This window comes from Musca autumnalis, unplaced genomic scaffold (genome assembly GCF_047663935.1).
Source record: "Musca autumnalis isolate F117 unplaced genomic scaffold, ASM4766393v1 scaffold_5, whole genome shotgun sequence".
NCBI classification, from domain to species: domain Eukaryota; kingdom Metazoa; phylum Arthropoda; class Insecta; order Diptera; family Muscidae; genus Musca; species Musca autumnalis.
The window spans coordinates 37530692-37602780 of NW_027412088.1; the positions used below are offsets into that span (position 1 = coordinate 37530692).

At 36.9% G+C, this 72089-nt stretch overlaps 1 protein-coding gene across 1 annotated transcript; it reads right to left on the reverse strand.

The window, feature by feature from the left end:
* Nucleotides 1-43804: 43804 nt before the first annotated feature.
* On the reverse strand, nt 43805-45192 carry LOC141387711 (uncharacterized). Its single transcript, XM_073957801.1, has 2 exons — nt 44089-45192; nt 43805-44021 (listed from the first exon to the last, which is right to left on the reverse strand). Exons 1-2 carry the CDS (start codon nt 45052-45054, stop codon nt 43911-43913), a joined length of 1077 nt encoding a protein of 358 aa, XP_073813902.1. The 5' UTR covers nt 45055-45192; the 3' UTR covers nt 43805-43910.
* Between the last annotated feature and the right edge of the window lie 26897 nt (nt 45193-72089).

A 72089-nucleotide genomic window follows, 5' to 3' on the forward strand; every position in this document is an offset into this window, starting at 1 on the left:
TGTAAGCAGCACAAGTTCAGTTCCGGAAGGTGTGAACCGATCGGTTGCTGCGTTCGGAAGTTATCGTGCGCACTATTTTAAAGAAAAGTTTTTAACTTTTGTGGGCGAAGTACCTGAAGGAGTGGTCTGATTTGGTTCATCTTCGAAATATCACAATGTGCCAAGTTTGGACAAACTCGGTTGCTGCATCCGAGAGTTATCGTGCGCACCACTTTAGCGAAAAGTTTTGAATTTTTGTGGAGGAGGTAATTGAGGGTACCCTAAGAAGAAGACCGACCATTTTGGACGTTAAACTATATTCGGACAAAATATCAGCAGTTCTAAGGCTTGGACCAAATCAATTGTGCTCTGTTCGGTTGGGGGAGATGCCGGAAAGTGTGGACCGATATTGTCCATTCTCGAACGATGTGCCAAGTATAGACCAAATCGGTTGCTGCCTTCGGAAGTTATCGTGCTCACAATTTTAGCGAAAAGTTTTGAACTTTTGTGGAAGAGGTACCTGAAGACGATTTGGCTCATTTGCGAACTTAAACTAAGTTAAGCCAGATTTTGGATGGAATCGGCTGATCCGTTCGAGAGTTATCCACCACAAATAGTGCCATAGGGGTTTTTCACAGTTTTGGGACAATTTTCTCAGAAGTATCGACTTGCCCTTGAAAGAACTTGTATTGTAGTAAAGTGGTACCCGAGTGCAATCTGTTGCAATAAAAATAAAATCCGACACTTTCTGTAGGAGGTACCCTAATATATAGTCCATATTCGAACCTGGCACTAGCCAGTCAGACATACAGACGGTCATGGCTTAATCGATTCCGAATTGTGTGAAACAGATTTTGTCCGAACGTACTTGGAGTCTAAAACCATTATTTCTATGAGGCAAATTTTTGGTTGTATCAAATGTATATACCCGAAAGGGTTAGGTGCTTCTTTTTGTTTTTGATCTGAAAAATATATTTTTCCAATTTTGTATATACTTAAGCCAACTGTATGAATAATAAAACTATTTTTTTAACATTTTATTTGAAAAAGTGGATTTTGGACACTATGCCATATGGCATAGAATGTATTTAAAGGAAAAAAAAACAAAACTGAAATATTCAAGTTTTTTATTCAATTTTATCTTATAGAAGACCAGGAGGCCTTATAGAAGAGGAAGAGTTCTTCTTAAAGAAGAGCCTCTCATAGAAAGGCAGGATGTCTTCTCCTTGAAGAGCAAAAGCTCGTCTCATAGAATGGCAGGATGTCTTCTCATAAAAGAGCAGGACGTTTCAATATAGAAGGGCAGGAGGTATTCTTATAGAAGAGCAGTTGGTCCTCTCCTTTAAGAGCAGAAGGTCCTCTCATAGAAGCGCAGGACATATTCTGATAGAAGGGCGGGATGCCTTCTCATATAAGAGCAGGATGTCGTGTCATAGAAGAGCAGAACGTCTTTTCATAGAAGAACAGAACGTTTGCATATAGAAGGGCAGGAGGTCTTCTTATAGAAGAGAAGGAGGTCTTCTTATACAAGATCAGGAGATCTGCTCATAGAAGAGCAGGACGTCTTCTCATAGAAGAGCAGGGCGTTTGCATATAGAAGGGTAGGAGGTCTCCTTAAAGAAGAGAAGGACGTCTTCTCATAGAAGAGCAGGACGTTTGCATATAGAAGGGCAGGAGATCTTCTTATAGAAGAGAAGGAGGTCTTCTTATATAAGAGCAGGAGGACTGCTCATAGAAGAGCAGTACGTCTTCTCATAGAAGGGAAGGGCGTATTCTCATAAGTGAGCAGGACGTTTGCATATAGAAGGGCAGGAGGTCTTCTTATAGAAGAGAAGGAGGTCTGCTCATAGAAGAGCAGGAGACCTTCTTATTAAAAAACTGATGGTCTTCTCATAGAAAAGCAGGGGCCCTCCTTATAGCAAAGCATAAGGTCTTATCATTGAAGACCAGGAGGTCTACCTATAGAAGACATGAAGGTTTTTTATAGAATATCTGGAGGTCTACTTTTAGAAGATTTGGGGGTCTTCAAATAGAAGGTCTTCTTATAGAATATCTGGAGGTCTTCTTTTAGAACATTGAAAGCTTTCTATCGAAGATTTGAGGTCTTTTTATGGAAGATCTGAGGCCTTCTTATAGAAAAACTGGAGGACTTCCTATAGAAGACCTGAATGTCTTCTAATAGGAGATCTGAATTACTTCTTATAGAACACCTGAATGTCTTCCTATAGAAGGGCTGGAGGTAATCTTGTAGAAGACGTGGGGACCATTTTATAGAAAATCTGGAGGACTTATTTTAGAAAATCTGCAGGAAATGTTATACATTATCTGGAGGTTATCTTATGGTAGATCTGGAGGTTTCCTTATCGTAGATTTGGAGGTCTCGGTATAGAAGACCTGGAGCTCTACTTATACAAGATCTGGAGGTCTTCTTATAGAAGATCTAGGCGTTTTACTATAGAAGATCTGGGATTCAAACAAAGTGAAACATTTCCGTTGGGAAAAATCTATACCATATGGCATAGTATAAAATATATAAAATCTGGCAGCTCTATTGAACTATATTTCGGATCTTTTTTCGTTTTAATTATTAAGGTAATGATTATCTACTAAATTAATTACAAAAAGTTAACAAAACAAGTTAAAAAGTATCAGAGGGCTTTGCCGACAGGAAAAAAACCTATGTATTTAGGGGTGGTTTCAGAATTTTGGGCGTATGAACTTCCCGACTAGGATAAAAGCTCAAAGCTTCGAGAGTTACCATGCGCTCCAGCTACTACACATGGTGCCATAGAGATTTTTTACACTTTTCGGCCTGTTTTCTCAAGAAGTATGGATTTGCCCCTGATAAAGATTTTACCATCGTAATGGAGACAGCGAATGCAAGTTGCTTCAACAAAAATCAAAGTGATTCGAGAGCAGGTATTAAAGTGAACTTATCCGAAATTTTGTGTGGGAGGTACCCGAAGATGGGGACAAATACTGTGCATATTCGGACATGATCTATACCTGGTAGATATATTACGATGTGTAAAGTATGGACCAAATCGGTCACTCCCTTCAATAGTTATAGTGCGCAAATTTTTGAACTTTTGTGGGGGAGGTACCTGAAGCCCTATATGGCCCATCTTCGAACTTAAATCGAATCTGGACAAAATATTTCGATACCCAAAATTTGAACCGAATCGATTGATCCGTTCGGACAGACGGACGGACATTGCTAGATCTACTCAAAATTGTCTGTAACGGATATCGTACAAACATACTTGGGGTCTAAAACCATTATTTCGATGAGGCACATTTTTGGTCGTATCAAGGTGTAAATACCCTCTTTAGCCTAAAAGCTGAGGGTATAATAATTTTTGGTAATAAAATATTTAAAATTATAAGATCAAAGATCAAAATTTTTTGTCGATTTATTTTTAGATAACACTTCAGTGAAAATACAGAATTATTAAAAAAACGGGCTTCAAAAACTGGGTATTCCATATGACATAGAATCACCGAAAGGTGATTCAGTGGCAAATAAATGTTTCCAAAATCCCAAAAAAAATAACGAGGGGAAGTTCAATAGAGTTTTGAAAGATAAACTTCCCAACATTCCCTCCAAGGGACAAAGGCAACTTTTTTCATATCAATGAGTGCACGCCGATTCATATTGCCTGAATGATGTGGGATCTACTTTTTATTGCACTTTGTAGAGATATTTTGCATGGCTGAAATACTTAGAAAATGCAATTCAATATTACGCTGAGGAGATTTGCCACCGCCGAAAGTGTTTATGTTCTGGTCAGGAACTGAACCGCAGCCCTTATGAGTGCAAGGCTGACATGCTTACCACTGCACCATAGTGGCTCCCCTGGTAGAACAGTGATTTATTTAAAGTAAATGTAAACGTATCTCTTTAAATACTGGATTTGATGATATGATCCAGGCGTTTTAAAATTTGCTTCGATATACAGACATATTCAATAAAATACTTATTTAAAACGCCATAACGCTTGTCAAATTGCTAAGCATTAAATAATGGCAAGCAGTAGTTCCAACATTATTCAGCTGTTGTTGATGTTTCTGTCTCTGGAATCTTAATGGCCTATTGTTAAGCGGTTACCTAAATGAAATTAATATCCGATTAAGAATAAGTGCTACAACACACCGCAACACATTACCCCAAACGCACCAACCGACACACACACACAATCACAGAGGAACACCTTCAAGTACGCGTAAGTGAGAATGTAATGCATTACATGACACTTGTGGCATGCCACACAATTTGCATACGCCATCAATGGGACATTACGCACATAACATTCATACTGAAGTCGTTTGTGGTTCTTTACTTTTTTTGTGCGAAGACGCACGAGTCAGCGACATTTTGAGGAAGTGTATCACAGCATTTGAAGGACCTCGAGTAGCTAGCTGAAAGCAATACAAAGGCAAGCAAAACAACAAATGTCACTTGAAATATGCCATGGGAGACGAGATGGAGACGAGGGTGTAACGAATGAACAAACGATACCATTTGAGATGCCCCCTTTGCACTCAACTTAAACCACATTCAATTTGCTTTCATTTGCATACTAAAATGCACATTCTGTCCTTATTACACATTTAAAGAATTATGCAAATGTGGACCACTAAACCAACAGTACAAAAACCCAAAAGAAACAAAAAAACAGCAAACGAAAGACGTCTCAAGTTAGTAAAGTGTAGTCACTTGTCTGTATGTGTTCACATGATACTAGCCGCCTTTAAGGCACACAGAAAAAGAATGAAAGAAAAAAAAACAAATCGAAACCAAACTCCCCAAGAAACCGGCCAAACATTACCAGCAATAGAAGCAGCTTCCACAGTATCGTCATCAACATCATCATCATCTGTGTATGTTTGTGTGTGGAGACAAAGAAACAGGAATTATTTTCAAATTCTTGGCTAAAGTGAAAACAAATGGAGACATACTTGTGTACATCAACACAATTGTTTTACATTTTCTCTGGCAAAGTACAAATTTCTTTTTTTTTTTTGCTTTGCTCTCTCAATTTTTGCCACATCAACTTCAAGATGATTCAACTAACCAACATCTTTGCTGTCGTCTTCTGGTGGGGGAAAACTTAAAGCTGCCTGTGGATGCTGGAACCATTCACATTGAATTCCTTTTGTTTAGCCAAAGAACCACAAGTGCTCTTCAAACTATCCGAAAAGTGTAATGGTAATAAGAGACAAAGAATGACAACATATTGGCCACAACCAAAAGTAGAAATTGAAATCTCCTACGGTGGGCTTTGATAACACTGTGCAACAAGGTTTCTGTGCGGTGGAAAATTCCTTTTGGAGATGAAAGCCCTTAGTGAGTATATTAAGAACCCAAAAGGAAATTTTCCCCATAGGTCAAGTTTCTGAGATATCGCGCGATGAATTTTTTGAATTTTCGCCTGTGATGCTTGAGAAAATAGCTTTATATCTCTGTTTGCCGTTATTGTAGCTTCATTTTGAGATTACATGTCTTCAGTCAAATCGAATGGCAAATCTTTTTGTAGAACATTTCATTCTTCTAACTCAATTCCTTTCATGTCCTTTTCGTCCTTTCTTTCTTGAACCGTAGTAAAAGTACCACAAGATGAGATTTTACAGCATCCAAATATTCCACAAAAATGTTGCTCAGAGAATTTTAGGCATGGTTCTCATTGACAACTAATCGATATTGTCACGTTTTCATCGTCTTTTTTGACATTTATCCGATTTTTGTTCAGAAAAAACCTATGTTTTGTTTTTCTGTATATTCGTTATTTGTTATGTATTGGTAGGTAGACATACCCATTTGTTATCGCTTATATTGACATCTGGGATGTATCTGAAATATTTACCATATATAGCTCCCGATATGCTGAACACGTTAATGACAAATTTTCTTGGAGAATAGATCCGGTTATCTAATATTTTGAACCGGATATAGGGATATAAAACCCGGATTTTTTACCGATTTTAAGTAACCGATTAAGGTTATATGTATACCATTAGAAAGCTAATAAAATTGCCAATCAGGGAAAATAAATTTTTTGACAGCATCTTACCTGAGTTCGGTGCTAAAACAAAAAACCCGTATTCTTGAACCGTTTTTAAGGAAAAATATCACTGCGCGTAAATAAGAAGATCAAAGCTTGGTGGGTGAAATATTCTTTTTGCCGATGAAAGTGGATGAAGTTAATATTATGAACCCGGAAGGACAGTTATGCCGTAGGTCAAACTTCTGAGTTATAGCGACATGGAATTTATGTTACGGGTTTATTGTCGTGCTCTTAAAGTTCACCAAGAATGTATGCATCACGCCATAACTCAGAAGTTTGACCTACGGCATAACTGTCCTTCCGGGTTCATAATATTAGCTTCATCCACTTTCATCGGCAAAAAGAATATTTCACCCACCAAGCTTTGATCTTCTTATTTACGCGCAGTGATATTTTTCCTTAAAAACGGTTCAAGAATACGGGTTTTTTGTTTTAGCACCGAACTCAGGTAAGATGCTGTCAAAAAATTTATTTTCCCTGATTGGCAATTTTATTAGCTTTCTAATGGTATACATATAACCTTAATCGGTTACTTAAAATCGGTAAAAAATCCGGGTTTTATATCCCTATATCCGGTTCAAAATATTAGATAACCGGATCTATTCTCCAAGAAAATTTGTCATTAACGTGTTCAGCATATCGGGAGCTATATATGGTAAACATTTCAGATACATCCCAGATGTCAATATAAGCGATAACAAATGGGTATGTCTACCTACCAATACATAACAAATAACGAATATACAGAAAAACAAAACATAGTTTTTTTTCTGAACAAAAATCGGGTAAATGTCAAAAAAGACAATGAAAACGTGACAATATCGATTAGTTGTCAATGAGAACCATACCTAAAATTTTCTGAGCAACATTTTTGTGGAATATTTGGATGCTGTAAAATCTCATCTTGTGGTACTTTTACTACGGTTCAAGAAAGAAAGGACGAAAAGGACATGAAAGGAATTGAGTTAGAAGAATGAAATGTTCTACAAAAAGATTCGCCATTCGATTTGACTGAAGACATGTAATCTCAAAATGAAGCTACAATAACGGCAAACAGAGATATAAAGCTATTTTCTCAAGCATCACAGGCGAAAATTCAAAAAAATCATCGCGCGATATCTCAGAAACTTGACCTATGGGGAAAATTTCCTTTTGGGTTCTTAATATACTCACTGAGGGCTTTCATCTCCAAAAGGAATTTTCCACCGCACAGACCTTGAGTTCCAATTTGTGGCACAGTGTAATTGGTGAATTGGTTTGATTGAGAAGATGGTGTGAAATTGGTAATTTTGTAGCGCCTTAATAAAACAAGTAAGTAACGGCGTTAAGTTCGACCGCGATGAACTTTTTTTACCCTCCACCACTTGTTGTATTGAAGGAAAATTTAAAATTTCGGTTGAATAATATGGCTAAAACTTTAAAAATACCGAAAGATGGGAGATACGTCCTATAGGGGCTATATCAAAATGCGGATTTGTACCGACCATTCCCAGCGCAAATGTTTTGTAATCCCAAACAAAGACTTAATACCAAATTTCAGCCTTTTCGGTCAGATGATGGGGCTAAACCAGAAAATCGAGTGGCAAAGTCTATGATGGCTATATCAAAATGTGAACTTTTACCGACCATTCCCAGGAGGAATTTTGTACAATCCCAAGGAAGCCTTTATAGGGAAATTTACACATTTCTGTCTGTCTGCAACTTGTATCTTTTAATATGGTGCTTTGTAATTTTTTATGCAAGTGTCTGTTACTCCTAGAATGTTTGGTTTTAATATAACCATCATAGAAGAGTACCTCCCGAATTAAAATACTTTGAAGGTTGTGGACCCAATATCCCAACGAAATGGGTGAAATTTTGTATTTAGTCTTCGTTGTGGGAGTAAAACTTTCCAAATGAAACTTGTCTTTATAGGTCCACGCGGTCGTATAGCCTCATAGAACGGTACCTCCCGATTTTCGGTAATTTTAAGCTTGTGGCAACAATATCCCACTAAAATTACTGAAATTTGGTATTAGCTGAGGGCATACAACTTTCCACCTGAAATTTGTCGGTATAGATTAAAGCCTTCAGATAGAACCTCTCTATTTTCGGTATTTTGAAGTATGTTGGCCACCACCGAAATTGCTGAAATGTGGCATTTAGTCTTCGTTGAGGGTATAAACCTTTCCTCCTGGAATTAGTCGGAATAGGTCAACGTCTCCATATAGCCCCCAGAGAACGGTACCTCCTGATTTTAGGTGTTTTAAAGGTTGTGGCCTTAATATACCACCAAAGCGGCTGCAATTTGTTATTAAGTCTTCCATAGTTGTGTCCCCCAATATCTTACCGAAAGGGATAACATTTGGTATTTAGTCTTCGTTAGGGGTATACAAATTTCCTCCAGAAATTTTTCGGTACAGTTCAACGTTGTATAGGGTCACCATAGAACGGTAATCGCAATTACCGTTATTTTAACACTTTTGGTCACATTATATAATCGGAATAACTGAAATTTGGTATTTAGTCTTTGCTAAAAGTAGAAAACATTGTTAGAGGTACAAAATTCCCTTGAAAAAATAAAATAGTATAGATCCACGTTTTGTTATAGGCCTCATATAAGGTTAGTCCCTATTTAAGGTTTTGTGAAGGTTTTAGTCAAATTTTCCAACCGACAGTGCTGTAATTTAATATTGTGTGTTGCCAGAGGATACAAAAGCTCAACTCCGAAAATTTTAAATTTTGGTCCATGTTTTGAAGGGAATAACGATGACGCTTCTTATGAGGATATATTATCAGTTGAGGAAGTATGCTCCTGCAAGCTTAGTAACTTAATAAACCAAAGGAAAGTAATTTTTTTACCATCAGCCTTTAGGCTAAAGAGGGTATTTACACTTTGATACGACCAAAAATGTGCCTCATCGAAATAATGGTTTTAGACCCCAAGTATGTTTGTACGATATCCGTTTCAGACAATTTTGAGTAGATCTAGCAATGTCCGTCCGTCTGTCTGGCTGGCTGGTGCGCACGATAACTCTCGAACGGATGAATCGATTCGGTTCAAATTTTGGGTATAGAAATATTTTCTCCAGATTTGATTTAAGTTCGAAGTTGGGTCATATAGGTCCACTCCTTCAGGTACCTCCCCCACAAATGTTCAAAAATTGTCGCAAAACTTGTGCGCACGATAACTCTCGAAGGGAGTAACCGAATTGAACCAAACTTTGCATATGGTAATACTACCTCTCTATACTACATCAGGTTCGAATATGGATTATATCGGTCCACTCCTTCAGGTACCTTCCACACAAAATTTGAAATAAGTGCAGTTTAGTGACACCTCACGAAACGTTATGAAATTTGTTGTAGCAGGATGTTTGTGCGGCCCCCGTTACGTCATTGTAATTTTTTTTCGAGGGCAAGTCCATAGTTCCCGAGGTAATGGCGCATAACCTCAAACACACGCTGCACTATGTCGCGAGTTCAAATAAACGGTGGCCAAATATAAAAGGAGTTGGCGTTGGCAGATGAATTTTGGTATAAGTACTTATAGTTCACTGGTAATGTCGAGAGCAAAAAATTGGGAAGGTCGGTCCACGTTTTGGGATAGTCCCCATGCAACGGTACTTCTTAATGTTTCGGTTTGAATATTTTAGCTAAACTTACCATCCAAATTGGTTGAATTTTGAGATGCGGAGTTTTCACTTTACAAAAAACTTTTCCGATAAAAATTATGGTCATAGGTCTACGTTTTGATATAGACCCCATATAACGGTACCTCCCGATTTTCGGAATTTTGAAGATTTTACATATGCTTCACGCCCAAATACGCCGAAATTTTGCATTGAGGGTTCCCAATGGACCAAACAACTTTTCTGAAAAATGTTATGTACATAGGTCCACGTTTTGATATAGCTCCAATAGAACGGTATCGCCCGATTTTCGGCATTTTCAAAGTTTTAGCCACATTAAACAAACAATGTAGCTGATATTTTGTCTTCGCCAGGTCTTGCGAAATATTTTTACAGAGAATTGTTGGTATTGGTTCACTTTTGATATAACCCCCTTGCAACGGTATCGCCCAATTTTCCGGTTTTTAAGGTTTTAGCCACATTATCCACCCAAAATTACAGACATTTGGTGTTCAGTCTTCATATATTCTTGTGAGTTTATTGAATACATCACAATTTTGTCTTCAAATAAGAGAATTTTCCTTAAAATATTTTTGACCGATTAATGATCAATAAACCGCACATTTTTTGTTAAAAATCGAAATTTTGACTTTGTATTCTTTTCCTTGACGGTGTATTTTTTTCGGGGACAAGTCCATACTTTTTGAGATAATGGTCCTGGAGCTCCAAAAAATCTGCCGGCACTAACTAAACTTGGTTGTGGCTAACATAACACTCGCATACATACATACTTGGATTACGTCCAAATATGGAACGTACATCGTACCACTCCTTAGCGTATATGCCACACAAATTTTCGAACATGTAAAGTTTAAGGTTTTTTATACCCTCAGCATTTATGCTAACGAGGGTATATCCACTTTCATACGGACAAAATGTGCCTCATCGAAATAATGGTTTTATGTTTGGACGAAATCCGTTTCAGACAATTTGAAGTCGATTTAGTAGTGTCCGTCCGTCTGTCTGGCTGGCTGGTGCGCACGATAACTCTCGAACGGATGAACCGATTTGGTCCAAAATTTGACTTTCGTAATATTTTGTCCAAACTTAGTTTAAGTTCGAAGATGGATTATATCGGTCCACTCCTTCCGGTACCTCCCCCACAAAAGTTCGAAAATGTTCGGAACATTTGTGCGCACGATAACTCTTGAAGGGAGTAACCGATTTGTTCCACACTTTGCACATCGAGAAATTCCTACCAGGCTTAGATGAGGATCGAATATGGACTCAATCGATCCACTCCTTCGGATACCTCCCACACAAAATTTCGGAAAAGTTCAGTTTAGGACCTGCTCCCGAATCTCTTTGATTTTTGTTGTAACAACTTGTATTCACGGCTCCCCATACAGCGGTACAAGTTTCATCAGGGGAAAGTCCATACTTCCTGAGAAATCAGCCTGAAATTTACAAAAAAACCCCTATGACACCATGTGTAGTGGTTGGAGCACAAGATAACTCTTGAACGGATCTGCCGATTCGGTCCAAAATGTAGCCTTCGTAATATTTTGTGCAAACTTAGTTTTAGTTCGAAGATAAGCCATATCAGTCCACTCCTTCAGGTACCTCCCCCACAAATGGTCAAAAATGTTCGGAAAATTTGTGCGCACCATAACTCTTGATGGGAGTGACCGATTTGGTCCATAATTTATACACATCCTAATATATCTACCAGATATAGATTAGGTTCGAATATGGACTATAGTTGTCCACTCCTTCTGGGTCCTCCCACACAAAATTTTGGATAAATTCACTTTAAGACCTGCTCTCGAATCACTTTGATTGTTATTGGAGCAACTTGCATTCGCTGCCTCAATTACGACAGTAAATGTTTTTTTTCAGGGGCAAGTCCATACTTCTGGAGAGAACAGCCCGAAAGTTGTAAAAACCCCTGTGGCAACATACATATGTAGTGGCTGGAGAGCTCGAACCGAATACTGCGTTCGTCCACACTTTGGATATTGTAATATTTCTTGGAATATTAGATGAAATTCGAAGGTGCTGCTTATAGGTCCACTCCTTCCGGTATCTCCTCCAAAAAAGTTCGAAAATATTCCCTAAAATAGCAACCGTAGCAAACTTTGGATCTCTAAATATTGTCGAAACTTAGTTTATGTTCAAATTTGGGCCCTATCTGTCCAATCCTTTTGTTACCACCCACACAAATGTTCAACATTAGGTCTGTTCGAGGATCCTTCGGACATTTTTACCGAAGGTTTTATTAGTGGCCCTGTTTACAGCGATATTATTTTTTTGTAGGCTAGTGTGATAAAAAGCCCTATCTATCGATATCACCGTAATTTTTTGAGCTTTAATCCCATCCATACTTTTGTCGTTTCATACGCCCAAATTTTTGAAAACCCCACTAAATACATACGTTTTTTTTTTGAAAAAAAAGTATTTCAATCCACACAGGCTGAGGGTATATCTCTGTCGGCAAAGCCGACTGATACTTTTTTACTTGTTTACTTGTTATTACTTAAATATATCGTTAGTCATTAATATGCAAGAGTTTATTCTATATTCTATATCGCCGACGACGACTCTTGAACGGAGTATGGATCGTGAACGTAATATCGTACGTAATATCGACCACTTTATGTTGATGTTCAGACCAACGACGGCTCTTGAACTTCGCAGAGAAAATTTGGATAACATATATTTATTCTTAAGTTCAGACCAACGACGGCTATGATCTTCGCAGAGAACATTTGGATAAAATCTCTTTATGACTAACTCTTTGACTCTCTTTTACTAACGACAGCACTTGAAGCCCATGGAAAAATGTAACAACAAGTCATCGTGACCCGCGACGGTACACTGCAATTCCTCTTTACACCGGTTATAAAAGTTCCATTTATCTCTGTTTATCTGCTTTTCCGAAACTAAGATAAAGTTCGGTCCACTCCTTCCGGTACCTTCCCCACAAAAGTTAAAAATTTTTAGCTAAAATTGTGCGCATGATAACTCTCGAATTCACTAGCCGAATTAGTTATAACTTTAAATAAGGTAATATTACTTTCAGGCATAGATCGGGTTCGAGTATGGAGTATATCGGTCCACTCCTTTGGGTACCTCCCACAAGTCAAGTGGTCAAGTCTTTCTTGAGATAATGTCCTAAAAACTGCAAGAAACCTTGACGGCACCAACTTAAATGGTAAATCAGCAAGATAAGTCTCACAGGGAGTATATGATTGGGCCAAACTGTGCGCATCGTATGATTTCAACTGGTCATTCATTAGATTGGAATATGGAATTTGGGAAAAGTGCAATTTAAAAGCTCATGTCGGATCGTTTTGGAAATTTTTCCAAAAAGTTCTTCTTGCGCCGCATTTTTTCGGGAACAAATCCGTACTTCCTGAGATAATATCCCAAAAGCACTAAAAAAGCCTGCCGGAGCCAACTAGACTGGGTAGTACATAAGATAACCCCCGAAGGAAGAAACCGATTTGGTCCAAACTCCCACACAAAGTACATACTTCCTGAGAAATTGGCCCAAAAACTCAAAAAACCCCTTTAGACATCAGTTGTGCGATTCTCTAACCCATTTTTTGAGTTACCGACAAAAATCGGTAACATTAAAACGTAAAATTATGACTGAAAAGTTTAAATAAATGTTGACAGCACTGTTACCGTCGGTAGCACTTTACGACTACTTTTTATTGGTCGCTAACTTACCGAATATTATCGTTAATTACCGAAATTTCATGCATTTTAATTTTACCGATTTTTGTCGGTAACTCAAAAAATGAGTTAGAGAATCGCACTACAGGAGTATTGCGCAATTTCCCATTAAGTATTTCAACAAGAATTTTCCACTGTAAATTTTATTAACTGCCACACCAAAAAAAATCTATTCAGCACCACACAGTTGTCTTGTCTACTGACAATTTCAGTTTGTCATTGTTCCAAAAATGTTTAAATACATTTCGTCAGTTACCTATTCCATTTCGTTTTTTTTTGTGGCCAACGATTTTAGCGGTTAAATCTATTTGTTTAACAAGAAACAACAACTATAGAAATAGCAAATAGAAAAATACTCACTCACTTCTGACTCTGAAGTAGCAGATTACCCCGGAACATGAATATCATCCAAAAATTTCGTTTGTGCTAAGAACTAAACGAACAAAAAAATGCTGGGAAAATTTGCAATGGAAATTTCATGGCTAGTGTTGCAACATGCAATGCTTACAATGTTAGCAGTATTTTAGAAAAGTGCAAAGTAACAAAAGAAAGAGGAAAAAGAAAAGAAGAATACAATTTTGGGTTTTGCCAACTTTACATCCATATTTGCATATGTTACGAAGTTTGTAGGATACTCGTATAAAGTAACTTAAGTCCGTGTGTAATACATGTAAAAGAGGCTTCACGTTAGCTGGTAGTAAATCTGCAGATTTATATGCATAAGTACATACATATGTATGTAAGGGTTAAGATTTGAAGAGGATAACTGATTTAAGAAAAGGCTTGAATGGACCAAAAGTATCATAAGAAAATGGTTCTTCGATATATTTTATACATAATACGTTAGAGAGGCGGATGGTGATCTGGCTAGTTCATCTGCTTTTTCGTAGCCAACAAGTCCCTTATAACCTAGGATCCAAGTAGGAACTACTCTGGCCAGACGTCCTAACTTAGAGAGTTCTCCTTTTCATTATTTCAAGCCTCCTTATGACCAGTATCTCTTCCTGTAAAACCCTGCATTCCTCAGATTGCTTTGTGAATGTAGGTATGTTTGGTTCTTCCGAGAAGACACCCGAACGGAGCTGATTTGATCCGTTCGTTTGACATTGTAATTATGCTACAAAGTCGCAATTTTAAACATTTTTTTTTTTTTTTGAGAAATAAGGTTAATCGGATGAAGAAGCCTTTTCATTTTGGAAATGGTCGGATAATATTTAGGGACCAAAATTGGCAAAAAACTTCTGGGGAAGATTTTATCTTTAAACGAATATCCCGTCTTCTTTTAGAGGTATTGCTAAAACAAGTCTGTCAATGAAAGTAGAAAATGTGACCTGCTCTTCCATTTTTATACCCTCCACCATAATATGGAGGGTATAATTAAATTTGTCATTCCGTTTGTAACACATAGAAATATTCGTCGTATACTCCTAGGATGTTTGATATTGATAATGAGCTATATCGGTCCACTTTTTGATATAGCCCCATAGTACGGTACCTCCCGATTTTCGGTATTTTGAAGGTTTAAGCCTCATATCCTAACAAAATGGCTGAAATTTGGTACTTAGACTTTGTTGGGGATACCAAACTTTCCACTAGAAATTTGTCGGCATAAGTCCGCGTCTTTATATAGCCCACATAAAACGGTACCTCCCGATTTTCGGTTTCTTAAAGCTTTTAGCCTCATTATCAAAATTTGGTACTTAGATTTAGTTGGTCGTAAACAACTTTCCACCAGAAATTTGCCTGTATAGGTCCACGTCTTCATATAGCCCCCTACACAACGTTACTTTCCGATTTTCGGAATTGGAACGTTCCAGCCTCATTCTTCCACCGACACGGCTGAAATTTATTACTTAGATCACGTTGGGGGTATACAAATTTCCACCCGAAATTGTAGGTCCACGTCTTCATATAGCCCCCATAGAACTGTATCTGCCGATTTCCGGTATTTTTACGATTTTAGCCTCATTATCCTATCGAAATGGCTGAAATTTGGTACTTAGGCTTCGTTGGGGGTATACAACTTTCCACCTGAAATTTGTCAGTATAGGTCCACGTCTTCATATAGCCCCCATAAAGCGGTACCTCCAGATTTTTGGTATTTTGAAGGTTGTGGCCTCAATGTCCCACCGAATTGGCTGAAATTTTGTAACTAGGCTTCATTGGGGGTATAAATCTTTCCACCTGAAATTTTTGGGTATAGGCCTATGTTTTCATATAGCCCCATTGAACGATACCTCGAGATTTTTGGTATTTAGAGGTTGTGGACTCAATATCTCCATGAAATGGTTAACATTTTGTATTTAGTCTTCGTTGGGGGTCTGAACGTTCCAACTGAAATTTGTCGGTATAGTTTTTCATATAGCCCCCATAGAACGATACTCACGGATTTTCGGTATTTTTTAAGTTTTAGCCAGTGGTAAACATTATAACATTATTGCTGTAATTTGGTACTGTGTTTAGTCAGAGTATAGGAAGAACAACGATGAGATCTTTCAAAGAATGTTGCTACATTTTCCTTCAGAAGTTTGTGAAACTTGGTATTTTGAATTTCAATGGGTAGAAAACCTCCACACAGGAAATTATCAGTATAAAGTGATTATCGTCAGTTAAGATATAATTAGTTAACAATTACTAATTTTTCGTATTTACTTCAATACAGTGGTGGTGGGTATACAAATTTCGACCCGACAGAACTTAACGCTGTTCTTACTTCTTTTTCGTCCGTTTGTCTTTCTGGCTGGGTGCAACCAGGGTGCAATGGGTTCGATTCTCAGACCGGGAAAGAACATTATACTTTTCAAACGGTGTAAAAAATTCCCCTCAGTAATTATGGACATTTCCTAAGTATTTCAGCCATGTATAACTGTTCTATAAATGGTGTCCTAAGACAAGCCTCAGACTCAGCGAAAAAAATAGGTCCCATATCATTCAGCTAATATGAATCGTGCGTGCACTCATTAATATGAGAGAAATTTTCCGTGTCCCTTCGGGGATCTGTATGGGAACATATGTACATTAGGGCTATAACCAAAAAAATACCACCACATAGCCGTGTAGAGCATGGAAAACTATTATGAAATACGGCGTCAATTTTTCTCTATCGCGAAAAAAGTTTCCGCACCAAATGCATTGAAGTTCAGTAATGCATTTTTTAATTTTAGCTGTCATGACAACATATTTGCTTTTAATTAAAATTTTCATTTTTTTGTAATCTAATTTAAAATCATTATAAAAGCGTTCTGGACCAATTTGTTCTCAAATCGCGCCATTTCGGAGCATGTTAGGAACTTTTGATACTATTGCAATTTTTGCTTTTTCTTTATAAACTCGTGAATTTTATGTTTATATTTTTTGTACCTACCGGACAAAAGAATATGGGGCCATTTGCAACGAAGTCGCGAAAGTTACAGGCAGTTTTTGTTGACTTTGCCTGTGAGAATCGTATATGTTTTTTACAAAAATACAACACCAGTACCACGTGGGGAATTTTGTCCTAATAATGAAAACGCGTTTCTAAGATCGATTCGGTTAAAAAAGTTTCCGCGCCGACTGTAATTACTAAAACCCTTTTGATATTTTTTCTACTTATAATTTTAAATTTGCTTTGTTTGAATAAATATTCATAGAAAAAAATACAATTCTCACAGGCAAAGTCATTAAAAACTGTCTGTAACTTTCGCGAATTTGTTGCAAATGACACCATATTCTCTTGTCCAATAGGTACAATAAATATAAACATAAAATTCGCGAGTTTATAAAGAAAAAACAAAAATTGCAATAGTGTCAAAAATTCCTAAAATGCTCCGAAAAGGCGCGATTTGAGAACAAATTGGTCCAGAACGCTTTGATAATGATTTTAAATTAGATTACAAAAAAATAAAAATTTTAAATTAAAGCAAATATGTTGTCATAACAGCTAAAATTAAAAAATGCATTACTGAACTTCAATGCATTTGGTGCGGAAACTTTTTTCGCGATAGGGAAAAATTGACGCCGTATTTCATAATAGTTTTCCATGCTCTATACGGCTATGTGGTGGTATTTTTGATATTTGCAAAAAAGTGCAAAAAGTTATATCCCTAATGTACATATGTATGTCTTGCTGGCTGGTGGGCAAACGAAACAATTTTCTTCGGTCCTCGTAATTTATTGCCCATATTTAGATCCAGTTCGGTCCACTCATTCAGGTATATCCTCGAACGCTTGAAGGGAGTAACCAATTACCACCATACTTAATAATATATTCCTGAAATAGATCTCGTCCTATAATGAACTAAATTGTTTTCAAAAATGTTAAAAAAAAATTCAACCGGTTGTCCAACAGCAGTTGCACCTAACACCAGCCGATGTTGCTCCAATCCCTGAAAATTTATAATTTTTGCAAATTAATTGTAATGGGGTAAGAGGTAAGATCGAGAAAATAGTGGATTTCATCAGTCGGAGGAATATCAGTGTAGCTGCGATGCAAGAAACCAGGTTTAACAACAACTGAAGCTTACAGCGTTGTAATGGTTACTTCGTACTAAGGAAGGACAGCACCAGAAGTGGAGGTGACGATTAACTTTCCTACTGCACCAGTCTATTCATTACAGGCCCATCTCGCTTGAGCCTTGCTCTAATGACCCGAACATGGAATGTATGGGGTATCTGTCAGGTGTGGAACTGCCGAGGTAGAGTTGCTTAACTTATACATCCTGCCAATAAATAGCTATACTCCAGGTTATAGGTCCAACATTAGCCCGCTTTTGGAAGACCATAATAGTCTGGTCTTGGGAGAATTTAATTTAATACTCGTCATTGGTTGTTCCGTGAATACGAGCGGAACAAGTGGCTTAATTATCTGAAGAGTTGCGACATTGGAGCCGAAATAAATGAATTGTGGGCACCGGTTAAGTCACTCTCGAATCACGGAAAGAAGGAAGTTAAGACTTCAGTCACGTTTGGCGACATTACATTGACTGATGGGCAGAGGTGCGCAAGTTATTTCAATCGTACGTACTACGTCGCATTAGATCTCTTCTTGCTGAGGATGAACCACAAAATTTACCATGCAAATGTCGTCAGGAACGCTAAATCATCTAAAGCGTTAGATAAACAGAGGTGAATGTCATGGTCGATGATAGCAGAATTTCGACCACCAGCATGTTCATGTGGGACACAGCCACAGCTATGTATATGCAACAAACTGATATGTAGTAACAAGGTCCTCAAGTCCCAACCAGGCAGCCCTTGGTGTGCAGATAAAGAAACCTTGTTTGCAACATATAACGAGATAGGTCGGTATGTGGTATATCAAAACGTGGAACTTTACCGATATTTTTTCGCAGGAACGCTTCATATCCCCAACGAAGACAACATACCGAAATACCAAAAAATCGTGAGTTACGTTCTGTCCGGGCTATATGAAAACGTTTACCTATATGGAAAAAAAACGTGTACCTAGGGGAAAATTTTTTCGCTCAAAAAGGTCTAAATAGTCATTTCGAAGATTGGGAATTACCGAAAATCGGAAGGTACCGTTCTATGGGGGTATATCGCACGTGGACCTATGCTGACAAATTTCTGGGAGAAAATTTTTTGGTCCCAAAGATCTAGTACGCTATATGAAGACTATATGAAGACGTGGGCCTATACTGATAAATATCCCCCGGAATATTTTATATCCCCATGGATATCAGGTGGAAAGTTGTCTACCCCAAAGAATACTTAATACTAAATTTCAGGCAATTCGATGTGATAATGAGACCACAACCTTTAAAATTCCGAAAATTTGGAGGTACCGCTCTATGGGGGCTATATTAAAGCGTAGACCTCTACCGATTAATTTCAGGACAGTGGAAGGTATAATACGACTGAGAAGACTACATACCAAATTTCAGCAATTTCGGTGGGATATTGCGGTCACAACCTCCAAAATACAGAAAAATCGGAGATATCGTTCCATGATGGATATATGAAGACGTGAATCTATACCGAAAAATTGCTGGTGGAAAGTTTTATACCCCCAACGAAGAGCAAAATTTCAGCAACTTCAATGGTATACTGAGGCCATAACCTTAAAAATACCGAAAATGGGGAGGTACCGTACTATGGGGCTATATGAAGACGTGGGCCTATACCGTCAAATATCAGGTGGAAAGTTTTGTACCTCCAACGAAGATTTAATACCACATTTCAGCCATTTCGTTGGGATATTGAGGCTATATTCTTCAAAATAACGAAAATCGGCAGATACCGTTCTATGGGGGCTATATTTTATATTTATATGGGTATCAGTTGGAAAGTTTTTTACCCCCAAAGAGTACTTAATACCAAATTTCAGGCATTTCGGTGTGTTAATGTGGCCACAATCTTCAAACCTGAGGGCGTAGACCTATACCGACTAATTTCAAGTAGAAAGTTTAATACCTCCAGTGAAGACTACATACCAAATTTCAGCATCTTCTGTGAGATATTGCGGCTACAACCTCCAAAATACCGAAAATTCGGAGACATCGTTCCATGAGGGATAAATGAAAACGTAAATCTCTACCGAAAAAATTCTGGTGGAATTTTTTCACCCCCAACGAAGACTAAATACAACATTTCAACCATTGGTATATGGAGGCAACAACCTTCAAAATACCGAAAATCGGAAGGTACCGTTCTATAGGACTAAACGAAGACGGGGACCTTTAACATCGAATTTCTTTCTCAGAAATTGGGAGCTGTATCTTGATTTCGACAGACAGACGGTGATGGCTATTTCGACTTTCATGGTGATAAGGAATATACACTAGCGGTCATCTGAATAGGTTTGAATTTTTTTATTTTTTTATGTTAAGGTATCTTCTGATGTGTTCGTATTACAGATCGATACTATTTAGTTTTTGAGAGTCCTATCCTATGCCAACATTGCAATGAAAAAACTTGATGGTGTTGCCATATTTTCGGAAAATATCCCAATTATAATAAAAAATGTCCAATTTTTGCGATCATCAGAATAGGTTTGAATCAAATAAAATTGAAAAATTTTACTACCCATGCAAATATTGCGCAATTTTTTGGTTTAGTTTAGTAAACTGGAACAATCTGATAAATCCTACAACAAATTTGACCCGCTTTATTAGGAACGTGGGTTCAATTCTCAACATGGAAAAGTTACCGAGAACTTTCAGATAAAATCAAGAAATATTTTAACAAAAACGTTTTATAAACTTGCTTTAAATGACTTTTTGATTTCGTAAGATCTCTTCTGAGCTTCGAAAATTGTCTGGAAGCAAATACCAAGTGTAGCCATATAATTAGGATTGACAAATTAGAAAGGTCATTGAAAATAGTTGGTTTTTTTAGTTCAAGTTTAATTTTTTAACTATCCTTGCAGTACAAATTTAAGTATTATCATGGTCACAAATCCAGCATAGTGGACCACATGTATCATTTATGTTCGAAAACTGGTCTGGAAGAATGTTTCTTCGACGACAATAAAGTAGAAAATTGTAATTCAAATTTAAGTCAAAGGGGCATGATATCGCCGACTTTTATAGTGCTGTATACCTTCAGTAGTCCATTCTTTTGTATTTATTCGTGTTTGTTTTATGACTTGTGAACAGAAAAAAACTTTTTGACCTGACTATATAGGTATTACAGCACTATAAAAGTCGGCGATATCATGTCCCTTTGACTTAAATTTGAATTATAATTTTCTACTTTATTGTCGTCGAAGAAACATTCTTCCAGACCAATTTTCGAACATTAACGATACATGTGGTCCACTATGGTGGATTTGTGACCATGATAATACTTAAATTTGTACTGTAATCACGCTAGTTAAAAAATTAAACTTGAACTAAAAAACCAACTATTTTCAATGACCTTTCTAATTTGTCGATCCTAATTATATGGCTACACTTGGTATTTGCTTCCAGACAATTTTCGAAGCTCAGAAGAGATCTTACGAAATCAAAAAGTCATTTAAAGCAAGTTTATAAAACGTTTTTGTTAGAATATTTCTTGATTTTATCTGAAAGTTCTCGGTAACTTTTCCATGTTGAGAATTGAACCCACGTTCCTAATAAAGCGGGTCAAATTTGTTGTAGGATTTATCAGAATGTTCCATTTTACTAAACTAAACCAAAAAATTGCGCAATATTTGCATGGGTAATACAATTTTTCAATTTTATTTGATTCAAACCTATTCTGATGATCGCAAAAATTGGACACTTTTTTGTACATTTTTTATTATAATTGGGATATTTTCCGAAAATATGGCAACACCGTCAAGTTTTTTCTTGGGAATGTTGGCATAGGATAGGACTCTCAAAAACTAAATAGTATGGATCTGTAATACGAACACATTAGAAGATAACTTAACATATAAAAAGAAAAAAATTCAAACCTATTCAGATGACCGCTAGTGTATGGTATGCCAATTATTATACCCTACACCACTATGTGGGGAGGGTATTATAAGTTGGTTTTGGCCAAAAAGTTTGTAACGCATCGAAATAATGGTCCTAGACCCATACTTATATATACCAAAATGAATGTCTTGACGAGCTGAGTCGATCTGACTATGTGTGTCCGTCCGTCAGTCCGTCCGTCCGTCCGTCTGTCCGTTTGTCCATCTAAACCTTGTAATCACGCTACAGGTCGCAATTTTGATCGGATCGTCAGCAAATTTTGGATGTTGATGAGGGTCCCGGAGGGGAAGAAGCCTATTGATTTTGTTGATGGTCGGATCATATTCAGGGGTCGGAATGGGCAAAAAACTTATTTGGGGAAAAAGTCAATGTTTTATTTCAAAGTGAATATCTCCGCATCTGTAATGGGTATATCAAAAGCAAAACCTGCTAATGAAAGTAGAAAATATCACCTTTTCAACGATGTACAGTAGGCTGTCGTTGGTGGTCAAACAACAGAGATATCGCAATAGTCGGTAATGCATTCCATTTTCCGATTTCTTTGTAATCACGCTACAGGTCGCAGTTTTGATCGGATCTTCACAAATTTTTTGGGAGTTGATGCCAGTCCCACAGAGGAAGAAGCCTATTAAGTTTGGTGATGGTCGGGTAATATTCAGGAGTCGGAATAAGCAAAAAGCGTATGTGGAGAAAAGTCAAAGTTTTTTTCTTATGCGAATATCTCAGCTTCTGGTAGGAGCATTCCAAAAAGAAAACCCGCCAATTGCAGAAGAAAATATCTCCTTTATATTGATGCAAGTATGTTGGCGTAAGTGAGCAAACAACCGAGATATTGCAAAAGTCAGTAATATATTCATTTTTTTCATTTTTTGTAATCACGCTACCGGTTGGAATTTTGATCGGATAGTCACTAGATTTTGGGGGTAGATGCGGGCCCCACAGAGGAAGAAGCCTATTGATTGTAGTGATAGTCGGATAATATTTAGGGAAAAACTCATGTGGAGACAAATTCAATGTTTTATTCTTTGTGAATATATCGGCTTCTAGTAGGGGTTTCCAACGGCAAAGCCTGTCAATAGAAGAAGACAATATTACCTTTAAATTGGTGTAAAGTAGGTTGGCGAAGGTGGCCAAACAAGGGAGATACCACAATGCATCCAATTCTTCCATTTTTTGCAATCACGCTACAGGTCGCAATTCTGATCGGATGTCACGAAATTTTGGTTGCTTATGGGGGTCCCGAGAGAAAAAGGCATATTATGTTTGATGGTATTCGGATTATATTCCCTAAAATAAATGTTTACCAGTGAAAAGCTTATGCACAGAGGTAGTGGTGTAGGGTAATACATGGTCGGCCCCGTCCCGACTATAGCCTTTGCTCACTTGTTTCATATTCCATTCCCAAAAAATTGAATTTTTTCTTTTCGCGCTACATTAACGATTTTTGGTACATAGGTTAAGAAAAAATTTCCCAGCACAAATCCGCTCGCGAGCAAATTTTTGGTTGTTGCGGACAAATGTTATCGCGGTTTTACTTCTGCTTAAAAAAAAAAAAAATATTATAAAAACGCTAATTACTTTATTGAGCACAATTGCCACTAAAAAGTTATCACGAAGTGGCGTCATTAAGTAGATTGCATAATATTTGTAAAATGCTACTCAGCATTCGCGGAATTTACAAAAAATTGACAAAATTTAAAATGTAATCCGAATTTTTTGAAAATATAGGTCTATTTACCCGTCAAAAATTACAATAAAAATAACAGTTTTAAATAAAGACTTCACTGGGAATCAAATGAGACCAAATTTATAATCATCGGGATAGTAGTTAGGATATTATAGCCAAAATAAGCACATATTTGTGTTTTCACATGCATTCTAGAGTTGAAAATATTGGAAAAATTATATAGGAGTACTTCTCCTATTTTTCTTGAAACTCCCAAGAAAATGGACTGATTTTGTTTTATCTACGTTCACATAGACGGTTTCCTATTGAGGAAAGTTATCGGTTTGTTGAAATAAATCATTAGACTCCCAAACGGAAATAGAGTTCAAATAAACCGCTTTAACTTATATGCATTATTAAAATATGTGGAAATCGCGTAATTATCAAAATCGTTTTGTCCGCCTGTGATTTTCATGTACAGCAAGACCATATCTTTTAATTTGTATATATTTTTCGTAATATAATTTGGACGCTAAGATGTAGCATCGGCTGCATATTAGCATTAAAAAACCTATAAAACATCGCTGATTTGCGCAAAGTTCATACAATTTCGTTCCGCATCCGGTTTTAGTGTCACCATGAAAATCTGCATCGATATATACCTATTTCAAGGCAATCAGTCAAGAACCGTGGATGTAGCATCACACACTATTTTTGGGATAAAATGAATGTAGTTCCCTTATCAGTGAAGTTTTTAAATCTCTGTTTCCGCAAAAAGTAAGATGCTGCACTAGTTTTTTCATAGCAGTGCAAGCGGCCGACAGAATACGCGATAAAATGCGCGATATTTTCAAAAACAATATTATGTGATTTTCCTACCTTGGAATTTCTCCTATCTCGCGTTTTAGTAGATGGATTTTAACGAGTAATGATTTATTAGATCCGCAACGTAAAAATCCAAAATTTGCAATCATGCACGAGTAAATCGAATGCCAATTGTACAAATTAGACCCGAAATATATGATTTTTAGAAATTTGTTCGCACAAAATTTTTGTATTTTTATACAGATTTCTCTGAAGCTCTGTAGGCTACGTTCACGACACATATATCAAATAAATCAGATTCGTGAGTTCTTCATTCCTATATATATAATTTTTTTGAAAAACGTGTTTGCGGAACGAAATTATAAGAACATTTCAAAAAACACTTAAAATCTGGCTTCAAAATGTCAGCATAGTTTGATGGTAGACGCAGATCAAATTTTGAAAAGTTATACATTTGTGGGATGATCCTTATTTAGTTGGCTTCTACGTTCACTTTGACAGGAAAATCGGGAAAAATGTGGTTTAATCACAAATCGAGAGAAAACAAAAAAGTCAGGTTGGCTTCAACCCATTTTTACCCATTTTTTAACATAAATATAGCCACAGCTTCCACGCAAATCAACTTTGAAGGCCAATATTTTTTGCCAAGTCTAAAAACATTTCATTTTATCCAAAAGCATTTAAATTGTACAATATCACTGTGCAACATTTTTAAGGTGATCTTGTGCAAACAATTCGAACTGAGGATTTTTTGAAAGTACAGACCCAAAGGACAAGAAGCCCTAGTTGGGTTTTGTTGTGTCAGATCCAGCTCGGATTTTATGGCCCCATCTAAACATGGTAAAATATTGAGTTTTTAAAGAAATTCCAGGCTATATCTCTTAAACCAATGCGAATCTTCTTCTGACCTCTGAAGCAAATTTGTAGTTAAGGACAAGAATAAAATATTTGGGGAAATAATGAACTCGAAAAACTAAATTTATTGCCTCAAATTTCAAAATATATGCACAAATTTCACAATTTTTATACATTTCGCACCGTATCTCCAAAACCGTTATTTCTGAATATTTTCTGTTGGAAAAATATTCCCCGGAATGTAGTACACAACTCTTCAGAACATGTCACTATTGTAAAATGCCTCTATGCCATTGTATTCAGTACATTTTTCAACGACGATTTAATGAAAATGTCAATAATGTAGTGAAATCCGAAATGCGAGAATAAACTGTTGGTGTCAATTATGTTTGAAATACGTGCTGTAAAAGATATGATGCGAAATACGGCTGAAACAACATGAAGTAAGCACTTTAGAGTTTCAGAATGTTCTAAAGAATTGTTAAAGATTTTATTTGGAAGATTTTTGCAAAAGGTTACTTGGTTCAACTCTCAACAGTTTAGCCGATACTGACCCGAATTTCAGCAACTACGTAAAATTCCGATTTGTTTCTGAGATAAAGGCCTGATAAACTCAAAAAAGTGTAGATTTAGCCCGGTTTAGATGAGGCCATAAAATCCGAACTGGATCTGACAGGACAAAACCCTACTAGGGTTTTTGTAGTCTAAATATGTACTTTCAAAAAATGCATACTAGAAGTAGTTTGCATTTTCAGTGTTGCATAATGTATACAACCACTATTCGCGAGTTATAAAGGGGTAAACCTTGGCTTCAACGATGTTAAATTTTCAATAATATTGCCCATATATACTTTATAGGGTCTCCGACGAATATTGCGATGTTTTACAAACAGAATGGCAAATTTAATTATACCCTCCATATTATGGTGGAGGGTATAAAAATAGATCAAGTTCGAAGATGAATCATGTTGGTCCATTGAATTAGGTAACCCATCCGCAAAATCTCCACATTGTGCGTTTTAATCTATTTGAAACTACTCGTTTTGAAATTTCAATAGCGAGTAGTCGATGTGATAATGACTACAACAATTTTGTTAATAAAAGCCAGTAAATGCTTCAAATGTATTTTCCATAATTTTCTTAATAATAGCCTGAATGTTCCAACGACCCATCCAAATAGTATTCTTGCAATATAAGAAGAATTGTGTTTTTTGTGGACTCTCTTGGTTGGTTTTGTCCGTAGGTCCAATGATTATGATACCTTTCCCACAACCGGTAAAAATGTTTTTACTTTTATCATTAGGAATCTGTTCATAGTACATTTAGTTTTATTACTCTTGTTTAGTTTTGTTGTACGCCAAAGGCTGAGGGATGTTCATAAGAATTTTTAAGGATTTATAAAAATTAATATGATTAATATGTATCACGATTTAAATAGACATATTATGGACGAATTTACAAACGATATCGACATACGAATGACAATATTTGATTGTGGTAAGTAACATACCTATATACTATATACATTATAGAGGTGCTTATAAACATATTTCTTTCTAATATGAGGACCTCATATTTCACTAACAAACAAAGTAAAGTTTTGTCCCTAGCTTACAAATATCCCAAGCAGCTCACTTCATTCAATAATTGCTCTGTAGAGAGTAACACTTTAATATTATTAAATTATTACGAAATATTATACAAAAGGTTGGTAGAAGGAGGAGACCTATGCACGCACTAACACACACACTCATACACTCCATCAGTACTTCTATGAAAATGAAACAAAACTACTTAATGGCTCACATTTGTCTAAACTCGAGTAATTTATGGTTTTTACTCGAGTACGCACCACTCTTTCCGTCTAAGATGTTGGTTGGTTGGTTGCTCTTATAAATTTTGAATAGCCAAGTGAATGAATGAGCGAGTTGAGCAAAGTTGTAGTATGAATAGACACACGTTTCTTGTTTGCCTATTTCTCATTACCATCGTCACGTTTCTTTTTTGGCCAAGATGTCTGCCGCAGTTTCTTACCTGTCCCATTTGTCCATATGTATGTATGTGTCTGATAGACAAACCGGCGTACATACAGAGATGGTCTGTATGACGATTTTTTAGGTTTTCGACGGTAAGAAAGTTGTAAACGTCGAAAACGTCATTTACCCGTAGAAAACGTATTAAAAGTAGTAAACGTCATAAACCTCAAAAAAAGTATGTTACCGCCATATTTTTCACTTAATATTAATTCTGCAAGCCTTTCTTTGTTACTGAAGAGCGTCCGTGCCTTTTTTGTAAATAACAGCATATTTTTATTAATATTTTAATTTTTAAAATATCTGAAATAATTGAACAATAAATTGGATTATGCACTTAGCACGCCATCTACAATATATTCCGAACACTACCACTACTTTACCTATGTTTCAAAGAATTTGCGGATGAGGTAATAAAAAACATAGGTATAATGTCCATATAATAAAAAGATATATATAAAATGTACATTTTAGAGTGAAATGTTTGTATGTCTGTTTTATAATAAAATAGGATCTCAAAAAAAAATAATAATAATAAAATGAGTTCTATTATTATGAAAAAACATCGATTTTTAGGTTATAAAATTCGTTTGTTTATTCTGTCAAATACCTTGTTTGTTTGGCTAGGTTTACGACGTTTCCGACGTATGTAATATACGTCAGAAATGTATGTCAGATACGTCATTATTGCAGACAGACCATCTCTGCGTACATATTTTGTATGTAAGGAACATTGAACAGAGGTGGAATATAAAGGGCCTTATTCAAAATATTCTTGGAATAAATGACGTTTTGAGAGTGGGCAATTGCAGAAAAGTAGAAGTTAAACATTTCCAGAGGTATTACCCCGCCTTAGGGAACTATCTCTTCACTCTTCAGGTCTTAGACTTGTTACTGTGGGGTCCTTGAAGAGCTTTGCATGGTTGAAGTGCAAGAGCCTCCATAACAGTTCGGTCGCACGGCCTGCTCTGATTCAGGTGGTGATGTGCATTTTCCATAGTGATTTTGGGCAATTGGAAAACTACTCTTCATCATGAAGGGGGAATTAGGTCTATACAATTCACCTCAATTGGCTGTTCTCAGTGGCGGACCACCCTGAAAAACGTTGAAGGCTTCTGGTACAATATGGGTGGCTAAAAGTTTAATCCAGTTGTACGCAAGGGTCTGAGCGTTCCAGGGGTTGGGTGGAACGAGACGTGAACTAGGACCACTACGCGAACTGTGTCAGGGAGGCAGCCATGCCATTCGCTGACTTCAGGGCACGGACGTTAGATGACTAGGTCAGCAAGTTGAATGTGTGGATGAGGAGCGTCAATGACATACACCTTAGCAGACGTCGTCTGGTGAAATCAAGTAAGGCCCGTGAGCTGGGTCTGATGCGAAAGGGAGTTGCGCGCCCGAGGAAGCGTTTCCAAAGGGCAAGACGAACCAATGCGGAAGATCTGGCTCAGCGTAAAGCTGAGTTTCTTGCTGCTCTTAGGACGTACAAGGACGATCTATCTAGGAGTAAAGAAGACGATTGGAGAAGATTTATAGAGGACCACAGAGAAGATCCCTGGGGAAAAGTATACCGTGTGTGCCGACATGGGTCTAAACGTCAGGTTGACCTACAGGCGTTGCGTATTGGCTACACGTCGTCAGCCTCGGGGTTGGCGGGCAACGTAGGGATTTTTCTGGGATGTTTCTTTCCGAAGTCGGACACCCATTCACCTCCCCCGCTTGTGTGGGTGAGCCTCCGGACTTGAAGCGTAATGAAGTTGCGGACAGTATCTGCCGGATTAGACGTAGAAAATCGCCAGGTATCGACGGTATGACCGGAAGGATGTAAAAGGCTATCTGTAGGGTCATGCCTGAGTATATTAAGTCCGTTCTCGTTGGTTGCTTTAGCCAGGGGTACTTCCCGCGTGCGTGGAAGCATGCTCGAGTCATCGTGCTCTTTCAGTCGCCTGATCGGGTGAGAAGTAATCGTCGCTCATATCGGGACATAAGCCTTCACCCGGTACTTAGACAAGTCTTGGAGATAATTTTGGTGGCAAGGCTTGGGGAGTGCCGTGGCTTTGGTCCTTCACCGCATCATGCAGAACATTCTAAGCGCGTGAAATGCCAAATATGTCTTAGGCATATTTGTGTACTTTAAGGGTGGCTTTGACTTCCTTCCATGGGATAGCGTATTCGATAAGCCGTCTGAGATTAGATGTCGGAAGTTTGTTCTCTGGTCGAGTTATTTTAGCGGAAGAAGGGCTTGTGTCGTGGGAGTCAATGAGTCGGTCTAACTTGATGTGGAGCGCGGCTACCCGCAAGCGTCCATTTGTGTTCCATTTATTTGGAACCTCATGATGGATTCTCTGTTGCGGGAGTTTGCGGACACATTCAGGATCTGTGCGTATTCGGATGACCTGCTTATCATGATCGAAGGGAGACTCGTGTTGACCAGGAACGTCGTGGTGAGCAGGGCACGAGTATCGGGGGTCTGGAGTGACCGAGTGGGTGTTGAGGTGTCTAGGAAGAAGACGGAGCTAATGCTGCTGGAAGGCAGATTAGCGCACAGTCAGGCAAGTCAAGTACCTGGGCATAAAGGCGGCCGAGAGAATGAACTTCCTGGCAGACTTTGATCGCTTGAAGGACAACCTGACAACTGTTGCTGGTATGGTCAGAAGGGTCTTGCAGACAGACTGGGGTTTGAGCAGGCTTTCCGTGCGTACCATATTTGGCGGGCTTTTTGGTGCCTGCGCGACATGGTGCACCTATATGGTATGCGGCAGCAGAGTCTGTTGTTGGAAGTAGAAAGATCTTATCGTGTCAACATGTGACCTTGTTAGCATGTCTGCCAGTGTGTCGCACTGTGCCCACGGACGCAATGCATGTGTTACGTGGCGCCCTGCATTTTTGCCTGTAAGAGGTCTGTCCGGGACAGATTTGTGTGGGTGTGGGATCACTGGGCACTGGCGGCATATACTGACGGAATACCGGTACTATGATAACATTAGAGATTTAGCCAATATGGGTAGCACCTATAAGGGAGCGGGCGGGCTTTCAGATTTTCAGGCCACTTGGCGACAGTCTGACCTTTAGTTGTTTCAGTAGTTTTGCACGTTAAGAGATTGTTAGGGGAAGGACTAGACATAGTGGGGGTAATTCCTCCACATAGTCTCTCTACAGTTGGGCGAGTTGGGCTTTGCAGGAGAGTTGGAGGAGTGGGTATTGGTGCAGCGTCGTGTCCTGGTGTGGATGTCGTGCCAGTCATCAGTGAAGATGGCCTTGTTTATTGTTTGTGTTATGATGTTCGTTGCCGCGGTCCCGATGGACCCATTGTGCAGTTGGTGGAGGTCACCAGTCCGGGGCTGTTTGAAGTCCAACTGGTAGTGGTCATTGGTCACGAAGCCTGACCCGAAGCTATATTCTGGTACCGCGGGTGGCAGGTGCCCCCGGATCCTTTATGTGATTTGTCCTGGCAGTTTGTGTTGGCCCCCTTGTTGGAACATAGCGGTGGCTGTGGTTAAGGCCCAAATCGCCGAAAGAGCTTCGGCTCGAGTCTGGAGTTACACTTCATCTTGGTGCCTGACCCAAAAAAAAGTTGGAGTGTAGATGGGCTAAGCTCCAAATACGTGTGAGCGAATTGATACTTGTACATTTTGTGCGGGGACCTTGGTAGACGCATTGTATTCACCCGGTATTAAGAGCACTGTGAGGTAGACCGAAAGGCAGGTACTCACATAAAGCACCACAACGTATGTACGCATTAACATTGAGATTCCGTTTGCGTTGGACCGCTTTGGATGATTTCGAATTTCGGATGACGACTGCAGCATTGCTCATCGTAAATTGTGATGGAAACTCCTCGACTGGGACGGCTCTTGTACGGCGTAGCCCTATAACTCTCGGGGTGCTGTATAAACTGACAGTTAAAAAAACACGCGCATCTCTTCGGATCTATCACTGTCGTTTAGTTGAAAGTGATAGCCATTCTATCATCCTTCTTTTCCGGATTCGAGAGTGATAACAAAGTCTACGATTTTGGTGACTTTGTTGCAGTGCGATGAACAATAACTTGTGGGCTTATATGCTGCATTTGTTGTTGTTGGGGAGACTGCGGTGGTGTCTCATATTCCGACAACGAAGTTGGACCAGGACCATACTTCTAAGAGGAAATAATCGAAACCTGTTTTGTAGAAGGGCGGCAACGGCTCTCTAGACCGACAAGTCTGAACGTTAATCCGAAAAAACGGAACTATGTCTATTTGCTAGGAAAACGAACGTATTCCTAAATAAGACAATAAATATTTCGCGTACAGTTAAATACCTAGGAGTAATTCTGGATAAGAAACTTAAAAGGAAAGACCATATTCAAGAAAGGGCTAACAAAGCGCAAAAATGGTGGTCAACTTGTAGAAGGGCAATGAGCTCAAAATGGGAGTTTTATCCTAGGATGACACACTGCCTATACAAAAGCGTAATTAGTGTCTCGTATTCCGACAACGAAGTTTGAACCACGCTGGAATATGCTCTGGCGCAGCAAGCAGCAACATAACTCCTATCGCAGTAGCCCTGGAAGCGACTAAGACCTGAGCAGGCAAACGGAACAGATCCATTTCCCTGGGGTTCTTCTCTATTTCGGCACGGACCAAAAGAGCTTGGAGCAAGCATATATTGCCACTCCCATGATGAAAAAATTTATGAACTCAAACACATAATTGTTGCTTCGGCCTCGAACATTTTTTATGTTGGCAATTCTGCGATTAAGAACCAACTTCAAACCCAATTTTCTTCATACATACCTTTTTTGCATAAAGGCCCCTTATATTCGACTGCCCTCATAATTCACTTTTGACCCAAACATTCATTTCCGGTCGGTCGTTTGCTGGCACGTTAAGTAATGAGATATGTAAGGAAAAAGTTAAAATAACATCAGTTGTGTATGGTTTTCTTCTCAGGTTTTGATGGGGTTTCGTCGGTCGCTGCTTGCTGGCAAAATAAAACCAACAAAATATAAAACAAAACAAAAAGGTTAAGAGTGAATAATGTTTACCATTTGCAGACACCTGTGATGCCTTAACATCTATGTAGCATAAGCGATGATGTTGATGCGGGAAAGTAAAGGACGAACTAAGGTGTAAGTTACACATTAAAACATTAAACCAAATAAAATTGACTGCAAGGAAAATTCTTAATAGCTATAAAGAAGATATCTGCAAGACCGGTGGCACTCAACCTTGGGAATAATTAAAGTAAAAAAAATAAACGAATGGTTATTCTAGGAAAGATGCCCTTTAAGATTATGTTGCAATTGTTCACTTGGACAAAGGTCAGAAAAAGTGAAAATATTGATATATTTATTTATAAGGTTTTAATAAGAGGATTTTTTATAATTGGAATTTTTTCGAAAAATGCGAAAGGTTTTCATCCAAACCAAAATATGTACATCTTTAAGTATTCATTATGTAGGAAGTAATTTGACTCTTTTCCAATGGTCAAAAATGTGGTTCTACGTGTGTAACAATTTACAATATTCTGTTGAAACGTCATGGTTGCCCCTACTTGGGAAACGTAAACTAAACGCTGAAACTACCGCTTAACAAAATTCAAATCCTTTTAACCTAGATTCAAACCCTCGATTTTCCGTATTGTCATTTTCATGTATTGTCATCCAAATCTGAAAAGTGTGAAAATATTTAGTTCGATTGGTCAACTGTAACTGTTTTAAAAATTAGTAACTAGGTTTGAACTAAACAGACAACAAAGCAAGTTGAATATAACACTGTAAAAAAGGTTGTTCATACCTGCCTTTCGCTCAATACTCTTATTGAAAACTGTATAGATCAGTATTCATGTTTCCTTCTTTGCGTCTTACTAGGAAACTTTGTCCTGTTGTTCTAGACCGTGGAGCCATTTAAAGGTCAAAACTTTTACGGTGGTAGGTTTATACATTCAAACCAAATACACAGGTTATTGTTCGAATAGAAATAATAAAACGAAATATTGTTCTTGGGTTTTATATAGCCGTTGTTAAGTGCAAACGCAGCAAGACCACAACCATCATTTTCGCCACTATTTAAGTAGCCACACAAAATCAATGAGTGAAAAAATGAAATTAAAACAAACTTTGCAGACATTGGAATCAAAGTCCTTTAATGAGAGAGAAAAAAAGAGTATTTAAATGTTGTGAAATTTAATAGAGAGATTTTTGTATATACGCGTATATACAAACAAATTTGTATTTGTTTGTCCCGATACAGACAGAATATTTGTCTCATAAGCCAAACAAAGAAAATATATCTAAACCTTCGAGTCATTTACTTCGTCCTTATAATGTTGAATGCCATGGTCACCACTTTATTCCATCGGAGTTTTGGCATTCTTGCTTTATACCGAAAAGCTAATTACAGCATATACCGTCCTTAGACGAGCTTCAGGTGGACAGGACCCTAAGGAACTGAATTGACCACATGCTAAGAATTATATGGATAAACTGCGGGCTACACGACATCAAAATAAGAGACAAAGTTGGACAAAGAACGCCACAGGGAGGTATCCTATCACCTTTGTTGTGGTTTACTACCATAAATAATCTACCAAGGAACTTAACCGTCGAGGAATTTGACCCAGTCCGCTACGCAGACGACGTTATAATACTTGTAAGGGGAAAGAATCCAAATCTACTTTGTAGAAGTGCGGAAACCTCAAAATAGCATATAACTGGACCAGGCCGAAAGGTCTGAACTACAATCGCGAAAGTGGGAAACTTCGAGTCACCATTTTTCCTAAATAAGACAATAACAATTTCTCATACATTTAAATACCTAGCAGAAATTCTGGATAGGAGACTTAAATGGAAATACCATATTCCGGAAAGGGCTAACAAAGCACAAAAATGTTAGTCAACTTCTAGAAGGGCAATATGATCAAAATAGATGTCTAATCCTAAGATGACATAATGGGTATACAAAAGTGTAATTAGATTGATCTTAACATACACGGCTGTGGTATGGTGGACAGCGATGCACAAAAAATGCAATGTGAAGATATCAAAAAAGCCAAAGAACATGTTGCCTAAGCATTAGCGGGGTAATGAGGACTATTAGGGCTTTAGAAAAAACCCACTAATGCTGGTGCAGAATAAAAATAGCAAAATTAAGAGTTTTTAAGATGTTTAAGGAAAATGTGTATTGACAAAATTAAAAAAAATTAGAAAAAATAATAATCATTAGAATCCCAGAAAATACGGCTTAAAATTTCTAGAAAATCGAAAAAATATATTAAATCGCGAAAATTGCATTCAAGTCCATTGTGCAATTTTTTCTATTTTTTTATTAGATTGCTGAGAAAAGTAACAAAGTATCAGTTATCTGTGCTGACTGAGATATACCCCCAGCCACAGACCAAAAAATAAACAGAAAATACAATAATTATGCCGTGTATAAAATATATTGATTTTGTACCACCAATTTGCTTTAAAATCTGTAGGTACCATGATGTGGGGCTATACCAAATCATTGACATATACAAAACATTTTTAGTAACCAAACTTCTCCATAAAGAACTCGAAATATTAACCCCCTGTTTATGTATTTCGAAACGAAAATGTGTGCGCATGAAAGACACCCAAACTTTGGTTTTTGAAATATTATTTCATTTGCTTTTGCTTCAAAACAAAAAACAAATTTGAAATACACACTCAAATTTGGTAGTTTTTCTTCCGCATTCGTTTTCTTATCGACATACATAAACAGGCCCTAAATTTCGCTAAACTAAGTTTGAAAAAAAATGTTGAAAAAGTTTTAGAGTTATCTTGGTATGAGCCGGCAGTGTTTTGTAGCTTTTGGGTCATTATCTCAGGAAGTATTGACTTACTCCGGAAAAAATGTACTGTTGGAATAAGGCCGCTACAACAACCTACTGAAAAACGAATCAAAACGATGCGTGATGAGCTCTTAAACTTCACATTTTCCGAATTTTGTATGTGAGGTATCCGAAGGAGTTGACCTATACAATCCATATTCTAACCTGATTTGCCATTTTGGTTGGTGCCGTCAGGGTTTCATGGAGGTTTTAGGCTAATATATCAGGAGTGCGATTCTCTAACTCATTTTTTGAGTTACCGACAAAAATCGGTAAAATTAAAACGCAAAATTATGAATGAAAAGTTCAAATAAAAGTTGACAACACTCTTGATATCGGTAGAACTTTGCGACAGCTTTTTATTCGTCGCTAACTTACCGAAAAACATCGGTAATTACCGAAATTATAAGCATTTTAATTTTACCGACAATTGTCGGTAGTTCAAAAAATGAGTTAGAGAATCGCACTACAGGAAGTATTCAATTCAATTCAATAAACTTTATTTTTCAATTAATAATAATATGTACATTTAGTAATATCTACAAAGTTGTGTGTTTTTACATACATAAAGTTTTACAGCATGGTTTAAATTAAAACCGTCTGCCGGAATAATGAGTGTTATAAACATATTAATGATTCAGGAAGAAAAAATTGTACCGTCGCAAGAACAACATGCCGAAAAAACAACACGATCCGAGATGTGCTCTTAAAGTTCACTTTATCCGAATTTTTTGTGAGAGGTACCGGAAGGAGCGGTCCGATATAGTCCATATTCGAGTCCGATATATATCTAGAAGGAATGATACGATGTGCAAAGTTTGCACCAAATCAATTGCTTCCATCAAGAGTTATCGTTCACACAATTTTACAGAAAATTTTTGAATTTTTGTGGTTGAGGTACCCGAAGGAGTGGACCGATATGGCTCATCTTCGAACATAAACTAAGTTTGGACAAACTATTACGATACCCAAAATTTGGTTCGAATCGGTCAGCCAGTCAGGCAGACAAACGGACATGGCTAAATCGACTCCAAATTGTCTGAAACGAATTTCGTTCAAACATACTTTGGGTCTTAAACCGTTATTTCGATGAGGCGCATTTTTGTCGTATCAAGGTGTATCTACCTCTTCCTGCCTGAAGGCTGAGAGTATAGCAAGTTTTTTATACCCTCGCAATTTTTAAGATAGAGCTTTGTAATTTGGTATAGAAGTTTCTATTACTCCAAAATTGTTTGGTATTGCAAATGGGCTATATAAAAAACGGTACCACCCGATTTTCGCTATTTTGAAGATTTTAGCCGCATTATCACTCCGGAATGACTGGAATTTGGTAAATAGTCTTCGTTGGGGGTATTAAACTTTTCTCCAGAAATTGTTCGATATGGGCCCACGTCTTCATATAGCCCCCATTGAACGGTACCTCCCGATTTTCGGTTGTGGCCACAATAATCCACAAAATTGACTGAAATTTGGCATTTAGCCTTCATTTGAGTTTTAAAACTTTCAATATGAATTTGTTCCTATAGCCCCGTAGGACGGTACCTCCCGATTTCCGATATTTTGAAGGTTTTAGCATAATTATCACACCGAAGTGGCTAACATTTGATGATTAGTCTTCTGTGGAGGTATAAAACTTTCCCCCAGAAATTTGTCGGTATATGTCCACGCCTTCATATAGAACGCTACGTTCCGATTTTCGGTATTTTGATGTTTGTGGCTTCACTATTCCTCTGAAATATTTTTAGTATTCGTTGTGGGTATGAAACTTTCCCCCAGAAATTTTTCGGTACAGGTCCACCCCTTAATATAGCCCCCATAGAACGATATCTCCCGATTGTCGGTATTTTGAAGGTTGTGGCCACAATAACCCACCAATATTACTGAAGTTTGGTATTTAGTTGTTGTCAGGGGTATTCAAATTCCCACCAGAACGGTACTTCCCGATTTTCATAGTTCTGAAGGTTGTGATGACAATATCCCACTGAAAGACTTAAATTTGTTATTTACAGCCTGCTTATGTATGTCGATACGAAAACGTATGTGAATGAAATACATCCAAACTTTAAATTTCGAAATATTGTTTCATTTGCTTTTCCTTCAAAACAAAAAAAAAAAACAAGTAAAAATGCGTTAAGTTCGGCCGGGCCGAACTTTTCATACCCTCCACCATAAAATATTCTGAACTAAAATGGAATAATTAGTTTTCATTCCTGTCCCCAACTTTAAGTGGGTACGTTAAAATGTCAGATAATGTACATAAAATGCTTCATTCGGGAGGCCCTTTTTTATGGTGCCTATATCTAACTATGTATGTTGACAATTTTTGGTGGGCGAGAAATTGGGAGGTACTGTTATATAGGGGTTATTATAAAACATGCACCTATGTTGACAGTTTCTGATGCGAGCCTTTAATGCCAAATAACTCCTAATTCTGTTAAAAATTGTAGCTAGAACCCTCAAAGTACCGAAAATCGGTACATAACGTGGGAACTTCAAATGTCATTAACAGCTAGTTCGAAGGTACTCCTGTATGTGGGCTATACGAAAATTTGAACTTAAATGAACAATTTTTGTTTCAGAATTTTTGTTGGCTTTTAAATTTCAAATTACAGAAAGTTCGTCCAAAAAATAAAGCTAAGGTACAGAAAATCGGGAGGTTTGTTTTGGGGCTATACCAACGTGGTTAAACATTTTACGTAAAATCCTCAAAGTACCGAAAATCGGGAAGTATCGTTATATTGGGGCTATGTTTAAAATTTTTGATGCAGATGTGTGGTGACCACAACAACCTTCAAATGTCAAATTACAGTTAGTTCGGTTAAAAATTGTGCTAAAATTGCCAATTACTGAAAATTGGAAGGTACCGTTATATGCGAGCTATATCCGAACATGGACCTATATTGACAATTTTTTATGGAGAGGTGTTGTGACCACTAAGAACTTCAAATGTCAAATTACTGCTAGTTCGGTTTAATATTGTAGCTAAAATCATCAAATTACTGAAAATCGGGAGGTACTTTTATATGGGAGCTTTATCAATACTTCGACCATTCTTGACAATTTTTGGTGGAGAGGTGTGGTGACCACTAAGAATTTCAAATGTCAAATGTTCAAATTACAGATAATTCGGTTAAAACTTGTACCGAATACCGAAAATTCGTTATATGGGGATTTCGGTATTCGTTATACCGAGGTACCGTTTTATACCGTATATGGGGCTATACCAAAACATGGACCTACGTTCATAATTATTTCGAATATAAGTTTTTTGGTCACTAAGAACCCTAAATATCAAATTATAGCTAATTAGGTCTAGAAATGTGAATTTAAACGTCAAAATACCTGAAATCGGGCGGTACCGTTATATGGGGGCTACACCAAAACGTGGAATTATGTCCACAAGTTGTGTTATATAATTTTAGTGACACTTAAGAGCAATAAATGTCAAATTATAGCTAAATCAGTCTGAAAATGCAGCTAAAACGTCAAAATACCGTAAATCGGGGGGTACCGTTATATGGGGGCTATACCAAAACGTGGACCTATGTCCACTAGTTGTGTTATATAAGTTTATTGACACTTAAGAACCTTAAATGTCAATTTATAGCTAAATCGGTCTGAAAATGTAGCTAAAAACGTCAAAATACCGTTAATCGGGGGTACCGTTATATAGGGGCTATACCAAAACGTGGACCTATGTCCACAACTTTTGTTATATAAGTTTATTGACACTTAAGAACCCTAAATGTCACATTATAGATAAATCGGTTTGAAAATGTAGCTAAAAACGGCAAAATACCGTAAATCGGGGGGTACCGTTATATGGGGGCTACACCAAAACGTGGACCTACGTCCACAAGTTTTGTTATATAAGTTTATTGACACTTAAGAGCCCTAAATTTCAAATTATAGGTAAATCGGTCTGAAAATGTAGCTAAAAACGTCAAAATATCGTAAATCGGGGGTACCGTTATATGGGATATATACCAAAACGTGGACCTATGTCCACAACTTTTGTTATATACGTTTATTGACACATAAGAACCCTAAATGTCAAATTATAGCTAAATCGGTTTGAAAATGTAGCTAAAAACGTCAAAATACCGTAAATCGGGGGTACCGTTATATAGGGGCTATACCAAAACGTAGACCTATGTCCACAACTTTTGTTATATAAGTTTATTGACACTTAAGAACCCTAAATGTCAAATAATAGCTAAATCGGTCTGAAAATTTAGCTAACAACGGCAAAATACCATAAATCGGGGGGTACCGTTATATGGGGGCTACACCAAAACGTGGACCGATATAGCCCATCATCGAACTTGACCTGCCTGCAAATAAAAGACGCATTTTCCCAAAATTTCAGCGTTCTATCTCCATTTTTGTGGATGCTAGAGTGGTTACCACAGACGGACGGACGAACGGACGGACGGACGTGCACAGGTCGACTCAGAATTTTACCCTGATCAAGAATATATATACTTTATAGGGTCGGAAATGAGTATTTTAATGCGTTACAAACGGAAAAACAAACTTAATATACCCTCCGTACTATGGTGGAGGGTATACAAAAAACAAATTTGAACAACACACACACGCATTTAGTATTTCTTACGAATCCATTTTCTTATCGACATAAATTAACATACTGTTAGTCTCCCATGGGGTTATAAAATATTCCAGAAGGAAATTATCAATATATGTCTACGGCGCACAGAGGGGAAATTTGTGTTAAAAGTTGATCAAAAGCCCTAGAAAGCTCATTTATAGTCCGATTGATATAAAATTTTGCACAAAGCATATCTTCTGTACAAGGATTAATCCTATAGAAAAATAATGAAAATCGGTCCAGATTTGGATGCAGCTTCCATATATATTCGCATCTGATGTGAGATAAAAATGCACCAAAATCACTGAAATTTGACACATGCAACCTGAACTAGCCTAAAAAACATTGAGCCAATTTTCAAACAAATCGGTACAGATGTATATATAGTCCCATATGCACATACATATTTCATTCCAAATTTTATTTTTTGAAACTTACTTAAATTAATCTTATCTCAATTCACATGAGAAAAGCCGTGAATGCTTCTGAATAATGCAAACATATTTGATAGGTGTTGGTTTAGTCTGATAAATAAAACCCCCGGTTATAAGGTGGAGCAAAATTTAGTGTGTGTAAACCTTGCAATTCCATATAAAAATATTTCATATTTTAGTTGAGAAAAATTAGATTCTTTCCGAATGGCGCAAATATGCGCAATTTTTTATGATTGAATCTGATATTTGAGACTCAAGCGCATAAAACATTAGAAGAAACTATGGTCGGGAAACGACGGGGAAATAGACTTTTTCACTATTGAAATTGTAGTAATCTTAAAAATGATCATAAAAAATGTTCATAAAGAGGATATGTATCACCATTATTAAAGAGCAAAGATGTAAAATCAATCTGAAAATTTAAAATGCTAATCTCGTTCGGAGACTGTTTAAAACAATAAATCTTGAAAAAATATAAATTTTCGCGAAAATAATGTCATTTTAATGTTCACCTAATTTCTAAGTTTTCGAAAATTTACTTTTTGTTTTCAGTAAGGCTGAGTTCAATCGACTGCTGCATTGGATTGGTTAATCTTACAAAGTCGATGATGGTTATAGCAAATGTAGAAAAGAGTCTGGTTGCCGTTTATCAACATTTTTTCATAAAAAAACGATTTTCATATTTTGAGTTTTGAGCAACTTTAGGCATATGTTTCCCCTCTGTGCGGCGTCCTACATATATCACCCCATAGAAGCGTTCATCGTGATTTTCGGTATTTTGAACGTTTTACCCACATTATCTCTCCTAAATATCGGAAATTGGATATTTAGCCTTCTTTGACTCTAAAAACATTCCGCCAGAACGGTACCTGCCGTTCTTACTTGTTCCAAATTGGACCAATACTAAAGAAGTTATGAATATTTCTTTTCGTATAATTTTTACAGAATTTGACTTTTTTGAACCGTTACTAAAAATATAATATATTTTGAAAATATACTGGAATGTTTTGTTGATAAGCAGCATCACCACAGCAAAGGAATAAAAAAAATCAAAAACCACTTTTTGAAAATGAGTCCGATTTCACTCAGATATCCCCATATATTCTTGGTCCGGAAGTACCGTTCTATGGCGGGGAGTACCGAGAAGTACCGGTCATGGCCAGGAAAATATTTTTGGAAAACTTCCTTTTCAAAAAAGTCTGGCTTAAACCCATAGTCGTTGTTTTAATATTTTATTAAAACAACTTTAATTTATTAGTTGAACAAATTGGGTATGTTTACCAAGGGGTACGGCAGGGAAGACTATAATTTCGGATCTCGCCACAGATCCTCATCAGTTCCCTTGTTTCTTATTTTTCAAAGTTGTTTAAATAAAATATTAAAACAACGACAATTGAAACCACAATATTTTAAAAGCAAAACAGAAGTCATCCCAAATAAAAAACGCCAACACTCCTTTTTGGAAAATTTAAATTTAAGTTTAACTTTTTTTAAATTTAAATTTAACTTTTAATTTTTTTTTCTTAAAACATATACTTTTCCCAAGATCGGGTTTCTGTTTAAACGGAGATTGGCAAAATTAACTACCGTAATTTGTATTGGAAATTTATGTTTTTTTACAAATATATATAAATTTCAGCCTTCAAAATACCGAAAATGTGGCGGTACCGTTCTATGGATGTTGTATCAAAACTATAACTAACAAACTGCTAGAAAGCGAGTTTGCAGCAGCAAAGAAAAATGAATAACAAATTCTGTTGGATAATGTGACCAAAACCTTAAAAATGCCGAAAGTCTAGATGTTTCTCTCCGTGTGGGCTATATCAAAACTAGGGCCGATATTGCCCATTTTTAATAGCAAATATCCTAGAATTAGAATCGACTTAAAATTTTATGCTGAACAGGAATATATCCACCAAACCATTCTGTCCGAAAACGGACCGAAATCGGTTCGAGACTTTAATGGTACTTCCGGTTTCGTATCCGAATTCTAACCGAATTCGGTTCGAAAGTTATATAGAATGGTTGACATGTTTTTGGTCCGAATCTTCGAAAGAAAATCGAATGTTTCTATCGGTATTTCGTTCCGAATTCTATCCGAAATCTTAAGAAAAGTCTTGGGAACCTCGGAAAGAAATTTTTTTGTTTCTTGTCATATGAAAAAGAAAAGATTTTTTTTTTGCGCAGACAGCTTTTAATTGACAAATGGCCACAGAACAAAACCCACTCAGAGACAATTTTTTGAAGCGTAAGAAAAATCTTTCATAAATAGCATTATTTATGTTATTATTTATAAATAGCATTATTTATTAAAGATTCTTCCCAGCAAACCAATCGTAGCGTCATCGTAACGAAATCGCTAAATTCTTTTTTCTTCGAACGATTTCGAAATAATGTCGTATGAATATCGAAGGAACAATGCTAAACTTTTTCCAATAATAAATTAGTTGTTTTAAAATATTAAACAACAACAATGGTATTAAGCAAGACTTATTTGAAAAAAAAAAAAACAAAATTGTATCATCTATACCAATAAACAATTAAAAAAGTATCAGTCGGCTTTGCCGACATATATATCCCCTCAGCCTATGTAAATTGAAACTTTCATCTACGGAAAAATAGTGAGAAATAAATTTTATGTCATTTTAATTATCTCATGTGGCTTTAAAGTTTATTTTCAATTATATATCTGTTTTCAGTGACTTCAAAAAATTGTCCATAATTTTGATAAATTCAAATTTTAAAATCATTTTGTGCGTGAGGTTTTTTCAACGAATCACCTTATAATTAAGATTTTATGTAATCTTATGACAAAACTCATCACGCTATTATACAGGGATATGAGGTTGTAAAAAAGTCATAACCCTAATGTTCGGTCCATGAGCACTCGCTTGAATTATTATATGTCGCATTTATATTTAAAATATTAAACAAATTTATATGCGAATTTTATAACCAACCACTTTGTTCTTCGACAACAAACTAAAATGAAACCAACCCCTTATTGTTAGTTGTTAGATACATACACAAAGGGAACGGTATACCGGTAGTGACTGTGGTGATCTTTGTGCGAAGGGAATTTTGTTTTTTAAAATTTCGCTTCGAATTCGTACCAAAATCGGAAGAAAAACATTGGTATATATTCGAAGGGAAATTTACTTCCGACATTCGCTCAGAATACGGAACGAAGTTTAAACGAATTCCCCAACAAAAAATCGTATAGAAATCGAAATAAAATCTGAACGATTTTGCTTCCGCAATTGTTTAGATGTGTCGGACCTTTGGTTTGCTGGTTTATTTCAAACGTGATTTTCACAGTTGTAATCATTTTTTGCTAACAGTAGAACAATTTAAAAGATGTGTACGAATTATGTTGCATCAACACTAGCTTGAATTGTTAAAGTTTGGCATTTATATTTAAGAATTGAAAAATTGTATATGCGAATTTTACTGCAAATCACCAAACAAAAAATCCTTTAGAGAATCGATTAGAAATTGTAACGAATTCGGAACGAAGATTCGTAAGTTTCTACCGAATTTATTCAGAGGATTTAGACATCCTAAATTTGGTTTGTTGGGTACATACTTACTTTATAGGGTCTCCGATGAACATTTCGATATGTTACAAACGGAATGACAAAGCTAAATATACCCTCCATATTATGGTGGTGGTTATTGAAACGTCTAGTGTCTAAATTTCTTTCGCACAAGACTAAATCTGGTCTCTGGACTACAACCATAATTTTTTAGAAAACATATTTATTCCGATATTTTACTTTATACTGACTAATCACTATACATTGCAATAGTTTTCAAGCAATTCTTAAAATTTACTTAAAATTTCCGCATTACACACTTGGTCCCCAGGAAATAACTTCAAATGCAATTGGTTTCAACGCTTGGACATCAATGCTGTGTGAACTCAACAGTTTAACTATTTTTTGTATATTGGCAGATTTCTGAAATGGGGAAAAAAGTACGTATTGACTTAAAGCTTTTGTTACTTGTCTTAATTAATCGACATACCAATGTTTCTTCGACCACCGGTTTAAATTCAGCACTTCTTAGGGCCTTATAGAAATTTGCAAAATTTGCGTTTTTCTTGTTTTTATCTATAATCATATTCCGATATGCTGGTCGTGGCAACTCTTTTATTATTTCTTCAACGAACGTTGTAAATGAACCCAAAGGATGCAGCTGATGATGGTGGTGTTGTTGTTGTTGTTGATGATGATGACCGCTGGTCATGGTATTCTGAACGCTGCCAGTAACAGAGTTCAACTGGTCATCGTTTGCCCTTAGTGAAGTATGCTTAGAGTCTAAAAGCACAATGTCGACTAATGGTTGTTGCTCCACTGAGGCAAGAACTGCATTGCCACTACTGACATCATCAGCATACTCCAGTGCATCTAATTGTGGTCTTTTGTATGAAAGAACTTTTCTGATCCTAGCATGTAAAGCCTTTGGACTCATGGCCACCACGTTACCCGTGCCTGTGGTGGTTACTGTATTAGTGGGTATTCTGTCCATTCCATTATCATTAACCGACGTTGATGATGTTGCCATTTCGCCCTGCAACGATGATGCTATTCCCATAGTTGATGTTTCTGGCATTCGCTCCTCCGCCTTTTGTGTTTCACAGGCCATCATCATTGTTGCATTAACGGTCATATGCAGAAAATCCAATACGGAGATAATTTCGGGCACATCAAGTAACTGTTTTTGCAAGCTAGTGAAATCATTACTTCGCAAGTATTTAAGGGCAGTGCGAAAACCTCCGTCGATCACATAGTGTTTGGCCACAATTGCATCTACTATTGCTGGAGGTATTAAGTGTTCAAAATCCTTCAATTCGTTTACAATTTCTGGTGAAATAGTAGCAGATTTTATATTGGAATCACTGCATGGTGATACAGTAATTGGGTCATATGAATGGACCGCAACAAATAGCAGAGCCGATGATAATAGAATTTTCAAATGTATTATTGTCATTGTTTTGGTTTTCTATTTGCGTTCTGCGTTTTTTTTTTTCTTTCTTGTTATTAATCACAACGCTTGCAAACCCGTACAGACAAATAATGTGTCTTCAATGAACGCTTGTTTTCAACTGATTGATTGCAAACGACTGGCATATGTTTTGGAATTTAGTTTAAACTATAGAAAAATAAAAGCAGACAAGGAGTTAAATTTCATCTCTCTTTCTTTTTCTCTCTTTAGGCAGAGCACAAGTACCGGTTTTACCTGCTAATGCAAATAACTATTTCAAGAAAACATATCCCTTCACATAACTTAATTGTTCCTTTTTTGTTGTCCTCTGCTTGTTCATTTCGAAGAACTATAAATTTTGTAAATTCCCAAAGAGAGGTATGAACTCTCTTTGCAATTCTTTAGTTTTGTTGTCAATCTCATATTTCTTATCGCAAATACATATGTATGTTTTACGATTATTTGTCCGCTAAACTATTATTATTGTTGTTGTTTTTGTTGTTTCTCACAAAACATATTCAAGAATTGTTTACGTTTTAGAATAATTCGACCATGTCAACAACCAAAGTGACCAGATGTTTTTGCAGATAATGTGATTCTGTGCACAGAATTAATTTTTAAAAAACAAGTAAAAAAGTATCAGTCGGATGTGCTGACCAAACAAAAAAAAAAAAAACAAAGTAAGAACGGCGAAGTTTTTAGACTCGAAGAAGACTAAATAACAAATTTCCGATATTTCGGTAAGATAATGTGGGTAAACGTAGGGGAAGAAAGAAAAGCGTGAGCGTGAGAAACTCGAGATGTTCAGGAGTCAGAATGAAGTCCGAAAATTTTACCAGAGTGTAAACACCAGACTGAAAGGTATGGTGCAGGCACATTCCACTGCAAAGATCATGAAGGGAATCTGGTAACTGATACAGATAGCGTACTGAGTATCTGGAAGGAGCATTCTATGAAGCTCTTAGTATCGAATATGTGCGACGATGAAGATACACCAGAACCAATCGCAAACGACGACGTTGAATGTCTTCCACCTAGCCAAAACGAGGTCATGCCAACAATTAATCGGCTGAAAAACAATAAAGCAGCAGGAGCTGATGGGCTGCCCGCCGAACTGTTCAAGACCGGTGGCGAAATGCTGATAAGGAGTATGCATCAGTTAATTACCGAAATTTGGCAGGAAGAGAGCATACCCAACGATTGGAACCTCAGCCTCCTATGTCCCGTACACAAGAAAGGAGACAAGACGGTGTGTACAAACTATAGAGGAATAAGTCGGCTCTCAATCGCATACAAAGTGCTGTCGAGTGTACTGCGTGAACGTTAAAAACCCATGGTCAATAACATAATCGGATCATACTAATGCGGGTTTAGACCTGGTAAATCGACAATTGGCCAAATCTTCAAACTGCGCCAAATACTGGAGAAGACTCACGAAAGACAGATCGACACATACCACCTGTTCGTCGACTATAACGCCGCCTTCGACAGCCCCATTCGATCAAAGGTGTTTCAAGCCATGTCTGAGTTTGCAAATCTTATAAGATTATGAAGGATGACATTGGCTAATACAAGATCAGCTGTTAAAGTAGGAAAGAACCTCTTGGAACCTTTAGAAATAAAAGGAGGTTTAAAATTCGATTGGAAAAGATCATACGAGAAGCGAATGTATATACCGATAGAGATAAAAATAGCACTATATACAATAAGGATCAACTCGATCCGGAACAGCCACCTTTGCGAAAATTGAAAAAGAGTCTGCCAAAGTGGGTCTGGCAGTCAACAGCGATAAGACAAAGTTTAAGGTATCAACACGCAAGACGTCCAGTAGACTGGGACCAACTGTTGATTTTCAGGGAAGGCCAAAACTCCTATGGCATCAAAAATTGAAGAAGTAAAGCAAAATATCGGTGCGTTTGGAAATCTAGTGTTAGTTCGGCTTATGAAAAAGACGTTCTGTTTAATAGAAAAGCCATCTAAGTAAGTAAGTAATGTGAGTAAAACCTTGAAAATACCGAAAACCAAAGGTACGCTTCTATGGGGGATATAGGAAGACTAATAATTCTCTTTTGGAATATTTTATAACCCCATGGAAGACGTCACAACCCTCAGAATTACGAAAATCAGAAGGCACTGTTCTGTGGGGGCTATATCGAAACGTGGGCCTATGCCGACGACTTTCAGTTGGAAAAGTTTTTACCTCGACCGTAAAATAAATAACAAATTTCAGGCATTACGGTTGCTGATTTTCGGAATTTTGAAGGTTGTGGCCACAAACCTTCAAAATGCCGAAAATCAAGATGTAGCGTTCTTTAAGGGCAATTTGAAGGCGCGGTTTTATACCTAAAAATTTCAGTTGGAAAGTTTTGTACCCCCAACGAAGACTAAATAACAAATTTCAGCCGAAAATCTGAAGGTACCGTTCCATGGGGGCTATACTAAGCCGTGAACCGGTACCGAAAAATGTCTGGGGCAAAGTTTTTTGAGGCCACAACTTGCAAAATACCGATACCCGGGAAGTATTGTTCTATGGGAGCTATATGAAGGCGTGTACCTATACCGACAAATTTCACATTAAAAGTTTTATACCCCAAATGAAGAGTAAATACCAAATTTCAACAATTTCGGTGGAATATTGATGCCACAAACTTCAAAATACCGGAATTCCGGAGGTACCGTTCTATGGGGGCTATATGAAGGCGTGCACATGTGCCGACAAAATTCTGGGGGAACATTTTTTACCCCAAGAAAGACCAAGTACCAATTCGTTGTGATCATGAAGCTAAAACCTTCAAAATACCGAAAATCGGGTGGTACCGTCCTATGGGGGCTATATTAAAACGTGGACAGATATAGCTCACTTGGAATACCAAACATCCTAGGAGTAATAGAAATTTCTGTACTAAACAACAAAGCTCTATCTTAAAAATTTCGAGCTGTGTCTTGATTTCAACAGACGGACGGACAGACAGACGGACATGGTTATATCGGCTTAGAATTTTACCCTGATCAAGAATATTTCGATATGTTACAAATGAAATGGCAAATTTAAGTATATCCTCCATATTATGGTGGAGGGTATACAAAGGAGCAAACGCAATAATTATGCCGTATACAGGGACGTATTCCCGGACCCAACCCCTAGTACATTTTTTATCGATTGGAAGATAATTGTGGACTATAGAGCGATTTCCTGAAAATTCGCCTTATGGAAAAATAGGTAGGTCAGGGGCACGAGTTATCGTTAACCGATTATCAAAAATTTTTGTATAAATCGTTTTTTTTAGCCCCAATACTGAACTTGTAATGTTTTTTCATCAATTGAACCAAAAAAGCTGCTTTATTTGCGCTCATGAAGCCAGTAAAGGCAAGAACGAACAGATCAAATATATATATTTTACTAGCGCTTAGAAGAAACCTATGACCGTTGCCAAGCCCACGATATTTAAATTATCCTAGGCGATTTTAATGTCAAAGTCGGAAAGGAAAATACCTTTGGTCCAAAAGTCGGGAAATTCAGTATCCACAGTTAAACATGTGACAATTGTATGACGCAAAAAACATGACAGTAAACAGTGCCAGATTTGAGCATCTCGATATCCATAAGGGCACCTGGCTGTCTCTAGACCAGAAAACAAAAAATCAAATTGATCACTTTGTGATAGATGGAACACATTCATCGAGCGTGGCGGATGTACCATCTTTCTTAAGAAAAGGAGAGAGGAGAAACGTCTTTTCCACAGGAAAAAGAGAGAAATGGAAAAGCGGGAGTGTGAAAAAATCGAGATGTACAGTAGTCAGAATAAAATCCGGAAAAAATACCAAAGAGTAAAAAGTACCAAAGCCATATGTTTGATGCACATCGTCCTGTAGATACTAGCAAGGTAACTTGGTAACAAATACTGGAAGATACCGCCCTGCCAAGATCAAGTAAACACAGCAATGAACTGGCTGAATAATAGTAAGGCAGTATAAGCCGATGGCTTACCAAAAGAGCTTTTCGGTACCGGTGGCAATGCGCTGATATTGTGTTTGCATTAGCTAGATACCCCTATCTGGCAGTAGGAACGCGTACCAGACGATTTGAACCTGAGCCGCTTCTGTCCCGTCCACAAGAAAGGAGATATGATTGTATGCTGTAATTATAGGGGCATAAATCTTTTCTATATTGCCAACAATATAGGGATATTATGCGAGCGACTAAAGTCCATGGTCAATGACACAATTGGACCATACCAATGCGGCTTTAGACAGGCAAGTCTACCAAATTGACCAAATATTTACCCTGTGCAAATACTTTAAAACTCCCAAGAGATGCATATTGATACGTACCTACTCTTTGTCGATAACACTGTGCGACACCAAAAAATAACAAGGTAAACTGAGTAGATTACGAAAGTAGAGCTAAAAATATGAGACACGTGTATCGGCGTTTTTGTACCCTCCACCATATGGAGGGTATAATTAAATTTGTCATTCCGTTTGTAACACATCGAAATAATCGTCGGAGACCCTATAAAGTATATCGTCTGCTCCGTCGGAAAAGGTCGTAAGTCCACATTTTTTGGAAATCGCGTTTTTGTTACAGGATGGTAGAACAAGTCAAAACACATCGTATGATACAAAGAAAATGGTAGTATGTCGCGTTTTTCTATATGTTTTGCCCTTGTAGGAAAAGGTCGTAAGTCCACAAAACGTACAAATTTGATTACGAAAAGGTCGTAAGGCCACAGGAAAATGTATACTTTAAAAGAATACTACAGCTAATGTAGTTCAGATATAATGTTTAACGTCATCCATGGTTGGCGTACAATGTAAAGAACTAAGCTACACCTTTGGATGATAATCGGATGATATTTGGCGGAGCCTGTGGACCAAACTTTTGAACAAAAATGTGATAAATTCTATATTGCAACGAACATTTACATTTGAAATGTATTTTCCCCTATAAGCGAACTGATTATGAAAGATGGACTTCTGTCCTTTTCATTGATACAAATGGGGATGCTGTATGTGTTCAAATACCTCATATATTGAAAAATTTGTAAAAAAAATCAAAATTTTTACTGTTTTTTCTGTCTTATATCTTACATAACTTTATCAACTGGTAATTTGTGGTTTCTCTAGGGACATTTATTCACATAAAGAGATTAGTTTGTATTCTGAATTCAATAAAGTAATACCTTCTAACGGACGGGTAAGTGCAATGTTTATATTATTAAATGATTCTAAAATAATAATTGATTGAAATGTTATTAAACTAAGAAGACATAATGGTTTTGCTAACAAAGAGCAGTATGAATTTGGAATGGAATTAGACGATGGTGTCATGGGTCTAGTTCCCTGTGGTTTTCACGGCGATTCTGAAAGCTTTGATGATAAATTTTCTAAACACAGGAAGACATTACATGCTGAAGATTCTACATGATTTGCAGACAAAAACAAAAGATGCAGGGAGTTGGGGCAGAATTACTTGGGAATACAAAAAAAGAACACTATTTGGGATTACAATGTAACGTAGAAACCACGTACATTAACCGAATTAATTATGAAATTTAATTGAAGGAAAAGGTCGTAAGGCAAAAATACATAAGGTCGTAAGTACAACGTGTCATGTTTTATATTAAAACAAGTAAGAACAGACTATAGTCGGACGGGGCCGACCATGTGATACCCTATACCACTATCCCTGTGCACTAGCTTTCCGGGCTAGCTGTTATAAGATGTGCATTAGAAATTTTACCAATTTTCACACAAAAGTTTTGATCAATTTAACCCGCTAAATATTATCCGATCATACCGTTGACTTGCACGCTACTTCTTCATCTCAAACCAAAACTACGTTTAAAATTTCGCGCCGATCGGACTATTATTGCGACCTACAGAGCGGCTACAAAATCGAGCAAAAATTTTGTTTTTGGTCCATTTCATCCCTTTAACATTTCACGATCATCGCCAAAAACTAATCAGTTCTATTCTGGTCCAAACCCGACCTCCATACTAAATTTCGTGACAATCGGTCCATAATTGCGGCCTCTAGCTTGATTACAATTTTTAATGGACGGACAGACGGACGGACGGACGGACGGACACACATCGCTAAATCGCTTTATCTCGTCGAGATATGAAGTTTGGTATACCACATGAGGGGTCTACGACGAATATTTCGCGGCGTTACATGAATTTTTGGGAAAACAAACTTATTATACCCTTTTCCACATTGTGGTATAGGGTATAAATATTAGGCGAACCGGTCCACGTTGCTTGCCCTTGAAACAGTTTATGTTACCTTTTCTTATGTCAATTATATTTTTTGCATCGCAAATAAGTTGGGATATGCAAGTGACTATCAATAACAAGTAAGAACAACGTTAAATTCAGCCTGGCCGAACTTGTTCAATTAGTTTCCTTTCGTTTATGAAGTAGACTTAATACCAAATTTCAGCAATTTCGGTAAAACAATGTGCCTAACCTACAAAATACTGAAATTCGGGAGGCACTGTTCTATGGTGGTATTTGAAGGCGTGGACCTATATACACAAGTTTATGGGAGAAAGTATTATACCCCAACGAAGAAAATTTCAGCCATTTCGGAGGATTATTGAGGCCACATCTTCAAAATACCGAAAAACGGGAGGTACCGTTCTATGGGGGCTATATGAAGGCGTCAAAACCAAACATCCTACAAGTAATAGAATCTTCTATACTAAATCTCGAAGATCTATCTTAAAAATTACGAGCTGTACCTTAATTTCAAAAGACGAACAGACGGTCATGGTTATACCGACTTAAAACTTTACTCTGATCAAGATATATAATTTATAGGGTCTCCGCTGAATATATCGATATGTTACAAACTGAATGAAAAATTTAATTATACTTCTAATTTGTTTATTATAATTTATTTATTACTAATTTATTTATTATTTAATTATAATCTTCAGAAATGTTTGTGTCGATATGCAATTTTAACATACCGCCAAATAACTGATGACTTGAGGCATGCCGACTCTGCCCACCTTCTTATAATGTATCTTATATACCTGATGAAACTATAGCTATCGATATGTTGCCTTCTAATTTAAACACATATTTAAGAAAGTGGGAGTGGTCGGGTCTTATTGCTAAAATATGTACCTAGGAGTGGGGAAACGGAATAGTTCGTAAGTTATATATATAGCACATTTAAAAAATAGGGCACAGGTCTAACCCGCTCCTGCGAAATTCATCAAAATATATAGCCTACTTCCACCAAGGGAAATTACATGGAATAAGTACTTAGGGTCGGAGATTCAACAACGGTTGCCTCGCAAATTATTTTCTGACCGATATTTTCTTAACTTTTGCAAAAAAAGCGTTCTTTTTAAAAATAGTGTTGAAATTAAAAAAATATATAAAGCCTATTCACGGTACTCTTGAAACAATTTTAAATAGAAGGTGCTTACACCTCGGAAATTTTTGCGGATTCTGAAACTACAATGTTTATAGATGAGAACAATCAAAAAACAAAAAAATCGCCGGAGCGCTTTTTAAATAAATCGCGATTTAAGTTGACATTTTTAGGGGTTGTTTAGGTTTTCGCGATTTTGTAAAGAAACAACATTTCCTATCAAAATGGGACTAAAACAAATGTTGTAGATATGAAAATTCTCTACAAGATTGACCTTTATGATATTCTCGTCGGTTTTACCGTTTTTGAGATATAGAAGTTCAAATTGGGACAATTCAAATTCAATTCAATTCTGTATCGCCCTTTTATAAAACAATGTCATGACTGCAAATTCCCAACTTAAACTTATATATCTAAAAAAATGTTACAACTAAGGATAAGTTACTTAAGCCAGTCTTGTAGAGAATTTTCACAGCTTTAAGATTTTCTCAGGTCACATGTCGATACGACTTACCGTATTCAAGCAAATTCGCGAAACCCTAACAAAAAAAACTAAAAATGTAAACTGAGCTTCCTTATCTCAAAAATGGTACAAGCTGGGAACAAATGATAAAGTCAATCCTCTAGAGAATTTTGACAGCTACAACATTTTCTTTAGCTCCATTTCGATTGGACTTGCGGTTTTCAAGCAAAATCGTAAAAACCTAAAAAACACCTAAAAATGTGAATTTTGACCGCGATTTATTTAAAAATCCCTACAGCGATTTTTTCTTGTTTTTGGATTTTTCTCATCTATGAACACTGCTGATTCAGAATTCACAAAAACTTTCCCTGTGTAAGCGGTTTTCATCAAAAGTTAGTTAAGGCGCACCCTACATGACATTGTTTTATAAGGGGGCGATACAGTCAGTGCATTGTCCCAAGTTGAACTTCTATATCTCAAAAATGGTAAAAACTACGAAAATACCATAAAGGTCGATCTTTGAGAGAATTTTCATAGCTACAATATTTGCTTTAGTCCCATTTTGATAGGAAATGCGGTTTCTAAGCAAAATCGCGAAAACCTAAACAACCCCTAAAAATGTCAACTTAAATCGCGATTTATTAAAAAAGCGCTCCGGCGATTTTTTTTGTTTTTTGATTGTTCTCATCTATGAACATTGTAGTTTCAGAATCCGCAAAAACTTCAGAGGTGTAAGCACCTTCCATTTAAAATTGTTTCAAGAGCACCGTGTATTTTTACTTAGGTTGTTCCTTGTACATTCTATGAAATTTTCAAAAAAAAAAAAAAAAAAACTGTTCAGCCATTTTTGACACTATGCGGAACATACAAACATTCACACATTGTCTTTTCTATATATGATTGCACCCAAAAGTTTTGGTCCATTAAACCCGTTAATAATTATCTCGTCATCATGTTAAATTTCAAGCTTTTTCTTTGTCATAAACTCAAATCATTCTTAAAATGTCACTCCGATCGGAATATTACTGCGGTATACAGGACAACTACAAAGTCGGGAAAAAATTGTGGATTTGGACCATTTCACACCTTTCGATCAGATCATAACCAACATCTAATGGTGTCACTTCTGGTCAGAACCCGACCTCTCAACAAAATTTCGTGACGATCGGTCCAAAATTGAGGCCTGGAGTTTTATTGCAATTGTTAATGGATGGACGGACGCACATTGCTAGATCGCTTTATCTCGTCAAGATATGACAAATACTTCGCGATGTTACACAAATATTGGACAAAACAAACTTATAATACCCTTTCCACATTGTTTTGTAAAGTATAAATATTTTATTTTAAAAACGTCCGTAAATTGTAGGAAAAGGTCGTAAGTCCCTACAAAAATCCAAAACTGTACAAGGAAAAGGTCGTAAGTCCAAAGACATTAAATTACCTCCAAAACGCGACGGAATTTTATCAAACAAAGTATAGGTATTGAAGCGGTATAAATAAACGAAGAATTCTGCATTTACCACCATAAGAAAATCTTTAATACTGAAAGGGCTGGAATGTTTTTTCTTCCTCCTGAAAAATTTGTTGAGAGGGACTTACCACCTTTTCCGACGGAGCAGACGATATATATTATTGATCAGCATTTAACCATGTCCGTCTGTCCGTCCGTCTGGCCGTCTGTCTGTCTGTTGAAATCAAGATACAGCTCGCAACTTTAAAGATAGAGAGTCAATATTTGGTACAGAAGTTTTTATTACTTGCAGGATGGTTGGTATTGAAAATGGGATATATTGGTCCACGTTTTGATATAGCCCCCATAGAACGGTACCTCCCGATTTCCGGTATTTTTAAGGTTTTAGCTTCATTATCCCACCAAAATGGCTGATATTTGGTACGTAGTCTTCTTTAGGGGTATAAAACTTTCCCCCTGAATTTTGTCGGTATCGGTCCATGCCTTCATATAGCCCCCATATAACGGTACCTCCCGATTTTCGGTATTTTGAAGGTTTTAGCTTCATTATCACACCGAAATGGCTGAAATTTGGTACTTAGTCTACGTTGGTGGTATAAAACTTTCCCCCAGAACTTTGCCGGTATCGGTCCATGCCTTCATATAGCCCCCATAGAACGGTACCTCCCGATTTTCGGTATTTTGAACGTTGTGACCTCAATATTCCACCGAAATGGCTGAAATTTGGTATTTAGACTTCATTGGGGGTACTCAGACTACCCCTTTAAATTTGTCGGTATATGTCCATGCCTTTATATAGCCCTCATGGAAATTTACCTCCCGATTTTCCGTATTTTGAAGCTTATGGCTTCAATATTGCACCAAAATGGCTGAAATTTGGTATTTAGTTTTCAATGTGATATAAAAGTGTTCGCCCGAAATGTGTCTTTACAGGTCCACGCTTTTATATTGTCCCATTTCCGAATAAAATTCGTCGGTATAGGTCCACGTTTAGATATAGCCCACTTAGAACGGTACCTCCCGATTTTCGTAATACTGACGATTGTGACGTCAATATCCCACCGAAATGGCTGATATTCGTTATTTGGTCTTCCAAGAGTTATTTTTTAAGTTTTAGCCACATTCTCTTACCGAAATATAGGAAATTTGGTATTTAGTGTTCTTTGAGCCTAAAAACTTTCCGTCAGAAATTTGTCGGTATAGATCGACGTTTTGAAATAGCCCCCATAGAACGGTGCCTTACACTGTTTTACCGAAATTGCTGAAATTTAGTATTAAGTCTTCTTCATACGTCAAAGGAAACTAATATTCCATTTTATTTCAATACAACTTGTGGTGGAGGGTATAACAAGTTCGGCCCGGCCTAACTTAACGCCGTTCTTACTTGTTAAAGTATGCATCGGAAAGTAACCAAAGTAGTCGGGGCAAGTCCAGACCATTTCTATTTTTTTTTTTTTCGAAATATTCGAGTTAAGATATCTTGGAATCCTTGCATTTTAGGTATATAGTATCTTTGGAAACTTTACAGAGGAGGGTGTGGGGAATATTTTTGTTAAAAATAGTAACCCTCATGCGTTTTACCAAAGGGGTCTTTTTGGTCTTTTTTGAAAATCTTTCAAAAACTCCTTTTAAATGTGATCATATCAAATCCAAATATTCTACAAAATTGTTCGTCATAAGATTTACCTATAAGTCTCAGAATACCCAAATCTGTAAATCTTATCTATTCGCCAGGAATATATAAAAATTAAAAACACGTTTTAGGGTTAAAGTCGGACTTCATCTGAGCTTATTCAAAATTGTCTCTCAAAACATAATTTTAGAGAGATGACGCCAAAGGCAAAAATATTCATCGTCAAATTTTACTATGGGTCACCAAAGAAATGAAATGTCTATTTACATCACATATCATAAACATAACAGCATCAATTTTGCTGAAAAAACATGAAAATATTTCCCAATTTTTTTGATGAAATTGCACGGTGTGCCTTAACCAAATTTAAATGGAATGTGCTTACACCTGGGAAGTTTTTACAGATTCTGAAACTACAATGCTCATAGATGAGAAATATCAAGAAACAAAAAATTCGCCGGAGGGATTTTCAAATAAATTGCGATTTAAGTTCACATTTTTAGTGGTTGTTTAGGTTTTCAAGATGTTGTTTGGAAACCGCGAATTATATGTAAATGAGGCTAAAGAAAATGTTGTAGCTGTGAAAATTTTCCACAAGATTGCCCTTTATGATATTTTCGTAGATTTTACCGTTTTTGAGATATAGAAGTTCAAATTGAGACAATGCACTGACTGTATCGCCTCCTTATAAAACAATATCATGCTCAGTGCGCCTTAACCAACTTTTGAGGATTCTGAAACAGCAATGTTCATAGATAAGAAAAATAAAGGAAACAGAAAAAAATCGCCGGAGGGATTTTTAAATGATGTCACTTATCACGGATGGGAACAAACCAGAGACGAGTATTACCACATCGTCCGCATAAGTAACCACCTTAATCCCCATATAGTCAAGTTTGATAAGGATTTCATTAATGACAAGGAGCCAAAGCAGTGGGGATATAACTCCTCCCTGTGGAGTTCCTCTGTTTACGTGCCTTGACAGCGTACTGTTTCCTAGTGAGGCAGTAATAACTCTACTTTGCAGCATGGTGGTTATCCAGCTACTGATGAATGATTCCACGCCAAAGTTATCTAGACCTTGTTTTATTGCTGTTGTACTGACATTATTGAAGGCAACTTCTATATCAAGAACAGCAGCCAAGGTGCATTGTTTATGTTCTAAGGATTTCTCGATAGTCCTAAAGACTTCGTGTAGGGCTGTATCTGTCGAGCGTCCCTTTAGGTAGGCGTGTTGACTGGAAGATATGTTGTTTGAGTTATCCATCTTTTCTCGAATATGCACGTCGATGAGTCTTTCGAGCGTCTTAAGTAGAAAGGATGAAAGGCTTATGGGTCTGAAGTCTTTAGCATTTTCATGACTACGTTTTCCTGCTTTTGGGTATGAAGACAACATTGACCTGTCTCCAACTCGCAGCAACGTAGTTAAGGGATATACATCTACTATAAATGTACACTAGCCAAGGATTTATTATGGTCTCCGTACTTTGCAGCATTTTTGGTATGATACCATCTGGCCCCGGAGATTTGTAGGGAGAGAAGCTGTTAATAGCCCATATAACTTTAATCTGACTTATTATCTTATCGACTTCAGTATCGTTTATATCTGTATTAGTATTGGATTGCATTTCGCTGGTTCTATCAGAGCCGCCAGGGAAATGCGTCGTAAGCAGAATTTCAAGAGATTAGACCATGTGCCGTTGTTTCTCTTTATATATGTGGGATTCGAGTGTCCTTTTGCCATAACTTTGCTTAGTCTGTCTGTATCTCTGGTGCTGTTCAATCCATGATTGCTTTTTCGCTCTGGCTATGGCCTTTTTGTACTCCTTTAGCTTATCCTTGTATGGCTGCCAGGATCCGCTTTGGTAGCTGTCGTTGAAAGCTTTCCGTGACTGTTTACGTAGTTTAGAAAGCTCGGATGTCCACCATGGTGGATAGTGCTTTTTCGAGCACGTCCTAGGACATGATACTTTAAATGATGTATCTATAGATTTCTCCAAAATAGATACAGCTTTATCTATACCCGCCGTAGTATCGTTTTTGTGGAATGCTGGGTAGTTTGTCCCGCAAAACCCTATTGAACTTCTCCCAGTTCGTTCTTTTCGGGTTGCGAAAGCATTTAATTGACGTTGCTTTTTGAATAGTATCCAATTGTGATCGTCCCAAAGGTGATCCGTGGAGCAAAACCAGTTCACCTCCTGGGTTCGTGACAATTCCCTCCTCCTTTTGCAACCGGGCTTGGGACCGTCTTTGTCTAAACTTGTAATTTAATTTTTTTAAGAAAGTATTATACCTATATATATGGTTTATTCTGAAACTCACAGTGAAATTTTGTGTAAAATTTTTCTACTTTTGACACTTTTCACATAAAGCCAAGTTTTATATTACTTTCATGTATCAAATCGAAAAAAGAAGGAAACAATTTTAATTACAAAATGCGGAAATATTTTCATGTTTTTTTAGGAAAATTGATACTGATATTTTCATGATATGTAATGCAAATAGACATTAGATTTATTTGGTGTGAACGGCAAAATTTGACGAAGAATATTTTTGCCTTTGACGTTCGACTTAAACCCTAAAACGCGTTTTTATTTTTATAGATCCCTTGCGATTGGATAATATTTACAGATTTGGTGTATTCTGAGACCTATAGTAAACTTTTATGACGAAAATTTTGTAGAATATTTGGATTTGATATGATCACATTTTAAAGGAGTTTTTGAAAGATTTTCGAAAAAAGGACCAAAAAGACACATTTGGTGAGCCGCGAGATGGTTAAAATTTGTAACAAAATTATTCCACATAACCTCCTCTGTAAAGTTGCCAAATACACTATATACTTTATGTGTAAGGATTCCAAGATATCTTAACTCTAATATTTCGAAAAAAAAGTAGAAATGGGCGGAATTTGTCCCGCCTACTTTGGTTACTTTCCGATGTAAACTTTAAAAATGCCGATTCACGTGTCTCATATTTTTAGCTCTACTTTCATAATCTATGCGGTTATTCCCAACATTTTGAAAAAATTGAATTTTGTTGCACAGTGTTATGTAACTACTGATTAGAAACCGCTTTTCGGCATTGGTGTATTTCCTATATACATTATATACATACATACATAACGACCTTACGATATAGAGTATAATATATTCTGTCCTAACGAACTTGTTGCCATCATTACTTATTCTTTTTCATTTCGAACATCTTTTACATTTCATTTTCAAATGATTAATTGCATTCATTTACAAATCATTTTCATCAATCCTCTTAAAAATGTCATACGGTCAAAATGGATTTCGAAATATTAAAAAAAAAGAAATACTAGTTTTATGTACGAATTGATGAAGGGCTTAATAATTCATACACTGAAAAACTTTTAATTTCCTTTCAAATTCAATCATAATAAAATTTGAAGCAACAAAAACTCGACCATTACCCACCCACACATGCATCAATATATTTGCACATTCATACAAACATACATTGCTCATGCTAACTGAATACACGTATGACGGTTTCAAGAAGATTCCATTGAATGAATATTCATTCATTCATCCATTCATCAGCATTGGATATTGTGATGATTTTAACAAAACATGAACATTATTCAACAGAGTGCAAAGTTTGAAATTGTGGACAATGGTGAAAGGGGTGGGGCAGGGGTCGTGATGAATATGAACATCGAAAGATTTCATTAACATTCCATAACGCCCCCACCCCGTTAACCCCATTCCTATTTTCGAATTAACACGTACTCATAAAATGGGGTCTCAAAAACTTGATTCTGTGTTTGTTTGGTTCTATCTTTCCCTATGACAGATATTCATTCTCTGTGTATATGTGTGTGTGTGTTTGTCTTCCGTTTAGACAGTTGTCAAAAATAGCCTCAAGACTTAAATGACCAATTTTTGTCGTTTTTGTTTTTATTTCACTGCCTATTCTTTTTGCTGTGCAAATGCGGATCCCATGTCACAGAGGGGTGTATGTATGTATGTGCAAAAATGCCCATTATTTTTTTCTGTTTTCTTGTGAAAGAAAACCAAAAACTCTAGTTGTATTTACTGGATACGAATGACTCGGTTAGTTGGAATTTTTCAGTTAAGAAAAATTTGCATAAAACTCACACTAACTAGAAATGGTCTTGTGAAACTGGTGTATTCAAAGTGCGGGAAAAAAATAACTAAAACTCAAGACCTAATAGAAAAAAGTCGCCATGACATTGGTGTATGAAATATTACATGACTTTTTTCCAATATCACACTGTTATTTCGAACGAGAATAGTGGGTGCTGTTGTGGTGGTGGTCACCACCAAGGTGGCGTAGTAGAACGACTTACACCGAAAATAACCTGCATTTTAGAATGTGAGTGGTATCAGAGATCGACTCTAATCGGTTTAAATAAACAGCTGCTAACAATTTATCGTATAAGGCGAAGAGTCTTGGAGTTAATATCGGAATATCTATGATGTCTAAGTTGAAGGTGGGGGCTTTGATTGTTTAAGAAGCGCCAAAGTACCAATGCCACTTTTTACTATGAGAACCTTAATAGTTATGCGTCAAGTGGTTAGTAGTGCACCCTAGCAAACAGCACACTGCTATGAAAACTCGAAGTGTACACAAGCTCTGTTATTATTGAGTACTCGTAAGGTACTGATTTTTATACTCATATAAGACCATATCTTTATACATGAATAAAAGAACTTAGTGATGAGTGACTGGCTCACATATCATCGCCCAAAGGAAACCGCTGAATCTACAAAATTGACATTGTGACTTTGGGTTGCTGTTTGTATGTAGGGACGAGATAAGGCTGGATTTTTTCGAAATTCGTCCTAGAAGGGTATGAAAAGTACTAAAAGGTACTAAATACGGTACCTTTTTGTTTGGATTTAGGGATTAAGGGTTACTGTTCGGGTGTAGTTTTGAGATATGGAAGTAGTTTTGGAAATTCGTACTTATGTGTACGAGAAGTACTACATTGGGACATGGGTGTATTTCTTACAATTATGATTTATCTTCTGAGGACAGAAATTCCCTCAATAAATTTGGATCACTGTCGATGTGTAGGGGTGAGATGCGGTTGATTTTTCCTTATTAAATATTTTTTCTTTGTATGAAGGGTATATTAAGTTTGTCATTCCGTTTGTAACACATCGAACTAATCATTTGCGACCCTATAAAGTATATATATTCTTGATCAGGAAAAAATTCTAAGACGATCTAGCCATGTCCGTCTGTCCGTCCGTCCGTCTGTTGTAATCACTCTAGCGTCCGCAATAATTGAGATAGAGCGCTGAAATGTTGCACCCGAGGGTCTTTTTTCCATAGGCAGGTCAAGTTCGAAGATGGGCTATATCGGTCCACTCTTTGGTATATCCCCCATATAACGGTACCTCCGGATTTGAGGTATTTTGACGTTCTTCGCCACATTTGCAGACCAAATTAGCTATAATTTGGCACTTAGGGTTCCTAGAGGCCAAGAAACATATCTGCAAAAAATTATGTATATAGGTCCAAGTTTTGGTATAGCCCCCATATAACGGTACCTCCCGATTTGAGGTATTTTCACGTTCTTCGCCACATTTGCAGACCAAATTTGCTATAACTTGGCATTTAGGGTTCCTGGGTGGGGGGGGGGCAAACAGCATATCTACAAAAAATTATGTATATAGGTCCATGTTTTGATATAGCCCCCATATAACGGTACCTCCCGATTTGAGGTATTTTCACGTTTTTCGCCACATTTGCAGACCGAATTAGTTATAATTTGGAATTTAGGATTCCTGGAGGCCAAGAAACATATCTACAAAAAAGTATGTATATAGGTCCATGTTTTGGTATAGCCCCCATGTAACGGTACCACCCGATTTGAGGTATTTTGAGTTTTTACGCCACATTTGCAGACCGAATTAGATATAATTTGGCATTTAGGATACATGGAGGTCAAAAAACATATCTACAAAAAAATATGGATATACGTCCAAGTTTTGGTATAGTCCTCATATAACGGTTCCTCCCGATTTGAGGTATTTTGGTGTTTTTCGCTACATTTTCAGACCGGTTTAGATACAATTTGACATTTAGGGTCTCTATAGATCAAAAAACATTTTATCAAAAATTCCACGTCCACGTTTTGGTATAGCCCCCACATAAAGATACCGCCCGTTTTCAGGTACTTTGAAGTTTTTATTATACCCTCCACCATAGTATGGAGGGTATGTTAAGTTTGTTTCTCCGTTTGTAACGCATTGAAAAAATAATTTGCGACCATATAAAGTATATATATTGTTGATCAGCGTAAAATTCTGAGTCGGTCTATGAATGCCCGTCCGTCCGTCTTATACACCAAAATTCGTCAATATAGGTCCATGTTTTGGTATATCTCCCATGTAACGGTGCCTCCCGAATTTCGGTATTTGTGGATTTTAGCTACAATTTTTAACCGAATTAGCTGTAATTTGACATATGGAGTTCCCTGAGGCCACGAAACTTATCCACCAAACAATATCAATATCGGTCCATGTTTTGGTATATCTCCCATATATCGGTACCTCCCGAATTTCGGTATTTTGTGGATTTTAGCTAAAATTATTAAACGAACTAGCTGTAATTTGACGTGTGAGGTTATCTGTGGTCACGGAACTTATCCACCAAAATTCGTCAATATAGGTCCATGTTTTGGTATATCTCCCATATATCGGTACCTCCCGATTTTCGGTATTTTTTGGATTTTAGCTACAATTATTAAACGAACTAGTTGTAATTTGACGTATGAGGTTATCTGTGGCCAAGAAACTTATCCACCAAAAGTATTCAATATAGGTCCATGTTTTGGTATATCTCCCATATAACGCTACCTCCCGATTTTCGGTATTTTGTGGATTTTAGCTACAAATTTTAAGCGAACTAGCTGTAATTTGACATATGAGGTTCTCTGTGGCCACGAAACTTATCCACCAAACATCGTCAATATAGGTCCATGTTTTAGTATAGCCCCCATATATCGGTACCTCCCGATTTTCGGTATTTTGTGGATTTTGGCTACAATTTTTAAACGAACTAGCTGTAATTTGACATATGAGGTTCTATGTGACCACGAAACTTATCTACCAAAAATCGTCAATATAGGTCCATGTTTTGGTATAGCCCCCATATATCGGTACCTCCCGATTTTCGGTATTTTGTGGATTTTAGCTACAATTTTTAAACTAAATAGCTGTAATTTGACGTATGAGGTTATTTGTGGCCACGAAACTTATCCACCAAAAATCGTCAATATAGGTCCATGTTTTGGTATAACCCCCATATATCGGTACCTCATGATTTTCGGTATTTTGAGGATTTTAGCTACAATTTTTAACCAAACTAGCTGTAATTTGACATATGAGTTTATCAGTGGTCACGAATAAACTCATATACACGAAATATCGTCAATATAGGTCCATATTTTGGAATAGCTCCCATATAACGGTACCTCCCGAATTTCCGTATTTTGAGATTTTTAGATACAATTTTTAACCGAACTAGATGTAATATGACATATGAGGTTCTCTGTAGGTCAAAAATCGTCAATATAGGTCCATGTTTTGGCATAGCCCACATAAACGGTACGTCTCGACTTTCCGTATTTTGAGCTTTTTAGCTAAAATTATTAACCAATAGGGTTAATTGGAGATTTTATGTAAAGTTAAATGGTATTATATAGTAAAATAATTTACTCCTCCTAGGAATATGCCTTGACGTGGCGGAGGATCTAAGTACTTTCCCAATGGAAAGGAAACCAATTATTCCATTTAGGTTATTTTATGGTGGAACTTAACATTTTTTTACTTGTTTTACATCCTTTCCGCATACATACGAAGTGGCGGGCACTTTGCTAGTACAATATACATATATCCTGATCAGCATAAAATTCTAACTCTGTCTGTTAAAATCAAGATACAACTCGAAATATTTAAGATAGAGCTTTCTATTTGGTATAAGCTATATCGGTCCACGTTTGATATAACCCGCATAGAACGGTACCTTCCGATTTTCCGTATATTGAAGATTGTGGCCTCAATATCTCACCGAAATGGCTGAAATTTGATATTTAATCTTCATTGGAGGTACAAAACTTTCCACCTGAAATTTGTCTCCAAATGTTCGGTATTTTGAAGGATGTTGCCTCAAAATCCCATCCAAATGGCTGAAATTGGGCATTTAGTCTTCGTTGAGGGCGTGAGGCTTTCAGACCTGAAATTTGTTAGTATAGGCCCACGTTATTTGTCAGTATAAACCCCCTATAGAAGGGTTCGTCCCTGTTTTCGGTATTTTTAGCATTTCAGCGTCGAAATGCCTGAAATTTTATATTGAGTTGTCGTTGGAGGTATACAAATTTCTACCTGAAATTTGTCGGTACAAGTTGACGTCTTCAAATAGCCCCCATAGAACGGAACCTCCATATATTAGGTAATTTGAATGTTATGTCCTCAATATCCCACCGAAATGGCTGAAATTTGGTATTTAGTCTTCGTTGGGGGAATAAAACCTTGCACCTAAAATTTGTTGGTATAGGTCGATGTCTTAAAATAGCCCTCATAGAACGATTCCCCCGATTTTCGGTACTTCTAAGGTTGTGCCCTCAATATCCAGCTGAAATGGCTGAAATGTGGTACTTAGTCTTCGTTGAGGGAACAAAACTTTACACCTGAAATTATTCAATATTGGTACACATCTTCATATAGCCCCTATAGAACCATACCCCTGATTTTCGTCATTTTTGAGGTTGTTGCCTCAATATCCCACCGAAATGGCTGAAATTTTGTATTAGGTCTTATTTGTGCCACATTTTTAGCCACATTATTCAACCGGAATAAATGAATTTTGCCATTTGAACCGGTATTGCTCAATCTTATGTATATTTTTATATATTCTAATAATGAATAGGGAATACTGGAAAGCTGCTTGTGCAATTATTCACGTGATCTTGTCCACCAATTCACCACCAATTCACCATATGTGTGGGGTACAAAACCCATTTTCAATAAGTGGATTTTCCAGAGGCCAAATCTCAGCCAATAGTATGTACAAATTTATTTGTACTCGAATAAAACTTCGTTTTAAGGACGGTGAACGGCGAATCTGCACATGGAAAGAAAGTACTGTTTATGTACTGGTGGGTGTATTTGACAATTCGGATAAAAGCCCTTATCCGATCCTGCCTGTCCCGGCTGTTGTTGGACCTATGAGGTTTTCGAGTCAATACAGTGTTTTGTAAATAATGGTAGCCCATTGGCAATGCTTCAAAATTTCATTTAAACAAAATTTTTCGAAAATCTCTGGGTCAAACTAGAATTTGAAAGTAGCATTAATTTGTGCTACCTAGAATTATTGTTCGACCAACACCGTACATAGTGATTTTCATAGCCATTCACCACCTCAATGGTGGAATTTTCGTTTTGTTTGTTTTTATTTTTGTTCTTTTTTGTCTTTGTGTCCAGTTCAAATACTTCTTTCGATGTTTTGGGCCACAAAATTTGAATATGTTGATAGAAAATTTGAATATTGTTTAGATAAAAAAAGAGTACAAAGCACACAAATGTATTTAGGCAAAGGCCAAACAGGACTATGTATGCAAATACCATGGTGAGCAATTTGATTTTAGTACCAACAATGAAATCATTGACTATTCCATTTGAGTTCCCAGAATAGTACTTCAATACAGTATAGCAACACAAAAATAGCGCATCATATTCGAACACAACAACCAAAGCTACTGTTACCATGTCCATTGTGATATATACATACATATGTACATAAAACGATTACTTTTGTAAATAAATACGAATAACTATGGCATACATAAGTTGGTGAATATTAATTTTTGAGTGACGACTTTTCGATTTTTTTCCTGAAAAAAGTTTTCCTGTAGCCGGAATGAATGATATTTTGCTAATTATGAATTAAAATTCTATTTAGACATTCTATTTAGACATCGAGCTGGAGTACTCGCTCGGGTAGAAAAAATAAAACGAGTATACTCTATTTTTAGTCGTTACTGGAAAAGTACGAGTTTTAAAAGGAGTTTAATCTCCAGTGTTTTTTTTTTTTTTTTTAAGGACCAACAGGTCAAACGGATGGGACATTTTAGTAATATTACTTCTAGAAAAAAGGGATCACAATAATGTGGCCCAGATATTTAAAGAAATAGTTTTAAAGATATTTCAAGAATATTGTAACGTGACCGTTATATACGGCCCTTCCTAATTTAAATGCAATCCACACTAATGTTCACTACAAACAATCGGTGAATTATGTTGCCATTACTAAGAGATAAGCTGGCTTCAGTGTATTTTCTGTTTGACTCGCCTTACAAATAATTCTCATTCACTCCGAAAGCCCAAACGGATAAGATATTTAGTTTTCGGCGCTGAATTGGTCGAATGCTGGCGTTAAGCGAAGTACCAGTTAAGACGTTTGGCCTAGACCGCAGTCACTTGAACCGAATCTAACATCAGTCGTCGGCCCTGCGATCCTTTCGCTCCTTGCGATTCGCTCCCTCCTGGCGATTCGTTCGCTTCTTGCAATTCGTTGTTCATTCGCTCCTTTCGATTTGTTCACTCTGACGATTGCTAACGAGCCGATAGCATCCGATCACCCAGACCCGAGCGACACCTCCGACGCTTGCCAACGAGCCGACAACATCCTGGGAGGCGAGCAACAACCCGATTACCGAACACACCAAAGCCGACCAATAACTCGATTACCCTGATTGCCACAGAGCCGCGTAACGTACCCGACAACTGCATAGTGTTTCGGAAAACAAATATACTGTGTTAAACTTTCTATATTATATTTTACATATATATGTATAGATAAATCCACATTTTGATTTTTGGACAAAGTTTTGCGATATATGGCAATCCTAACGTGGCATCTCCCACTTTTCAACACAAAAGTACAACGCAATTCCTTTGCATTTTTAGTTAGCACCAGTTTACTTTCAATGCCATCCAATTCAATCCCTTTTCACTTCTACACCTGTAGCATATAACCCCAAATCTAAATTCCCCCATGAAAAGGTTATTGTTTGCCATTTTAATGTTTGACCTGGGGCCAAAGAAAATAACCAACGAAAACAAAAAAATAGAAATCAATATGACCAAGCCACATCATCAGCTTGTTTAATTTCCCCTTTTCTGAAACGAATGCCAGAGGACCAGGAAAAGACAAAATGAAAAAAAAATGCTCTGCCAAAAAAGCTTGACCCCTCGAATACATGAAAATATTCAAATAAGTTTTAAGATCTTTTTAGCATTTATTTGTTTTCGGTTCGTTGTGTGGGAAAAGTGTCACACAATTTGGGTGTTCAATCATAGATTTTCCAATCAACAACAACAATAACAGCAAAAAGGTACATCATGTACATACATAGAATAAATTGTTGCCGGAAATAAAATGTTTGTTGCAGTAACAAAAATGTTCTGTTTATATTGGGGGTATGAATGTGTCACTGATCTGGATAGAGAGAGAAATAAGGAGTGCATTTTTAGATGGGAACCACAGAGCTTCAACAAGATTTTTGCACAAAAGTTTATTGTGACAGAATGATTTTAAGTCATGGAAGAATTTATTTTGTTTCTGCGCTTTGTTAATAGTTACACTATGCAACACTGAAAATGCAAACAACTTCTAGTATGCATTTTTTGAAAGTACACATTTAGACTACAAAAACCCTAGTTGGGTTTTGTCCTGTCAGATCAAGTTCGTTTTTATGGCCTCATCTAAACCAGTCTAAATCTGCACTTTTTTGCATTTATCAGGCCTTTATCTCAGAAACGAATAGGAATTTGGCCTTGCTGTCTTTAGCAATATTGTGGCCTTAAACTAGAACTTATCTTTTGAAAAAAACCATACAAGAAGCATCAAAATCATCAAAATATAAAAAATTTTACATAATTGCTAAAATTCTGGTCAATATCGGCTAAACTATTGGGAGTTGAACTAAGAAACCTTTTGCAAAAATCTTCTAAATAAAGTTCTCAACAATTCTTTAGAACATTCTGAAACTCTAAAATGCTTGCTTCATGTTGTTTCAGCGGTATTTTGCATCATATCATATCAACACCTATCTCAAACACAGTTCACACCAACAGTTTATTCTCGCATTTCGGATTTCACTACTTTATTGACATTTATATTAAATCGTAGTTGAAAAATGTACTGAAAACAACGGGATAGAGGCATTTTACAACAATGACATGTTCTGAAGAGTTGTGTATTACATTCCAAGGAATATTTTTTCAAAAGAAGATATTCATAAAAAAATAACGGTTTTGGAGATACGGTGCGAAATGTATAAAAATTGTGGCATTTTTGCATATATTTTGAAATTTGACGCAATAAATGTTGTTTTTCGAGTACATTATTTCTCCAAATATTTTATTCTTGTCCTTATCTACAAATTTGCTTCAAAGGTCAGAAGAAGATTCGCATTGGTTTCCGAGATATAGCCCCAAATTTCTTTAAAAACTCAATATTTAACCATGTTTAGATGGGGCCATACAATCCGAGCTGGATCTGACACAGCAAAACCCAACTAGGTTTTCTTGTCGTTTGGGTCTGTACTCTCAAAAAATCCGCAGATCGAATTGTTTGCACATGATCACCTTAAAAATGTTGCACAGTGTTATTCAACGCCATGGTCTGGGTTTCAGCTGCCCTGCGGGTTCCATTCCATTTGCACCAAATATGAACATAAAACCAGACAAATAGTAAAAAAGTAACAGTCGGCTTGGCACATGACTGTCGTATGTGCATGTATATGTTCCCACAAACATCCCAGAATAGACATGGGAGACAGTGATATTGAACTTACTGTTATAGCCTAGTCGGAAAGGCTTATTAAAGAAATTTTAGATGGTTGAAATGCTCAGAAAATGTCTCCAACATTAGTCTGAAAATGTGCTATTGAGGGTGAAAGGCGGGCGTGATTACCATTGCACCGCACGTGAGTGTCACCTGATCCAAAAAATAAGAAACCAATTCGATCAATGTTGTGATAGATGAAAGACATTCATCAAGTGTATTGAACTCGAATCACTACCATGCTGCAGCAAAGGTACGCACTAGAGCTGGCAAAAAATCGATGGCACTATCGATAATATCGATTATTATTTAAAAAATCAATATCGATAGATTGTTATGCCTATCGATATTATCGGAATAAAAACCCCTAACCTGAAATCCATTGGAATAAATAGAAATTTCGCTGCTTTTCGGTTATGTGTGTAAGAAAGTAAGTCCGTAGTCACACGTACACATTTCTCGGTAAAATAAAATGTATTTTTTAAAATTTTTATAAAATAAAAACAGTTGTTTATTCTCCTTTACATTTCTGTGAACTACTTTTGCATAATTTCAAGAAAATCATTGACATTTCCGTCATTTTCATCTCCAAATTAATGGCGATGACAACTTAACGATAATATCGATAGCAATCGATATTTTAAAACATTATATCGAAAATATCTAATGTTGGGAATATCGCTGGTTTGCCAGCTCTAGAACGCACCCTACTGGACGTAGCGAATAAAGAACGAAGAGATTCTGAAGTTGGACATCGGAGTTCTGCAATCACAATACTACCCAATTGCTTATTTACTTAGCTGACTTTTTACGGAACAGTTGTTCCATAAGCCGTACCAAGAAAATATCTTTTGGTAATAAACTATGCGGAGAGGTTTTTTCCTATTTTAACTGAGGACCGAGTATTAGTTAATGTCATCTTACAAAATCGAATGAGCTTTGCAGGGATACCAAAATCAGTCATGGCTTGGAACACCTTTGAACATATAGGACTGTCGAAGGCTGCTTTATAATCGAAAAACGATGGTAGGGTCTTTTCCAGGATTTGTCTCGAGGTAAACATCTGGTCAATGGTGGATTTGCATGGTCTAACCCGCACTTATAGGGTCCAATTATTTCAATAACGATAGGCTTTAGTCGCTCACAATATATCAGATACTATCTTATATTCAATAGGAAGAAGTCTCATGTCCCTGTAATTGGAGCACACAGTCTTATCTCCCATCCAATCATCGGGTACGCGCTCCTCCTACTTATTATTCTTCCAGCCACCTTATTATTCTTCAGCTGGTTTATTACTGCCTTTACCTCATCTTGGCCGGGCGGTATATATTCAATGCCATCTTCTGGTATTGGATCTGTGGTATCTTTGTCGTCTTGTTTAGTATTGGATAACAACAGTTTGGAAAAATGCTCTTTCCATATCCCGAGCACCCTATCTATATCAGTTACCAAATTACTTTACAGGTCTCTACAGGTGGATGTACCTGCACCAAAGCCATTATTTTGATGCTTAACGCTTTGGTAGAATTTCAGGACTTCACCCTGCCTCCTGTACATCTCGACTTTTTTCACACTCCGGCTTTTCCATTTCTCACTTTTTCCTGCGGAAACCTCCTTTTCTCCCAATAACTCTCTCGTGCGCTACGCCTGGCTACAAATTGTAGAGAACCCCCGATATGCCGCATTTTTCTCTTCGGTATCAGCACGACACTCCTTGTCAATCCGTGGGTTCCTTGTTGGAGGTCTCCGGTATCCAAGTATGGGTTTTGCAGCTGTTTGCACAGAGTGGACAATATTTTGATTTTGTGCTGATATGTTATCAGGACGATGAGTGATTTCATTAAGCAATTGGGCTAGTTGTTTGTTTACAGCCTACCGATGTCTAACTTCCGCGTTGTATCTATTCGTGCTTTATTTGCAACGTCTATATGGGTACGTACCTTTGCTACGTTAGCTCCTCAGAACATCGTACATCCAACACACTCGATGGATGACTTCAATCTATCACAACGTAATCAATTTAATTTCTTGTCCTTTGATCTGGAGAGAGCTAGGAGATGCCTAAATCTGGTACTGCTAAGTACCATGTTTTTTAAGCCGCTGCGAATCTATCAGCCTCATACCATTGTAAGATGTTTCACTGTGGAGATAGAATTTCCCGACTAGTCTGCCAAAGATATTATCCTTTTCAATTTGGCATTACAATCGCCTAGAATTTTAATGTCATGGGCAGGACAACGGACATACGTTTTTTTTAAGCACTCGTAAAATAAACTGTTATCAATCCAACACATGGTCGTATGTCAAACTGTCCTGAGTACTCTTGGGCTAAAAACTGTCAAACTTTCAAAAGAAATTTTCAAATGACGCCAGGCGACACTGTGTGTTGCCTAGGCCAGAAGGTTTTTAGTTACCCTCGTAGGGCTGTATCTTTTAATCATATAGGAAGTCTCGAAGTCTTGCTAATAATTTGTATTCATAAACAAGGAAAAACGTTATGGTGTGCTGTATCTTGATTTCAACAGATAGACATATGGACGGATATACGGACATTTTTATATCGACTCGGAATTTTATGCTGATCAGGAATATATACTTTATAGCGTCTTCGCCAAATACATATTTCCATGTCGTACAAACGGAATGACAAACTTAATTTTATCCTCCACTTTAGGGTGGATTTTAGAAATATCCATGAATGCTGGTGAGCAATTTGGATACAATATGTATGATTACGGACACTATGAGTACACATAGTGTACGCAGATATATGCCGAGAAACGCCAATGGCATCGTATGTAAAAAACTCTGTTTGAATATTTCGTATTTCGGAAGAATCGTGTCATCTTAAATGTTTAAATCTCCAGTGATTTGAGGGAAAACTTTCTGGTCTCTTGCTAGAAAATGTTCTTGCATCATAGGAGATCATCTTGAATCTTTGAGAACTAGTTCTTCCTTCCTCAGTGAAGTTATCTGGTATTTTTTAATTTTTTCATACCACCAATTTTGTTGATTTTCCTACAGCTAATGTTTGTTTTCTCTATTTTTAACATTCATTTACAAGCTACATCAAGCTTTCCTCTTTTTTTCAATTCAAATTCCAATTTCAAATATAGCATATATTTTTTGTTTTATATACGTTGATGAATGTTAAGTTCAATGGTTGTTTTGCCGTTGTTGTTTTACTTGAATTTTCACACTGCTGACAATTGATTGAAAATTGATT

Excerpts from the sequence above, each read along its gene's own strand:
- LOC141387711 (XM_073957801.1), bottom strand. The coding sequence starts at position 45,054 with ATGACAATAATACATTTGAAAATTCTATTATCATCGGCTCTGCTATTT. Across the intron at positions 44,022-44,088 it reads CGGTGGTCGAAGAAACATTG|AAATCTGCCAATATACAAAA; the intron begins GTATGTCGATTA and ends TCCCCATTTCAG.